We start from the raw sequence: 72089 nt of genomic DNA, 5'->3' as shown, positions 1-72089 counted from the left end.
GTGGGGGCATCATATATACTGCATAAGGGGCATAATGGGGGCATTACACTGTGTGAGGGGCATCATATATACTGCATAAGGGGCATAATGGGGGCATTACACTGTGTGGGGGGCATCATATATACTGCATAAGGGGCATAATGGGGGCATTACACTGTGTGGGGGCATCATATATACTGCATAAGGGGCATAATGGGGGCATTACACTGTGTGGGGGCATCATATATACTGCATAAGGGGCATAATGGGGGCATTACACTGTGTGGGGGCATCATATATACTGCATAAGGGGCATAATGGGGGCATTACACTGTGTGGGGGCATCATATATACTGCATAAGGGGCATAATGGGGGCATTACACTGTGTGGGGGCATCATATATACTGCATAAGGGGCATAATGGGGCATTACACTGTGTGGGGGCATCATATATACTGCATAAGGGGCATAATGGGGGCATTACACTGTGTGGGGGCATCATATATACTGCATAATGGATATAATGGGGGCATTACACTGTGTGGGGGGCATCATATATACTGCATAAGGGGCATAATGGGGGCATTACACTGTGTGAGGGGCATCATATATACTGCATAAGGGGCATAATGGGGACATTACACTGTGTGGGGGCATCATATATACTGCATAAGGGGCATAATGGGGGCATTACACTGTGTGGGGGCATCATATATACTGCATAAGGGCATAATGGGGGCATTACACTGTGTGGGGGCATCATATATACTGCATAAGGGGCATAATGGGGGCATTACACTGTGTGGGGGGCATCATATATACTGCATAAGGGGCATAATGGGGGCATTACACTGTGTGGGGGCATCATATATACTGCATAAGGGGCATAATGGGGGCATTACACTGTGTGGGGGGCATCATATATACTGCATAAGGGGCATAATGGGGGCATTACACTGTGTGGGGGCATCATATATACTGCATAAGGGGCATAATGGGGGCATTACACTGTGTGGGGGCATCATATATACTGCATAAGGGGCATAATGGGGGCATTACACTGTGTGGGGGCATCATATATACTGCATAAGGGGCATAATGGGGGCATTACACTGTGTGGGGGGCATCATATATACTGCATAAGGGGCATAATGGGGGCATTACACTGTGTGGGGGCATCATATATACTGCATAAGGGGCATAATGGGGGCATTACACTGTGTGGGGGCATCATATATACTGCATAAGGGGCATAATGGGGGCATTACACTGTGTGGGGGCATCATATATACTGCATAAGGGGCATAATGGGGGCATTACACTGTGTGGGGGCATCATATATACTGCATAAGGGGCATAATGGGGGCATTACACTGTGTGGGGGGCATCATATATACTGCATAAGGGGCATAATGGGGGCATTACACTGTGTGGGGGGCATCATATATACTGCATAAGGGGCATAATGGGGGCATTACACTGTGTGGGGGCATCATATATACTGCATAAGGGGCATAATGGGGGCATTACACTGTGTGGGGGGCATCATATATACTGCATAAGGGGCATAATGGGGGCATTACACTGTGTGGGGGCATCATATATACTGCATAAGGGACATAATGGGGGCATTACACTGTGTGGGGGCATCATATATACTGCATAAGGGGCATAATGGGGCATTACACTGTGTGAGGGGCATCATATATACTGCATAAGGGGCATAATGGGGGCATTACACTGTGTGGGGGCATCATATATACTGCATAAGGGGCATAATGGGGGCATTACACTGTGTGGGGGGCATCATATATACTGCATAAGGGGCATAATGGGGGCATTACACTGTGTGGGGGCATCATATATACTGCATAAGGGGCATAATGGGGGCATTACACTGTGTGGGGGCATCATATATACTGCATAAGGGGCATAATGGGGGCATTACACTGTGTGGGGGCATCATATATACTGCATAAGGGGCATAATGGGGGCATTACACTGTGTGGGGGCATCATATATACTGCATAAGGGGCATAATGGGGGCATTACACTGTGTGGGGGCATCATATATACTGCATAAGGGGCATAATGGGGGCATTACACTGTGTGGGGGCATCATATATACTGCATAAGGGGCATAATGGGGGCATTACACTGTGTGGGGGCATCATATATACTGCATAAGGGGCATAATGGGGGCATTACACTGTGTGAGGGGCATCATATATACTGCATAAGGGGCATAATGGGGGCATTACACTGTGTGGGGGCATCATATATACTGCATAAGGGGCATAATGGGGGCATTACACTGTGTGGGGGCATCATATATACTGCATAAGGGGCATAATGGGGGCATTACACTGTGTGGGGGGCATCATATATACTGCATAAGGGGCATAATGGGGACATTACACTGTGTGGGGGCATCATATATACTGCATAAGGGGCATAATGGGGGCATTACACTGTGTGGGGGCATCATATATACTGCATAAGGGGCATAATGGGGGCATTACACTGTGTGGGGGCATCATATATACTGCATAAGGGGCATAATGGGGGCATTACACTGTGTGGGGGCATCATATATACTGCATAAGGGGCATAATGGGGGCATTACACTGTGTGGGGGCATCATATATACTGCATAAGGGGCATAATGGGGGCATTACACTGTGTGGGGGGCATCATATATACTGCATAAGGGGCATAATGGGGGCATTACACTGTGTGGGGGCATCATATATACTGCATAAGGGGCATAATGGGGGCATTACACTGTGTGGGGGGCATCATATATACTGCATAAGGGGCATAATGGGGGCATTACACTGTGTGGGGGCATCATATATACTGCATAAGGGGCATAATGGGGGCATTACACTGTGTGGGGGGCATCATATATACTGCATAAGGGGCATAATGGGGGCATTACACTGTGTGGGGGGCATCATATATACTGCATAAGGGGCATAATGGGGGCATTACACTGTGTGGGGGCATCATATATACTGCATAAGGGACATAATGGGGGCATTACACTGTGTGGGGGGCATCATATATACTGCATAAGGGGCATAATGGGGGCATTACACTGTGTGGGGGCATCATATATACTGCATAAGGGGCATAATGGGGGCATTACACTGTGTGGGGGCATCATATATACTGCATAAGGGGCATAATGGGGGCATTACACTGTGTGGGGGCATCATATATACTGCATAAGGGGCATAATGGGGGCATTACACTGTGTGGGGGCATCATATATACTGCATAAGGGGCATAATGGGGGCATTACACTGTGTGGGGGCATCATATATACTGCATAAGGGACATAATGGGGGCATTACACTGTGTGGGGGGCATCATATATACTGCATAAGGGGCATAATGGGGGCATTACACTGTGTGAGGGGCATCATATATACTGCATAAGGGGCATAATGGGGGCATTACACTGTGTGGGGGCATCATATATACTGCATAAGGGGCATAATGGGGGCATTACACTGTGTGGGGGCATCATATATACTGCATAATGGACATAATGGGGGCATTACACTGTGTGGGGGGCATCATATATACTGCATAAGGGGCATAATGGGGGCATTACACTGTGTGAGGGGCATCATATATACTGCATAAGGGGCATAATGGGGGCATTACACTGTGTGGGGGGCATCATATATACTGCATAAGGGGCATAATGGGGGCATTACACTGTGTGGGGGCATCATATATACTGCATAAGGGGCATAATGGGGGCATTACACTGTGTGGGGGCATCATATATACTGCATAAGGGGCATAATGGGGGCATTACACTGTGTGGGGGCATCATATATACTGCATAAGGGACATAATGGGGGCATTACACTGTGTGGGGGGCATCATATATACTGCATAAGGGGCATAATGGGGGCATTACACTGTGTGGGGGCATCATATATACTGCATAAGGGGCATAATGGGGGCATTACACTGTGTGAGGGGCATCATATATACTGCATAAGGGGCATAATGGGGGCATTACACTGTGTGGGGGCATCATATATACTGCATAAGGGGCATAATGGGGGCATTACACTGTGTGGGGGCATCATATATACTGCATAAGGGGCATAATGGGGGCATTACACTGTGTGGGGGCATCATATATACTGCATAAGGGACATAATGGGGGCATTACACTGTGTGGGGGGCATCATATATACTGCATAAGGGGCATAATGGGGGCATTACACTGTGTGAGGGGCATCATATATACTGCATAAGGGGCATAATGGGGGCATTACACTGTGTGGGGGGCATCATATATACTGCATAAGGGGCATAATGGGGGCATTACACTGTGTGGGGGGCATCATATATACTGCATAAGGGGCATAATGGGGGCATTACACTGTGTGGGGGCATCATATATACTGCATAAGGGGCATAATGGGGGCATTACACTGTGTGGGGGCATCATATATACTGCATAAGGGGCATAATGGGGGCATTACACTGTGTGAGGGGCATCATATATACTGCATAAGGGGCATAATGGGGGCATTACACTGTGTGGGGGGCATCATATATACTGCATAAGGGGCATAATGGGGGCATTACACTGTGTGGGGGCATCATATATACTGCATAAGGGGCATAATGGGGGCATTACACTGTGTGGGGGCATCATATATACTGCATAAGGGACATAATGGGGGCATTACACTGTGTGGGGGCATCATATATACTGCATAAGGGGCATAATGGGGGCATTACACTGTGTGAGGGGCATCATATATACTGCATAAGGGGCATAATGGGGGCATTACACTGTGTGGGGGGCATCATATATACTGCATAAGGGGCATAATGGGGGCATTACACTGTGTGGGGGGCATCATATATACTGCATAAGGGGCATAATGGGGGCATTACACTGTGTGGGGGCATCATATATACTGCATAAGGGATATAATGGGGGCATTACACTGTGTGGGGGCATCATATATACTGCATAAGGGGCATAATGGGGGCATTACACTGTGTGGGGGCATCATATATACTGCATAATGGACATAATGGGGGCATTACACTGTGTGGGGGCATCATATATACTGCATAAGGGGCATAATGGGGGCATTACACTGTGTGGGGGCATCATATATACTGCATAAGGGGCATAATGGGGGCATTACACTGTGTGGGGCATCATATATACTGCATAAGGGGCATAATGGGGGCATTACACTGTGTGGGGGCATCATATATACTGCATAAGGGGCATAATGGGGGCATTACACTGTGTGGGGGCATCATATATACTGCATAAGGGGCATAATGGGGGCATTACACTGTGTGAGGGGCATCATATATACTGCATAAGGGGCATAATGGGGGCATTACACTGTGTGGGGGCATCATATATACTGCATAAGGGGCATAATGGGGGCATTATACTGTGTGGGGCATCATATATACTGCATAAGGGGCATAATGGGGGCATTACACTGTGTGAGGGGCATCATATATACTGCATAAGGGGCATAATGGGGGCATTACACTGTGTGGGGGCATCATATATACTGCATAAGGGGCATAATGGGGGCATTACACTGTGTGGGGGCATCATATATACTGCATAAGGGGCATAATGGGGGCATTACACTGTGTGGGGCATCATATATACTGCATAAGGGGCATAATGGGGGCATTACACTGTGTGAGGGGGCATCATATATACTGCATAAGGGGCATAATGGGGGCATTACACTGTGTGGGGGCATCATATATACTGCATAAGGGGCATAATGGGGGCATTACACTGTGTGGGGGCATCATATATACTGCATAAGGGCCATAATGGGGACATTACACTGTGTGGGGGCATCATATATACTGCATAAGGGGCATAATGGGGGCATTACACTGTGTGGGGGCATCATATATACTGCATAAGGGGCATAATGGGGGCATTACACTGTGTGGGGCATCATATATACTGCATAAGGGGCATAATGGGGGCATTACACTGTGTGAGGGGCATCATATATACTGCATAAGGGGCATAATGGGGGCATTACACTGTGTGGGGGCATCATATATACTGCATAAGGGGCATAATGGGGGCATTACACTGTGTGGGGGCATCATATATACTGCATAAGGGGCATAATGGGGACATTACACTGTGTGGGGGCATCATATATACTGCATAAGGGGCATAATGGGGGCATTACACTGTGTGAGGGGCATCATATATACTGCATAAGGGGCATAATGGGGGCATTACACTGTGTGGGGGGCATCATATATACTGCATAAGGGGCATAATGGGGGCATTACACTGTGTGGGGGCATCATATATACTGCATAAGGGGCATAATGGGGGCATTACACTGTGTGGGGGCATCATATATACTGCATAATGGATATAATGGGGGCATTACACTGTGTGGGGGCATCATATATACTGCATAAGGGGCATAATGGGGGCATTACACTGTGTGAGGGGCATCATATATACTGCATAAGGGGCATAATGGGGGCATTACACTGTGTGGGGGGCATCATATATACTGCATAAGGGGCATAATGGGGGCATTACACTGTGTGGGGGGCATCATATATACTGCATAAGGGGCATAATGGGGGCATTACACTGTGTGGGGGCATCATATATACTGCATAATGGGTATAATGGGGGCATTACACTGTGTGGGGGCATCATATATACTGCATAAGGGGCATAATGGGGGCATTACACTGTGTGGGGGCATCATATATACTGCATAATGGATATAATGGGGGCATTACACTGTGTGGGGGCATCATATATACTGCATAAGGGGCATAATGGGGGCATTACACTGTGTGGGGGCATCATATATACTGCATAAGGGGCATAATGGGGGCATTACACTGTGTGGGGCATCATATATACTGCATAAGGGGCATAATGGGGGCATTACACTGTGTGAGGGGCATCATATATACTGCATAAGGGGCATAATGGGGGCATTACACTGTGTGGGGGCATCATATATACTGCATAAGGGGCATAATGGGGGCATTACACTGTGTGAGGGGCATCATATATACTGCATAAGGGGCATAATGGGGGCATTACACTGTGTGGGGGCATCATATATACTGCATAAGGGGCATAATGGGGGCATTACACTGTGTGGGGCATCATATATACTGCATAAGGGGCATAATGGGGGCATTACACTGTGTGAGGGGCATCATATATACTGCATAAGGGGCATAATGGGGGCATTACACTGTGTGGGGGCATCATATATACTGCATAAGGGGCATAATGGGGGCATTACACTGTGTGGGGGCATCATATATACTGCATAAGGGGCATAATGGGGGCATTACACTGTGTGGGGCATCATATATACTGCATAAGGGGCATAATGGGGGCATTACACTGTGTGAGGGGCATCATATATACTGCATAAGGGGCATAATGGGGGCATTACACTGTGTGGGGGCATCATATATACTGCATAAGGGGCATAATGGGGGCATTACACTGTGTGGGGGCATCATATATACTGCATAAGGGCCATAATGGGGACATTACACTGTGTGAGGGGCATCATATATACTGCATAAGGGGCATAATGGGGGCATTACACTGTGTGGGGGCATCATATATACTGCATAAGGGGCATAATGGGGGCATTACACTGTGTGGGGGGCATCATATATACTGCATAAGGGGCATAATGGGGGCATTACACTGTGTGAGGGGCATCATATATACTGCATAAGGGGCATAATGGGGGCATTACACTGTGTGGGGGCATCATATATACTGCATAAGGGGCATAATGGGGGCATTACACTGTGTGGGGGCATCATATATACTGCATAAGGGCCATAATGGGGACATTACACTGTGTGAGGGGCATCATATATACTGCATAAGGGGCATAATGGGGGCATTACACTGTGTGGGGGGCATCATATATACTGCATAAGGGGCATAATGGGGGCATTACACTGTGTGGGGGCATCATATATACTGCATAAGGGGCATAATGGGGGCATTACACTGTGTGGGGGCATCATATATACTGCATAAGGGGCATAATGGGGGCATTACACTGTGTGGGGGCATCATATATACTGCATAAGGGGCATAATGGGGGCATTACACTGTGTGGGGGGCATCATATATACTGCATAAGGGGCATAATGGGGGCATTACACTGTGTGGGGGCATCATATATACTGCATAAGGGGCATAATGGGGGCATTACACTGTGTGAGGGGCATCATATATACTGCATAAGGGGCATAATGGGGGCATTACACTGTGTGGGGGCATCATATATACTGCATAAGGGGCATAATGGGGGCATTACACTGTGTGGGGGCATCATATATACTGCATAAGGGGCATAATGGGGGCATTACACTGTGTGGGGGCATCATATATACTGCATAAGGGGCATAATGGGGGCATTACACTGTGTGGGGGCATCATATATACTGCATAAGGGGCATAATGGGGGCATTACACTGTGTGGGGGCATCATATATACTGCATAAGGGGCATAATGGGGGCATTACACTGTGTGGGGGCATCATATATACTGCATAAGGGGCATAATGGGGGCATTACACTGTGTGGGGGGCATCATATATACTGCATAAGGGGCATAATGGGGGCATTACACTGTGTGGGGGCATCATATATACTGCATAAGGGGCATAATGGGGGCATTACACTGTGTGAGGGGCATCATATATACTGCATAAGGGGCATAATGGGGGCATTACACTGTGTGGGGGCATCATATATACTGCATAAGGGCCATAATGGGGACATTACACTGTGTGAGGGGCATCATATATACTGCATAAGGGCCATAATGGGGACATTACACTGTGTGGGGGGCATCATATATACTGCATAAGGGGCATAATGGGGGCATTACACTGTGTGGGGGCATCATATATACTGCATAAGGGGCATAATGGGGACATTACACTGTGTGAGGGGCATCATATATACTGCATAAGGGCCATAATGGGGGCATTACACTGTGTGGGGGGCATCATATATACTGCATAAGGGGCATAATGGGGGCATTACACTGTGTGGGGGCATCATATATACTGCATAAGGGGCATAATGGGGGCATTACACTGTGTGGGGGGCATCATATATACTGCATAAGGGGCATAATGGGGGCATTACACTGTGTGGGGGCATCATATATACTGCATAAGGGGCATAATGGGGGCATTACACTGTGTGGGGGGCATCATATATACTGCATAAGGGGCATAATGGGGGCATTACACTGTGTGGGGGCATCATATATACTGCATAAGGGGCATAATGGGGGCATTACACTGTGTGAGGGGCATCATATATACTGCATAAGGGGCATAATGGGGGCATTACACTGTGTGGGGGCATCATATATACTGCATAAGGGGCATAATGGGGGCATTACACTGTGTGGGGGCATCATATATACTGCATAAGGGGCATAATGGGGGCATTACACTGTGTGGGGGCATCATATATACTGCATAAGGGATATAATGGGGGCATTACACTGTGTGGGGGGCATCATATATACTGCATAAGGGGCATAATGGGGGCATTACACTGTGTGAGGGGCATCATATATACTGCATAAGGGGCATAATGGGGGCATTACACTGTGTGGGGGGCATCATATATACTGCATAAGGGGCATAATGGGGGCATTACACTGTGTGGGGGGCATCATATATACTGCATAAGGGGCATAATGGGGGCATTACACTGTGTGGGGGCATCATATATACTGCATAATGGATATAATGGGGGCATTACACTGTGTGGGGGCATCATATATACTGCATAAGGGGCATAATGGGGGCATTACACTGTGTGAGGGGCATCATATATACTGCATAAGGGGCATAATGGGGGCATTACACTGTGTGGGGGGCATCATATATACTGCATAAGGGGCATAATGGGGGCATTACACTGTGTGGGGGGCATCATATATACTGCATAAGGGGCATAATGGGGGCATTACACTGTGTGGGGGCATCATATATACTGCATAAGGGACATAATGGGGGCATTACACTGTGTGGGGGCATCATATATACTGCATAAGGGGCATAATGGGGGCATTACACTGTGTGGGGGCATCATATATACTGCATAAGGGGCATAATGGGGGCATTACACTGTGTGGGGGGCATCATATATACTGCATAAGGGGCATAATGGGGACATTACACTGTGTGGGGGGCATCATATATACTGCATAAGGGGCATAATGGGGGCATTACACTGTGTGGGGGCATCATATATACTGCATAAGGGGCATAATGGGGGCATTACACTGTGTGGGGGCATCATATATACTGCATAAGGGGCATAATGGGGGCATTACACTGTGTGGGGGCATCATATATACTGCATAATGGATATAATGGGGGCATTACACTGTGTGGGGGCATCATATATACTGCATAAGGGGCATAATGGGGGCATTACACTGTGTGGGGGCATCATATATACTGCATAAGGGGCATAATGGGGGCATTACACTGTGTGGGGCATCATATATACTGCATAAGGGGCATAATGGGGGCATTACACTGTGTGAGGGGCATCATATATACTGCATAAGGGGCATAATGGGGGCATTACACTGTGTGGGGGCATCATATATACTGCATAAGGGGCATAATGGGGGCATTACACTGTGTGAGGGGCATCATATATACTGCATAAGGGGCATAATGGGGGCATTACACTGTGTGGGGGCATCATATATACTGCATAAGGGGCATAATGGGGGCATTACACTGTGTGGGGCATCATATATACTGCATAAGGGGCATAATGGGGGCATTACACTGTGTGAGGGGCATCATATATACTGCATAAGGGGCATAATGGGGGCATTACACTGTGTGGGGGCATCATATATACTGCATAAGGGGCATAATGGGGGCATTACACTGTGTGGGGGCATCATATATACTGCATAAGGGGCATAATGGGGGCATTACACTGTGTGGGGCATCATATATACTGCATAAGGGGCATAATGGGGGCATTACACTGTGTGAGGGGCATCATATATACTGCATAAGGGGCATAATGGGGGCATTACACTGTGTGGGGGCATCATATATACTGCATAAGGGGCATAATGGGGGCATTACACTGTGTGGGGGCATCATATATACTGCATAAGGGCCATAATGGGGGCATTACACTGTGTGAGGGGCATCATATATACTGCATAAGGGGCATAATGGGGGCATTACACTGTGTGGGGGCATCATATATACTGCATAAGGGGCATAATGGGGGCATTACACTGTGTGGGGGCATCATATATACTGCATAAGGGGCATAATGGGGGCATTACACTGTGTGAGGGGCATCATATATACTGCATAAGGGGCATAATGGGGGCATTACACTGTGTGGGGGCATCATATATACTGCATAAGGGGCATAATGGGGGCATTATACTGTGTGGGGGCATCATATATACTGCATAAGGGCCATAATGGGGGCATTACACTGTGTGAGGGGCATCATATATACTGCATAAGGGGCATAATGGGGGCATTACACTGTGTGAGGGGCATCATATATACTGCATAAGGGGCATAATGGGGGCATTACACTGTGTGGGGGGCATCATATATACTGCATAAGGGGCATAATGGGGGCATTACACTGTGTGGGGGCATCATATATACTGCATAAGGGGCATAATGGGGGCATTACACTGTGTGGGGGCATCATATATACTGCATAAGGGATATAATGGGGGCATTACACTGTGTGGGGGCATCATATATACTGCATAAGGGGCATAATGGGGGCATTACACTGTGTGAGGGGCATCATATATACTGCATAAGGGGCATAATGGGGGCATTACACTGTGTGGGGGGCATCATATATACTGCATAAGGGGCATAATGGGGGCATTACACTGTGTGGGGGGCATCATATATACTGCATAAGGGGCATAATGGGGGCATTACACTGTGTGGGGGCATCATATATACTGCATAAGGGGCATAATGGGGGCATTACACTGTGTGGGGGCATCATATATACTGCATAAGGGGCATAATGGGGGCATTACACTGTGTGGGGGCATCATATATACTGCATAAGGGGCATAATGGGGGCATTACACTGTGTGGGGGCATCATATATACTGCATAAGGGGCATAATGGGGGCATTACACTGTGTGGGGGCATCATATATACTGCATAAGGGGCATAATGGGGGCATTATACTGTGTGGGGCATCATATATACTGCATAAGGGGCATAATGGGGGCATTACACTGTGTGAGGGGCATCATATATACTGCATAAGGGGCATAATGGGGGCATTACACTGTGTGGGGGCATCATATATACTGCATAAGGGGCATAATGGGGGCATTACACTGTGTGAGGGGCATCATATATACTGCATAAGGGGCATAATGGGGGCATTACACTGTGTGGGGGCATCATATATACTGCATAAGGGGCATAATGGGGGCATTACACTGTGTGGGGCATCATATATACTGCATAAGGGGCATAATGGGGGCATTACACTGTGTGAGGGGCATCATATATACTGCATAAGGGGCATAATGGGGGCATTACACTGTGTGGGGGCATCATATATACTGCATAAGGGGCATAATGGGGGCATTACACTGTGTGGGGGCATCATATATACTGCATAAGGGGCATAATGGGGGCATTACACTGTGTGGGGGCATCATATATACTGCATAAGGGGCATAATGGGGGCATTACACTGTGTGAGGGGCATCATATATACTGCATAAGGGGCATAATGGGGGCATTACACTGTGTGGGGGCATCATATATACTGCATAAGGGGCATAATGGGGGCATTACACTGTGTGGGGGCATCATATATACTGCATAAGGGCCATAATGGGGACATTACACTGTGTGAGGGGCATCATATATACTGCATAAGGGGCATAATGGGGGCATTACACTGTGTGGGGGCATCATATATACTGCATAAGGGGCATAATGGGGGCATTACACTGTGTGGGGCATCATATATACTGCATAAGGGGCATAATGGGGGCATTACACTGTGTGAGGGGCATCATATATACTGCATAAGGGGCATAATGGGGGCATTACACTGTGTGGGGGCATCATATATACTGCATAAGGGGCATAATGGGGGCATTACACTGTGTGGGGGCATCATATATACTGCATAAGGGCCATAATGGGGACATTACACTGTGTGAGGGGCATCATATATACTGCATAAGGGGCATAATGGGGGCATTACACTGTGTGAGGGGCATCATATATACTGCATAAGGGGCATAATGGGGGCATTACACTGTGTGGGGGCATCATATATACTGCATAAGGGGCATAATGGGGGCATTACACTGTGTGGGGGCATCATATATACTGCATAAGGGGCATAATGGGGGCATTACACTGTGTGGGGGCATCATATATACTGCATAAGGGGCATAATGGGGGCATTACACTGTGTGGGGGGCATCATATATACTGCATAAGGGGCATAATGGGGGCATTACACTGTGTGGGGGCATCATATATACTGCATAAGGGGCATAATGGGGATATTACACTGTGTGAGGGGCATCATATATACTGCATAAGGGGCATAATGGGGGCATTACACTGTGTGGGGGCATCATATATACTGCATAAGGGGCATAATGGGGGCATTACACTGTGTGGGGGCATCATATATACTGCATAAGGGGCATAATGGGGGCATTACACTGTGTGGGGGCATCATATATACTGCATAAGGGGCATAATGGGGGCATTACACTGTGTGGGGGCATCATATATACTGCATAAGGGGCATAATGGGGGCATTACACTGTGTGGGGGCATCATATATACTGCATAAGGGGCATAATGGGGGCATTACACTGTGTGGGGGGCATCATATATACTGCATAAGGGGCATAATGGGGGCATTACACTGTGTGGGGGGCATCATATATACTGCATAAGGGGCATAATGGGGGCATTACACTGTGTTGGGGGGCATCATATATACTGCATAAGGGGCATAATGGGGGCATTACACTGTGTGGGGGGCATCATATATACTGCATAAGGGGCATAATGGGGGCATTACACTGTGTGGGGGGCATCATATATACTGCATAAGGGGCATAATGGGGGCATTACACTGTGTGGGGGCATCATATATACTGCATAAGGGGCATAATGGGGGCATTACACTGTGTGGGGGGCATCATATATACTGCATAAGGGGCATAATGGGGGCATTACACTGTGTGGGGGCATCATATATACTGCATAAGGGGCATAAAGGGGATATTACACTGTGTGAGGGGCATCATATATACTGCATAAGGGGCATAATGGGGGCATTATACTGTGTGGGGGCATCATATATACTGCATAAGGGCCATAATGGGGACATTACACTGTGTGAGGGGCATCATATATACTGCATAAGGGGCATAATGGGGGCATTACACTGTGTGGGGGCATCATATATACTGCATAAGGGGCATAATGGGGGCATTACACTGTGTGGGGGCATCATATATACTGCATAAGGGGCATAATGGGGGCATTACACTGTGTGGGGGCATCATATATACTGCATAAGGGGCATAATGGGGGCATTACACTGTGTGGGGGGCATCATATATACTGCATAAGGGGCATAATGGGGGCATTACACTGTGTGGGGGCATCATATATACTGCATAAGGGGCATAAAGGGGATATTACACTGTGTGAGGGGCATCATATATACTGCATAAGGGGCATAATGGGGGCATTATACTGTGTGGGGGCATCATATATACTGCATAAGGGGCATAATGGGGGCATTACACTGTGTGGGGGCATCATATATACTGCATAAGGGGCATAATGGGGGCATTACACTGTGTGGGGGCATCATATATACTGCATAAGGGGCATAATGGGGGCATTACACTGTGTGGGGGCATCATATATACTGCATAAGGGGCATAATGGGGGCATTACACTGTGTGGGGGCATCATATATACTGCATAAGGGGCATAATGGGGGCATTACACTGTGTGGGGGGCATCATATATACTGCATAAGGGGCATAATGGGGGCATTACACTGTGTGGGGGGCATCATATATACTGCATAAGGGGCATAATGGGGGCATTACACTGTGTGGGGGCATCATATATACTGCATAAGGGGCATAATGGGGGCATTACACTGTGTGGGGGCATCATATATACTGCATAAGGGGCATAATGGGGGCATTACACTGTGTGGGGGGCATCATATATACTGCATAAGGGGCATAATGGGGGCATTACACTGTGTGGGGGCATCATATATACTGCATAAGGGGCATAATGGGGACATTACACTGTGTGGGGGGCATCATATATACTGCATAAGGGGCATAATGGGGGCATTACACTGTGTGGGGGCATCATATATACTGCATAAGGGGCATAAAGGGGATATTACACTGTGTGAGGGGCATCATATATACTGCATAAGGGGCATAATGGGGGCATTATACTGTGTGGGGGCATCATATATACTGCATAAGGGCCATAATGGGGACATTACACTGTGTGGGGGGCATCATATATACTGCATAAGGGGCATAATGGGGGCATTACACTGTGTGGGGGCATCATATATACTGCATAAGGGGCATAAAGGGGACATTACACTGTGTGAGGGGCATCATATATACTGCATAAGGGCCATAATGGGGACATTACACTGTGTGGGGGGCATCATATATACTGCATAAGGGGCATAATGGGGGCATTACACTGTGTGGGGGCATCATATATACTGCATAAGGGGCATAATGGGGGCATTACACTGTGTGGGGGGCATCATATATACTGCATAAGGGACATAATGGGGGCATTACACTGTGTGGGGGCATCATATATACTGCATAAGGGGCATAATGGGGGCATTACACTGTGTGGGGGCATCATATATACTGCATAAGGGGCATAATGGGGGCATTACACTGTGTGGGGGGCATCATATATACTGCATAAGGGGCATAATGGGGGCATTACACTGTGTGGGGGCATCATATATACTGCATAAGGGGCATAATGGGGGCATTACACTGTGTGGGGGCATCATATATACTGCATAAGGGGCATAATGGGGCATTACACTGTGTGGGGGCATCATATATACTGCATAAGGGGCATAATGGGGGCATTACACTGTGTGGGGGCATCATATATACTGCATAAGGGGCATAATGGGGGCATTACACTGTGTGGGGGCATCATATATACTGCATAAGGGGCATAATGGGGGCATTACACTGTGTGGGGGCATCATATATACTGCATAAGGGGCATAATGGGGGCATTACACTGTGTGGGGGGCATCATATATACTGCATAAGGGGCATAATGGGGGCATTACACTGTGTGGGGGCATCATATATACTGCATAAGGGGCATAATGGGGCATTACACTGTGTGGGGGGCATCATATATACTGCATAAGGGGCATAATGGGGGCATTACACTGTGTGGGGGCATCATATATACTGCATAAGGGGCATAATGGGGGCATTACACTGTGTGTGGCCAAGAAAGATGGCCTGCACTATGAGAACAATCCGTTTCCTCACTTCCTGTCTTCCATAGTTGGGTCATATGTGTTTATTACAGGAAACAGAACAAAAACGTAATGATTCTTATAAGGTGGCAACAACAACCCTAAAAGAGTCTCCTCGGTGGTGAAGGGGTTAATGTCCCACCCACTCAGTAATGGGGACTCTCCAGCACCTACCTCCACCCGCAGAGCCGCACTCCACATATACAGGTAGCGGACACGCCCCCAGAAATGACATCACACCTGGAAGGAGCCCATACACTCTAGCATCTATGGAGCAGAAATCTCGATGTCTGCACTCCGGAGATCATGTGACCCCTGACTCCTCCCCTCCTGTGACCTCATCACAGGTCCTGTGCGTACAGAGCAGCCATATATGTGGAGTGTGGCTCTGCAGGTGGAGGTCGGTGCTGGAGGCTCCATTATTCTCTATGTGGAGTGCGGCTCTGCGGGTGGAGGTCGGTGCTGGAGGCTCCATTATTCTCTATGTGGAGTGCGGCCCTGCGGGTGGAGGTCGGTGCTGGAGGCTCCATTATTCTCTATGTGGAGTGCGGCTCTGCGGGTGGAGGTCAGTGCTGGAGGCCCCATTATTCTCTATGTGGAGTGCGGCTCTGCGGGTGGAGGTCGGTGCTGGAAGCTCCATTATTCTCTATGTGGAGTGCGGCTCTGCGGGTGGAGGTCAGTGCTGGAGGCTCCATTATTCTCTATGTGGAGTGCGGCTCTGCGGGTGGAGGTCAGTGCTGGAGGCTCCATTATTCTCTATGTGGAGTGCGGCTCTGCGGGTGGAGGTCAGTGCTGGAGGCCCCATTATTCTCTATGTGGAGTGCGGCTCTGCGGGTGGAGGTCGGTGCTGGAAGCTCCATTATTCTCTATGTGGAGTGCGGCTCTGCGGGTGGAGGTCAGTGCTGGAGGCTCCATTATTCTCTATGTGGAGTGCGGCTCTGCGGGTGGAGGTCAGTGCTGGAGGCTCCATTATTCTCTATGTGGAGTGCGGCTCTGCGGGTGGAGGTCAGTGCTGGAGGCCCCATTATTCTCTATGTGGAGTGCGGCTCTGCGGGTGGAGGTCGGTGCTGGAAGCTCCATTATTCTCTATGTGGAGTGTGGCTCTGCGGGTGGAGGTCAGTGCTGGAGGCTCCATTATTCTCTATGTGGAGTGCGGCTCTGCGGGTGGAGGTCAGTGCTGGAGGCTCCATTATTCTCTATGTGGAGTGCGGCTCTGCGGGTGGAGGTCAGTGCTGGAGGCCCCATTATTCTCTATGTGGAGTGCGGCTCTGCGGGTGGAGGTCAGTGCTGGAGGCTCCATTATTCTCTATGTGGAGTGCGGCTCTGCGGGTGGAGGTCGGTGCTGGAGGCTCCATTATTCTCTATGTGGAGTACGGCTCTGCGGGTGGAGGTAGGTGCTGGAGGCTCCATTATTCTCTATGTGGAGTGCGGCTCTGCGGGTGGAGGTCAGTGCTGGAGGCTCCATTATTCTCTATGTGGAGTGCGGCTCTGCGGGTGGAGGTCGGTGCTGGAAGCTCCATTATTCTCTATGTGGAGTGCGGCTCTGCGGGTGGAGGTCGGTGCCGGAGGCTCCATTATTCTCTATGTGGAGTGAGGCTCTGCGGGTGGAGGTCGGTGCTGGAGGCTCCATTATTCTCTATGTGGAGTGCGGCTCTGCGGGTGGAGGTCGGTGCTGGAGGCTCCATTATTCTCTATGTGGAGTGCGGCTCTGCGGGTGGAGGTCGGTGCTGGAGGCTCCATTATTCTCTATGTGGAGTGCGGCTCTGCGGGTGGAGGTCGGTGCTGGAAGCTCCATTATTCTCTATGTGGAATGCGGCTCTGCGGGTGGAGGTCGGTGCTGGAGGCTCCATTATTCTCTATGTGGAGTGCGGCTCTGCGGGTGGAGGTCGGTGCTGGAGGCTCCATTATTCTCTATGTGGAGTGCGGGTGGAGGTCGGTGCTGGAGGCTCCATTATTCTCTATGTGGAGTGCGGCTCTGCGGGTGGAGGTCGGTGCCGGAGGCTCCATTATTCTCTATGTGGAGTGCGGTTCTGCGGGTGGAGGTCGGTGCTGGAGGGTTCATTATTCTCTATGTGGAGTGCGGCTCTGCGGGTGGAGGTCGGTGCCGGAAGCTCCATTATTCTCTATGTGGAGTGCGTCTCTGCAGGTGGAGGCCGGTGCTGGAGGCTCCATTATTCTCTATGTGGAGTGTGGCTCTGCGGGTGGAGGTCGGTGCCGGAGGCTCCATTATTCTCTATGTGGAGTGCGGCTCTGCGGGTGGAGGTCGGTGCTGGAGGCTCCATTATTCTCTTTGTGGAGTGCGGGTGGAGATCGGTGCCGGAGGCTCCATTATTCTCTATGTGGAGTGCGGCTCTGCGGGTGGAGGTCGGTGCCAGAGGCTCCATTATTCTCTATGTGCAGTGCGGCTCTGCGGGTGGAGGTCAGTGCTGGAGGCCCCATTATTCTCTGTGTGGAGTGTGGCTTTGCGGGTGGAGGTCGGTGCCGGAGGCTCCATTATTCTCTACGTGGGGTGCGTCTCTGCGGGTGGAGGTCGGTGCCGGAGGCTCCATTAGTCTCTATGTGGAGTGTGGAGCCGCCTCTGCGTGTGATATACCTGTGTCATCTCCTCCTGTATATAGTATATACCTGTGTCATCTCCTCCTGTATATAGTATATACCTGTGTCATCTCCTCCTGTATATAGTATATACCTGTGTCATCTCCTCCTGTATATAGTATATACCTGTGTCATCTCCTCCTGTATATAGTATATACCTGTGTCATCTCCTCCTGTAGATAGTATATACCTGTGTGTCATCTCCTCCTGTAGATAGTATATACCTGTGTGTCATCTCCTCCTGTAGATAGTATATACCTGTGTGTCATCTCCTCCTGTGTATAGTATATACCTGTGTGTCATCTCCTCCTGTATATAGTATATACCTGTGTGTCATCTCCTCCTGTAGATAGTATATACCTGTGTGTCATCTCCTCCTGTAGATAGCAGATACCGGTGTGTCCTCTCCCCCTGTGTATAGCAGATACCGGTGTGTCCTCTCCCCCTGTGTATAGCAGATACCGGTGTGTCCTCTCCCCCTGTGTATAGCAGATACCGGTGTGTCCTCTCCCCCTGTGTATAGCAGATACCGGTGTGTCCTCTCCCCCTGTGTATAGCAGATACCGGTGTGTCCTCTCCCCCTGTGTATAGCAGATACCGGTGTGTCCTCTCCCCCTGTGTATAGCAGATACCGGTGTGTCCTCTCCCCCTGTGTATAGCAGATACCGGTGTGTCCTCTCCCCCTGTGTATAGCAGATACCGGTGTGTCCTCTCCAGGTTCCCTCCCGTCTGTATACGGGGGTGGCACAGTGTCCCCTCTGCACAGGCATTTCAGTGCGGCGGCGCCCCCTGAATGTAATACCAATGAGTTAGAAATTGTAAAGGAGGACTAATTTAGGGTGGTATTGAAGCTTTATAAAAAGACTTAAAGCTAACCAGGCATTGTCAGGTTGGCCCTGTTACACCGATTAAAATGATACCTGGGTTGGTGAAATCCATCTTGTTTGTCTTTTTTTTAATCTGTATTTGTAGTTTTAAGTTAATGAGGATGCTTCATCCCAGAGAAAGAGGCTCCTGATTCTGAGCTCCCCCTGCAGTCTGTGTCAGAGGGTGGTCTGTGTCTGCACGGTAATAAATTGTAACTTAGTTAGCAAGGCCGAAAAAAGACATTTGTCCATCCAGTTCAGCCTATATTCTGTCAAAATAAATCCCCAGATCTACGTCCTTCTAAAGACCCTAATAACTGTAAGATACAATATTGTTACGCTCCAGGAAGACATCGAGACTTCTCTTGTACCCCTCGACTGAGTTCGCCATCACCACCTCCTCAGGCAGGGAATTCCAGATTCTCACTGCCCTAACAGTAAAGAATCCTTTTCTATGATGGTGGAAAAACCTTCTCTCCTTCAGACGCAGAGAATGCCCCCTTGTGACCGTCATCTTCCTTGGTATAAACAGATCCTCGGAGATATATTTGTATTGTCCCCTTATATACTTATATACAGTATGGTTAGTAGATCGCCCCTAAGTCGTCTTTTTTTCTAGACTAAATAATCTTATTTTTGCTAATCTCTCTGCGTATTGTAGTTCCCTCTTCCCCTTTATTAATTTTGTTGCCCTCCTTTGTACTCGCTCTAGTTGTTATGATTATTATTATGCATTTATATAGCGCCATTTCTTCCATGGCGCTTTACATGTGAAAAGGGGAAATATAGACAAGTATAATAAACATGTGTAAGACAAGGGACACACAAGTACATAAGGAGAGGGGAACCTGCTCGCTAGGGCTCAGTCTACAGGGATGGGTGAGGATACAGTTGGAGAGGGTAGAGCAGGTCTTGCGGTTGTTCAGTAGACCGAGGATCATTGCAGGCTATAGGCTTGTCTGAACAGGTGGGTCTTCAGGTTCTTCTTGAAGGTTTCCGTTGCTGGTGAGAGTCTGATGTGTTGCGGCAGGGAGTTTCAGAGTATGGGGGAAGCACGGGAGAAGTCTTGTATGCGGTTGTGGGAAGAAGAGATGAGGAAGGAGTAGAGAAGGAGATCTTGAGATGATCGAAGGTTGCGTTCAGTTAGGTACCTAGAGACCATGTCACAGATGTATGGAGGAGACAGGTTGTGGATGGCTTTGTATGTCATGGTTAGGGTTTTGACTTGGAGCCTCTGGGCAATAGGAAGCCAGTGAAGGGCCTGGCATAGGGGGGAGGCTGGGGAATAGCGGGGAGACAGGTGGATTAGTCGGGCAGCAGAGTGTAGGATGGACTGGAGTGGTGCCAGAGTGCTAGAGGGGAGGCCAGAGAGCAGGAGGTTGCAGTAGTTGAGGCGGGAGATAAGAGCATGCACTAGTTCCATTATATCCTTCCTGAGCACCGGAGCCCCAAACTGTAAACCAGTACTCCATGTGCCATCTAACCAGAGATTTGTACAGAGGCAGTATAATGCTCTCTCTCATCATATGTATCCAGACCTCTTTTAATGCACTCCATGATCGTGTTTGCCTTGGTAGCGGCTGCCTGGCACTGGCTGCTTCAGGTAAGTTTATCATTAACTAGGATCCCCAAATCCTTCTCCATGTCAGATTTACCCAGTGGTTTCCCGTTCAGTGTGTAATGGTGATATTTATTCCTTCCCATTTGTATAACCTTACGTTTATCATTGTTAAACTGTATCTGCCACCTTTAGGCCCAAGTTTCCAAATTATCCAGATCCATCTGTAGCAGAATACGATCTTCTCTTGTATTGACTGCTTTACATAGTTTTGTATCATATGCAAATATCGATATTTTACTGTGTAACCTTCTACCAGATCGTTAATAAATATGGTGCAGAGAATAGGTCCCAACCGACCACTGCGGTACCCCACTGGTCACAGCGACCCAGTTAGAGACTATACCATTTATAACCACCCTCTGCTTTCTGTCACTAAGCCAGTTACTTACCCATTTACACACATTTTCCCCCAGACCCAGCATTCTCACTTTGTGTACCAACCTCTTGTGTGGCACGGTATAAAACGCTTTGGAAAAATCAAGATATACCACATCCAGTGACTCACCTTGGACCAGTCTATAGCTTACCTCTTCATAAAAACTGATTAGATTGGTTTGACACGACCGATTCCTCATAAACCCATGCTGATATGGAGTTAAACAGTTATTCTCACTGAGATAATCCAGAATAACATCTCTCAGAAACCCTTCAAATATTTTACCAACAATAGAGGTTAGACTTACTGGCCTATAATTTCCAGGTTCACTTTTAGAGCCCTTTTTGAATATTGGTACCACATTTGCTATGCGCCAGTCCTGTGGAACAGACCCCGTTGCTCTAGAGTCCCTAAATATAAGAAATAATGGTTTGTCTATTACATTACTTAGTTCTCTTAGTACTCGTGGGTTAATGCCATCCGGACCCGGAGATTTATCTACTTTAATCTTATTTAGCCAGTTTTGCACCTCTTCTTGGGTTAGATTGGTGACCCTTAATATAGGGTTTTCTTTGTCTCTCTGCATTTCACCTAGTATTTCATTTTCCACCGTGAATACCGTGGAGAAGAAGGTGTTTAATATATTAGCTTTTTCCTCATCTATAACCATTCTTTCCTCACAATATTTTAAGGGGCCTACACTTTCACTTTTGATTCTTTTACTATTGATATAGTTGAAGAACAGTTTGGGATTAGTTTTACTCTCCTTAGCAATGTGCTTCTCTGTTTCCTTTTTTGCAGCTTTAATTAGATTTTTAGATAAAGTATTTTTCTCCCTATTGTATTTTAGAGCTTCAGCGGTGCCATCCTGCTTTAGTAGTTTAAATGCTTTCTTTTTACTGTTAATTTGCCCCTCTTCTTTGTTTAGCCACATTGCGTTTTTCTTATTTCTTGTCCTTTTATTCCCACAAGGTATAAACCGCTTACAGTGCCTATTTAGGATATTCTTAAGCATTTCCCATTTATTATCTGTATTCTTATTTCTGAGGACATTGTCCCAGTCACCAGATTGAGGGCATCTCTAAGCTGGTCAAACGTTGCCTTCCTAAAGTTCAGTGTTTTTGTGACTCCCTGACATGTCCCCCTAGCAAAAGACAAGTGAAACTGTACAATATTGTGGTCGCAATTTCCTAGATGCCCGACGACCTGCAGATTTGTTATTCTGTCAGGTGTGTTAGATAGTATTAGGTGTAAAAGTGCTGCTCCTCTGGTTGGATTCTGCACTAATTGTGAAGGATAATATTTCTTGGTTATTAGCAGAAACCTGCTGCCTTTATGGGTTTTGTAGGTCTCTGTTTCCCAGTTAATATCCGGGTAGTTACAGTCCCCCATAAGGCTGGGGTCACAATGCGGTATAACGCGATGTAATGCAGTCCGTTAAGGCCGCCATAGACCCCCATTATGTGGCGCATCGTGACGTATGCCATAAAGCGGAATACGTTCACGACGTGCCGTTATTCGCTGACGGAGCCTCGGACGCGGCCTGCCGTATCTGAGGCTCCGTCACTGCCAGCGCTGAAGAAGCATCAGCGTTATGCTATAGCGATAACGTAGCCCGTCAACCATACGCGTTGAATGGGCTGTGTTAACGCTATGTGAACCCAGAAACAAACATTTTCGGGCCAATATACCAGGACGGCACCCAAAAATCATGAAGAGATCCAGTGTGAGAATAAAATATCAAATTTTATTGAAAAAACATTAAAAAATACAAAAATGCCCAGCAGGAGGCGCTCAAAACATTCACGTCATTATTTATAGTCACACAGACAAATGTGAATCCTTGCACATAAGTAAATATAAATCATTTCCAACAAGAGTATAATATCTCTATAAATGTAGAAATTATTCACAGCACAGTAGTTAAAAAATATTGAATATAAATCTGGCCCGATATATGTAGCTTAATAAAATAACCTCAGTGTCAAAAATAACTGAATAGAAGGATAGAAGAAAAAACTACCTGTGCATCCAGTTCCTTTACGTTCTTCCCCAACTCTTCAAAGTCCTTGCAGATTGTCGGTAGGTCCTTCCTTGCCGTGTCATTGGTGCTAAAATGTATCAGAAGAAACGGGTGGACGTCCTTGGAACTGATGAGCTTTGGTATCCTATCGGTCACATCCTTGATCTTCGCACCTGGGAGGCAGCATACTTCTCTTGCAGTTATGTCCGGTCTGCAGATGGCTGCTTCTATGCCTCTCAGTAGTGAGTCTCCCACCACGACCACTCTAATTCGCTTCTTGGCTGTACTTTTTGTTGTCACTTCTGGGTGTTGCTGTGTGCCCTTTTCTTCTTTGCTTGCTGGTAATGCCTCATCCTTAGGTGTGCCATCTTCATCGTGCCTCATCCTTAGGTGTGCCGTCTTCATCCCCCATATGTCCTTGGTATCAGTTTCTCAGTTGTGTGGTTGGTGATGTCTCCATGGTCTTCTTGCTTCTTTTGGTCACATGCTTCCTCTCGTCTGCTTTTGGAGGTTCTCTGACACTTTCTTCACCTTCTGTGACCAGTAGAGATGCTTCGGTTCTGTCTGGAAGGCTTCATTTTCTTTGAGTTTCTAAGTTGCAATTCTTTCTTCCAGACCCCGCACCTTTTCTTCTAAAAGGGCCGGTAGTCTACACTTCTGGCAGGTGGTTTTGTGTTATTTCCAGCTTTACAGAAGGATGAGAACACTGTGGAATTGATAAGAGTAATAAGCCTCAGTTACCACAACTGTCTACAAGGAAAACTGTTGCTCATAGCAACCAATCACAGTTCAGCTTTCATCTTTTAAACAGCTCTGTTGAAAGTAAAGATGCACAATGATTGGTTTCCATGGGCAACACAGGCAGTGTAACCTGTTGTGGTCAAGAAGATGTACCTATGAAATATATGGGAACATTATTCCATACGCAAAAGGCTGTTTGTTCCCTTTATTTCTTTGAGCAATATATATATATTCCAGCTCTGGCAAAAATTGAGAGGCCACTGCAAAATTTTCAGTTTGTCTGATTTTTCTCTTTATAGGTATATTTTTGTGTAAATTGTTCTTTTATTCTATAAACTACTGACATGTCTCTGAATTTCCAAGCAACACATTTTGTATTTATTTTCAGAAAATGAGAAATTATCTAAATGCCGAAAAAATGCAGAGTGCTTGCCCCAGGGCTGTGTAGTCGGTAAACCAAACCTGCGACTCCGACTCCTCAATTTCCCTTACACCGACTCCGACTCCCACACATATTGCTTATATTTAAGTGAAAAATTTATTGTAGTACAATGTGAACATCAGACATTTAATCATTTCTATGATCCAACAATCAAGATATTTAGATAGAACATAATATCTATTTATTGGAATACAACTTTAGAACACAAAACTGTAATAAATTGTAAATATGTAATACACTGTGTAATATCGATTACATACATATACGGTACAGACCAAAGTTTGGACACACCTTCTCATTCAAAGAGTTTTCTTTATTTTCATGACTGTGAAAATTGTAGATTCACTCTGAAGGCATCAAAACAATGAATTAACACATGTGGAATTATATAATTAACAAAAAAGTGTGAAACAAGTGAAAATATGTCTTATATTCTAGGTTCTTCAAAGTAGCCACCTTTTGCTTTGATTACTGCTTTGCACACTCTTGGCACTCTCTTGATGAGCTTCAAGAGGTAGTCACTGGAAATGGTCTTCCAACAGTCTTGAAGGAGTTCCCAGAGATGCTTAGCACTTGTTGGCCCTTTTGCCTTCACTCTGCGGTCCAGCTCACCCCAAACCATCTCGATTGAGTTCAGGTCTGGTGACTGTGGAGGCCAGGTCATCTGGCGTAGCACCCCATCACTCTCCTTCTTGGTCAAATAGCCCTTACGCAGCCTGGAGGTGTGTTTGGGGTCATTGTCCTGTTGAAATCTGTTTCGCACATCAGAGGAGAGAGAAATAGCATCCCCGATTTCCCCCCCCCCCCCCCCGGTACCTCTCCGTGGTCCCGCGTCCTCCGATGGGCCCCGCCATCTTGAAAATGGCGGGCGCATGCGCAGTGCGCCCACCGGGAATCTGCCGGCTCCGGCTGGCAGATTCCATTCGTTATTTTGATCACTATGATAAACGATCATAGTGATCAAAATAAAAAAAATAGTACATAACCCCCCCGTTTATCACCCCCTTATATAGGCACACATAATGAAATAAAGAAAATATTTTTTTTTTCAGTTTTCCATTAGGGCTAGGGGGCTAGGGTTGGGTTAGGGTTAGAGGTGTGTTGGGGTTAGGGTTGGAGCAAGAATTGAGGGGTTTCCACTATTTACCAACTTTGGGGGTCTAAAAAATCACTTTTGTGGAAATAAAAAAGACTTTATTTTCACGGCTCTATGTTATAAACTTCTGTGAAGCACTTGAAGGTTCAAAGTGCTCACCACACATCTAGATAAGTTCCTTAATGGGTCTAGTTTCCAAAATGGGGTCACTTGTTGGAGTTTTCCACTGTTTAGGCCCATCGGGCTCTGCAAAGGCAACATGATGCCCGCAGACCATTCCATCAAAGTCTGCATTCCAAAATGGCACTCCTTCCCTTCTGAGCTCTCCCATGCGCCCAAACAGTGGTTCCCCTCCACATATGGGGTATCAGCGTACTCAGGACAAATCGCACAATAACTGTGGGGATATGATTTCTCCTGTTACCCTTGTAAAAATAAAAATTTGGGGGCAAAAATCATCATCATTTTTGTGGAAAAAAAAAATGGATTTCTTATTTTCACGGCTCTACGTTATAAACTTATGTGAAGCACTTGAAGGTTCAAACTGCTCACCACACATCTAGATAAGTTCCTTAATGGGTCTAGTTTCCAAAATGGGGTCACTTGTTGGAGTTTTCCACTGTTTAGGCACATCGGGGGCTCTCCGAACGCAACATGGCATCCAATCTCAATTCCAGCCAATTCTGCATTGAAAAAGTCAAACGGTGCTCCATCCCTGCGAGCTCTGCTGTGTGCTGAAAAAGTGGTCTACCCCCACATATGGGGTATCGGCGTATTCAGGAGAAATTGTACAAATTTTGTGGTTGACTCTTTTAACACTTGTGAAAATAAAAAAAATTGGTTCTGAAGTAAATTTTTTGCAAAAAAAAAAAAAGTTAAATGTTAATTTTTTCCTTCCACATTGCTTTAGTTCCTGTGAAGCACTTAAAGGGTTAATAAACTTCTTGAATGTGGTTTTGCGCACCTTGAGGGGTCTAGTGTTTAGAATGGTGTCACTTTTGGGTATTTTCTGTCATGTACACCTCAAAATGACTTTAAATATGATGTGGTCCCTAAAAAAATGGTTTTGTAAATTTTGTTGTAAAAATAAGAAATTGCTGGTCAACTTTTAACCCTTATAATTTCCTAACAAAAAAAAAAAATTGTGCTGATGTAAAGTAGACATGTGAGAAATGTTATTTATTAAGAAATTTGTGTGACACATCTCTCTGATTTAAGGGCATAAAAATTTAAAGTTATAAAATTGCAAAATTTTCAAAATTTTCGCCATATTTCCGTTTTTTTTCATAAATAAACACAAGTCATATCGAAGAAATTTTATCACTAACATGAAGTACAATATGTCATGAAAAAACAATGTCAGAATCAGCGGGATCCATTAAAGCGTTCCAGAGTTATAACCTCATAAAGGGACAGTGGTCAGAATTGTAAAAATTGGCCCGGTCATTAAGCTGCAAACTGGCTCTGTCGCTAAGGGGTTAAGTGGCATAAGATCACCCAAAAGCAGTGTGAAAGACTGGTGGAAAGCATGCCAAGACGCATGAAAGCTGTGATTTAAATTCATGGTTGTTCCACAAAGTATTGATTTCTGAACTCTTCCTGAGTTAAAACATTAGTATTGTTGTTTCTAAATGATTATGAACTTGTTTTCTTAGCAATATTTGAGGTCTGCAAGCACTGGGATTTAGTTATTTTGACCATTTCTCATTATATGAAAATAAATACAAAATTTATTGTTTGGAAATTCGGAGACATGTTGTCATTAGTTTATAGAATAAAAGAGCAATTTACATTTTACTCAAAAATATAAATAGAAACATTAGACAAACTGAAAATTTTGCAGAGGTTTCTTAATTTTTGCCAGAGCTGTATATACATGTTTGATTTCATTATTTCGTTTGCCTTCTTTGTTTCCATTGTTAGACACTGATGAAGGTCACTGTTTCACCAAAATGTCAGGACACTGTACTACAGTTTTGACTGCATTACAATTACCTCATATCTTCAAAAGTTGAGCGCCAAGTTTCTTTATCACAGACCCCATTATTAGGCATGCAAGTATCGTAGTAACGAGGCCGCCCCATACTATCGAGTACTCGGGGGCGGAGGGCATTCAGCCGGACTCTGTCACACCTTCTTAGACGCCATGTTTGCTTTTGACAGCAGCAAGTGATGAAACTGCCAGGGTTTTTGTTGCAGCCGCTCCTGCGCCGTCCCTGCGGTGTACATCTATGTTCTGGGGCTCAAAAGAGTTGTTGTTTTTTTTTTTTTTTTTAACGTTTATTGTGTGAAAAAAATGTAATGCAGTATGTCTTCTGCTTTTTCCATGTTTTTTTTTTTTTTTATTTTTGCAAAAGTTGTTGGAACCAATTTTCTTTAGAAACATTTTATTTTATTTTTTTTTCTGGTGTTTTTCTAGTAATATAGGAAAGTCTAAGGCCAGAAATAAACCTCATAAATAACTGTACATGGAGACTTTGGGATCAGATCATTTCTGTCCGTTGTGTTTGTGCAAATAAAAAAACCTTTTATAAAAGCCTCAGACTTCTGTGTGTGACTCAGACATGAGATCTAACGTGATGGAAGATTCCAGTGCGGGGAAGACGGGAAACCTTCATATAGACGGCCGGTGGGGATGGAGTCAGTGACCGACTCTGGCCAAATATGTTTCTGGAGCCGTAGTAGAAGATGAAGATGTCGTCCTCATCATGAAGTAGTTATTTCTCCTGTCACGTGTAATGAATATCTCCTGCAGTATTGCTAATGCCGATTCCAGTGTCGGTAATGAGACGAGAATTAGCGTTATGGAAGATGAGTCTATGAGAAACGTATTCAGCTGCCGACTCCGAGGAGGAAACTGCTTGTTGTCTGTGGCCTAAATATATAGGTTTTATTAGTAGATGTCAGGGAAGAAAACTAAACCCTGTAAGATAATAAATCTCCTCATATGTTTCCCTTATTATCTCCAGTAATTGTATTATTACACAGGATTTTTATGATGTTACATCGGCTCATCTTCTCATTCAGGTCTCTACAATATCGGATCCTCTCAGTGACGATCTTCTACATAAGAAAATTTTACTCATTTACACATGAAAGATGGATATGGACAGAGACAAGATGGCGGAGAGGATATTACACCTCACCCTAGAGATCCTCTTCCGGCTTACTGGAGAGGTGAGAGATTCTGATGACGTCACATTACATCATTCTTATCTATGGGAATAACAGATGGACAGAACTGGAGAGGTGAGGACTCTGGGAATGTCTGTAGTGAGACTTATTAATGTGTCTCTCCATAACCAGGATTACACAGTAGTGAAGAAGACCTCTAGTGAGCGCTGTCAGGCCCCTGTGTCTGAGGGATGGAGAAGACCCCTGAGTCCAATCACAAGGCCTCCACCTCACCCCCTGATACATGGGGACATCAATGACCAGAAGATCCTAGAACTCATCTACACGATGATTGAGCTGCTGACTGGAGAGGTGACACTGCTGGGAATGCTGGGACATTATACAGTAACACTATGAAGGGATAGGGGGGATGATGGTATCATTGTATGTGTCAGGTTCCTATAAGGTGTCAGGATGTCGCCGTCTATTTCTCCATGGAGGAGTGGGAGTATTTAGAAGGACACAGAGATCTGTACAAGGACGTCATGATGGAGGCTCCCCAGCCCCTCACATCACCAGGTAATAGACAGGACTAAATACACACGGCCTATAATTATCTGTATGTAAAGAATGAAGTCAGTTCCTGTGTGTGTTTCCTTCAGATCTATCCAGTATCAGGACAACACCAAAGAGATGTCCCCGTCCTCTTCTTCCACAGGATTGTAAACAAGAAGATCCCAATGTTCCTCAGGATCATCAGGTAGATGGAGAGAAGGTGTCATGAGATCTCCCCTATGATGTGTAGATGGCTGTGAAGGTCTTGTGCTCAGTCTTGTTTTATCCACCAGTATTATATGTTTTATACTTGTGTAATGAGAACGGTGGAGATGGCAGGATTAGAGCTGATCATAGATGTGACTTCTCCATCTGTCTGTGACTTTTACAATATTTGTTTCAGGGTGAAGAACTGACCCGTATTAATACTACAGAGACATATGTGAGGGGTGATGAGTGGTGTAAAGAGGAGATTCCTACATATGGCTACCCAGGTGAGTAGCAACCACTAAATGCAGAGAAGTCACAGATTCTTCTCAGTCACCGGCTGTGGCTGCTTTATCGGTGGTGTAGTCCGGCCGTATTAACATGATCACCATTTTGCCTCTACACCACAACATTCTCCTCTACCCAAAACTGTTCAAATGACTTTGGGCATTGAAAGCCCTTTTATATAGAACTTACCACCTGGAGGATCCACCTACCCCCTTGGATTAGAAGACGATGACCGTTACCTGCCCAGTTCTGTAAACTACAAAGCCAAATGACAGCGTACGTAGAATGTGCAGACAAGATAAAAAACCACTTGAAGAAAAATATTATGATGGGTCTGTAAGAGAAAGTGGAGGGTAATGATGCTGTTGGCTTCCTAGATCCCTGATATCTTATTGGATGAATCTCCCTTCTTTCCCTTCTGTGCTGCTGAATGTCTCATATGGTCCCTACAAGACCAGGTCCAGTCTTTCTGGCCAAACTTCGCTTTTATGATCAACTACATTAAATGTGCAGTGAGGCCAAGGGTGAATTTCCCTTTATCCTGACTTTTTAATTTGTATTTAAACTATCTAACTTCAAGGAGGATTGTGATAAACTACAGGAAACCATTACACCTGAGCCATGATATATCTCTAAGCTGTGCATGGCTGATGGCTGTAATATACATTTATTCACCCCTGCAGGAGATGTGCTGGCATGGCTCGAGCCCTGGTTTCATGGATTCACTCCACGTCATAAATTACATTGTTTTCGATCCTAAGAAATTCAGATTACTGCACAATCTCTCCTGAAATGGGGAGTAATATTATCTTCTCTACTCTTCTGGTCAGGATTCATAGTCGCTCTAATGGTCCACCATAAATGAGTGCAACTCCGGTTTACTGTTGGAGTTCTCCCCTCATACATACATACGTTGTTGGGGATGTAACATAAAGACTTTTTTTAATTCTACCTGTTCATTCTGTATGATAGTTTGATTGTGGTGGGATTGTCCTGCCTCACTTATGTGAGTCTGTAGCTCCCTGATAGTCCTGGTGATGAAATACGTCTTGTTAATCTGTATTTGTAGTCTTTATTTAATGAGACTCTCGTGCTCTGGGGCGGGGCTGTGGATGGGGCTATGGTGGATCTGTGGGTCGGGCTGTGGGTGGGGCTTTGTGGTGCTCTGATTACATAGACATCTGTATTGGCTTATGACAGGTCAATGATCCCTCAGTGACCTGCCCCCATTATTACATAATGCATATAATAGTGTTGATATTCTTGTTGATAATGCCTATAATATTGTGGCTATTGTGAGGCTTAGAAAAACAATATTTACATCGAGCAAACTGACCCCGGCAGCCCCTGTCCAGTATCCTCTATCTCTTAATTATTGTTGGTTCCCCTCGTTTAATGACAGAAAAACCCACAATGGTCACAGAAATAACTTGAATCTGACAAATGTAATAATAAATAAAAAATCTATGAAAATGGAAAAATGAACGTCAGACATTGCTTTTCAACCATGCTTCCACAGAATTTAAAAAAAAATAAAACTCATAAAATAGGCCTGGACAGAAATGTTGGCACCCCTGAAAACAATGTGACAAAAGGGACATGGTAAATTGCGGTGTGTCCACTAGTTAGCATCACAGGTGTCTACAATCTTGGAATCAGTGAGTGGCCTGTATAGAGGCTACAGATACTCACTGTGCTGTTTGGTGACATGGTGAGTATCACACTCAACATGGACCAGAGGAAGCGAAGGAAAGAGTTGTCAGGAGATTGGAAAGTAAATTCTAGACAAACATGTTGAAGATAAAAGTTATAAGACCATCTCCAAGCAGCTTGATGTTACTGTGACTACAGTTGCACATATTATTCAGAAATTTAGTATCCATGTGACTGTAGCAAACCTGCCTGACCGTGGCCGCAGGAGGAAAATTGGTGACAAATCAAAGAGACAGATAATACGAATGGTAAGGAAAGAGCCCAGAAAAACTTCTATACAAATTAAAGGTGACCTTTTAAGCTCAAGGAACATCAGTGTCAGATCGCACCATCTGTCATTGTATGAGCCAAAGTGGTCTTCATGGGAGACGACCAAGGAGGACACCAATGTTGGAAAAAAAATTATAAACATCCAGACTGGAATTTGCCAAACTACGTGTTGACAAGTTTTCTCTTGGGGAGTGGGCCAAAATACCTGTCAAGAGGAGCAGAAGTCTCATTGACGGTTACGGGAATCGTTTGATTGCAGTGATTGCCTCAAAAGGTTGTGCAACAAAATATTAGGTTAAGGGAACCATCATTTCTGTCCAGGCCTATTTCATGAGTTTTATTTTATTTATTTTTTTTTAATTCTGAGGAGGCATGGTTGTAAAGCAATGTCTGATTTTCATTTGTTCATTTTCACAGTTTTTTTTACTATATTACTTTTTTTTTTTTTTTACCATAAACTTTTTTATTAATTTTAAAGTCATATTTAACAACCATTTCACCTCCAATCATTGTATATCGTTACAGAAATTTCCTCAAAACATTAATCGGCTAAATATGATAATAATTGAACATGGCTAATTATTATAGGAAAAGAAGGGGAAAGGAAGGGGTGATGACAGCAGTCTTTTATACCCGTGTGTTACTATTCTATTACCTCTCTATAACCCCAGTATTTAGTCTGGAGGATCGCCAGCTGTCCCATCTCCTGAGATATGAAGTTGTATTATCGGTGGATGAAGCAATTATCTTCTCTGATAATTGTCATTCACCAATGCTACGATCTCAGTCAATGACGGACATTTGGAGTTTTTCCAATACCCTGCAATTTTATTTCTACTAGCTATGAGGATGTGTGTAATCACTGTCCTGAACTCGTGTGGAATTAAATCCAGGTCCATGGCCAGAAGCGCCTACTCTTTCCTAATATTTATTGGGATGTCGCTAATTTGAGACACTAAATGGGAGATTGCGTCCCAGAGCTGCTCTACTTTACCAGACATGTAACATATCTGCGTTGGTGTCTCCGCTCCTCCAGCACACATCTGGGGAGTTGTGGTAGATCTTAGACAATCTGTATGGTGTGAAGTACCACCTGTACAGCAGCGTTCTGGCATTCTCCAGGTGACTGGTGCACTTAGAGTGTGTCCCTATCATTGAGAAGGATGTCCACCATTGACCCGGGGTGATCCCGCACTGCAGATCAGTCTCCCATTTGCGGAGATACCAGTCCAGACAGAGGAATGTCTCCTCCAGTATACGCTTATAGCTTAGACATCACTCTTACTTGCCGTGCTGGGGCGAGGAGCATTGTATATAATTTGGAGGGTTGTGAGAATGTTATATCTTTTTTTTCCCTCTATGTGGTTGCTGATATTTCTCTCTAATCATAGAGAAGGATAACAATATTCCTTCCTCGTGCATGTCTCCAATCAGTAGGACTCCCAGGGATTTCCAGGTTTGAATCTGGAGGTCCGGAATACACCGCTCCAAAGTCTCTATGGGGGCTTTAGACAAAGTGCAAAATTGATAGTATGCAGTTTATTCATTAGAAGGCTCCACACTCCCAGCGCCGCTTCCACCGCTGGTGGCAGACACAATTTTTTATTATCACTGGGATTAGGCCCAATAATGATATGAGTTAAAAACCAATGCAGCATTTGGGGATTTTATGAGATGTTTGTCGATTTCTATCCAATGTCTGTTATCCTTATCATTCCACATCAACCTCAGTTGTTAAGATATGGCTGCCCTATAATACCTCACCACTGAGGGGCAGCCCAGTCCCCCCTCTTTTATTGGGATATCTATAATATAACGGGCTAAGCGTCACTCTGTCCGAAGCCTTTATAGACTGCGCAAGTGCGATGCGCCTGCGCAGTCTGGCTCCAGACAGAATGAGGCATCCAGCGGTGAGGAGTGTGTATGGCGCCCGGAGATGGTGGTATGCGTACATACCACGATCTCGGGCGCCATACTTACCTGACCGGGAGGAGCGTTGCCGCGGTGCTTCTCTTCGGCCGGAGATCGGGGCAGGAGAGCGGTCGGAATTGCGCATGCGCATAGCGCGATCCGGTGCCATTTTATTGAAGACACATTTGCAGTGTGTCTTCATCAATATGGTGCCGGACGGCGCTATGGGCATGCGCAATTCCGACCGCACTCCGGTCCGGCGCCAGACTCCTCCCCTGTCCTCCAGCTCAACGTGACAGCGCTGGAGCACAGGAAAGAAAGGTGAGTATATAAATGTTTGTTGTTTTTTTTGTATGTGTAGTTTAGTAGGAGTGAGGGGGACCATACATACCAAGAAAGGGGGGAGAGGGGAACCTGCATACCAGTATTGGGGGGTGAGGGGACCATGCATACCACGAAAGGGAAGTGATGGGACCATGCCTACCAGGAAAAGGGGGGTGAGGGGACCATGCCTACCAGGAAAAGGGGGGTGAGGGGACCATGCCTACCAGGAAAAGGGGGGTGAGGGGACTATGCCTACCAGGAAAAGGGGGGTGAGGGGACTATGCCTACCAGGAAAAGGGGGGTGAGGGGACTATGCCTACCAGGAAAAGGGGGGTGAGGGGACCATGCCTACCAGGAAAAGGGGGGTGAGGGGACCATGCCTACCAGGAAAAGGGGGGTGAGGGGACCATGCCTACCAGGAAAAGGGGGGTGAGGGGACCATGCCTACCAGGAAAAGGGGGGTGAGGGGACCATGCCTACCAGGAAAAGGGGGGTGAGGGGACCATGCCTACCAGGAAAAGGGGGGTGAGGGGACCATGCCTACCAGGAAAAGGGGGGTGAGGGGACATGCCTACCAGGAAAAGGGGGGTGAGGGGACATGCCTACCAGGAAAAGGGGGGTGAGGGGACCATGCCTACCAGGAAAAGGGGGGTGAGGGGACCATGCCTACCAGGAAAAGGGGGGTGAGGGGACCATGCCTACCAGGAAAAGGGGGGTGAGGGGACCATGCCTACCAGGAAAAGGGGGGTGAGGGGACCATGCCTACCAGGAAAAGGGGGGTGAGGGGACCATGCCTACCAGGAAAAGGGGGGTGAGGGGACCATGCCTACCAGGAAAAGGGGGGTGAGGGGACCATGCCTACCAGGAAAAGGGGGGTGAGGGGACCATGCCTACCAGGAAAAGGGGGGTGAGGGGACCATGCCTACCAGGAAAAGGGGGGTGAGGGGACCATGCCTACCAGGAAAAGGGGGGTGAGGGGGACTATGCCTACCAGGAAAAGGGGGGTGAGGGGGACTATGCCTACCAGGAAAAGGGGGGTGAGGGGGACTATGCCTACCAGGAAAAGGGGGGTGAGGGGGACTATGCATACCACAAAAAGGGGGGTGAGGAGGACTATGCATACCACAAACAAAAAGGGGGGTGAGGGGGACCATGCATACCACAAAAAGGGGGGTGAGGGATGCCATGCACACCAGGATAGGAGGGCGGCAGCACATAACAGGATGGAAGACCATATACCAATAAAAATGCTCGCCACCCAGGTGTAGAACGGGTTCATAGCTAGTGTGTGTGTGTGTGTGTGTGTGTGTGTGTGTGTGTATGTATGTATGTGTAATATATATATACTGACCTTCGGCTCGTATAGTATATCTGCTTTAACTCTGTGCTGTTTTTCCTGCCATATTTATTTTATTATGATTGTTTGTAACTCTTTGAGTATTTTCATGGAGACAGTGATAGGTTGCGGAATACATACAATATCTGGGGGACTATGAACATTTTTACTGACGTTATTCTTCCTAACCAGGACGTGTCGTGTTGCTTCATGCCCAGCATGTCGCCTTTTGATCTTTTCTCTGAGAGTCTCATAATTTAATGAGAGCATTCCATCTACTGAGGGGGCCAAGCAGACTCCAAGATATGTTATATTTTCATTATCCCGCTTAAAAGGGTACTTAGCTTTAAGGTAAGGTTTACAGGGTGTGGTGCGAGGGTGTTAGATTTAGAATTTGGCATTTGGGGATATTTAATTTATAGTATGATACTTGGGTAAAAGAGTCTATCACTTCCATTACTCCATTGAGCGACTCTTCGGGATTAGTAAGGGATAAGATAATGTCCTCCGCGAATAGCCCGATTTTTGTGCTCTACATTTCCAATTTTAATACCAGTTATCCCAGGGTGTGATCTAATTTTTTACACTAAGGGTTCGATTGTTAGCGCAAATATTAGAGGAGAGAGTGCGCATCCCTGCCTCGTTCCATTAGTGATATCAAATGTATCTGACATCATGCCAGAAATGAGGACTGACGCCGACGGGTTAGAGTATAAAGGGGTGATTGCTCGAAGTATATTACCATCAAACCCAAATCTTTACAGCAATTTGAACAAGAACCCCGAATGGACTCGATCGTTGAATGCCTTTCCAGCATCTAACGAGAGGAGCATGGGGGGTTCTGTCTCCCTCCGGTTATATGGATAGTATCAATCATCCTCCTTGTGCCATCCAGGGTCTGTCTAGATTTAACAAATCCCACTTGGTCTTTATGCACTAAGGCCGGGATTATTTCTGAGATCCTATTAGCTAGGATTTTGGAATAGACTTTAAGATCCGTATTCAATAATGATATCAGCCTAAAATTGACGGTTCGGTCAGTGATTTTCCTGGTTTGGGGTTTGGTATAACTGTTGCCTGAATCATCTTTTTAAATTTTTCTGGTCTGCATAAAATTTTGGAAAATTGTCGTCATGTGAGGGATTAGTAGGTCTTGAAATGTTTTATAATATTCGCTCGTTAGTCCGTCAGTCCCGGGGGACTTGTTATTTTTCATTCCTCTCATTGTTTGCTGTATTTTTGCTTGGGATATTGGTTGGTTTCATATATGTAAAGTGTTCTCTGGTATCTTAGGAAGTTTTATGTTCTCCAAGAACTGATTTATGTGGTGGGTTGTGGTATTTTCCTGTAGATTATAGAGGAGGAATAGTAATGTGAGAAGGTATTGGCAATTTCCTTGGGGTTATATGTTATACTTTTTTGGTCATCCTGTATGTGGCATAATCTTTGTTTGGTCATTTTGGCTTTAATTTTGTTGGCTAATATTTTCACTTTGTTTCCCTGCCAATAATATTTTTGTCTTTGCTTTTCCTTAAATTATGCTCATATTTGTGTTGGAGCAGTTGATAAAATTCATACCTTAAATTCTGTAATTTTTGGAGACTTGCGTTTGTGGGGCTATTTTTGTGCGTCTCTTCTAGTGCGGCTATATTTTGGCTAATTTCCTCTATTTGGTGTAGTCTCGCTGTGTTATTTTGGGACGCTATTTGGAGCAATTTACCCCGGATGTAGGCCTTGTGAGCACACCATACTGTAGATACGGACACATCAGGTGTCATTAATTGCAAAGAATTCCGTCAGTACATTCTGTAGTTGGGGCCTAATTTTATGGGATGTAATTGGGTAGTTATTTACCCTCCATGGGGAATATGTCGGTTAGTTATATCCCTCTATAATTTGGCAGAAGACCGGGGCGTGGTCCAACCAGGTGGTGATCCCTATTTTTGGATGTCCTGCAATAATCATTAATCTGTGACCATCAGATTGATTCTGGAGTAACCTCTATGTGAGTGTGAATAGAAGGTGTAATCCCGCTCAGAGGCGTGCCGAACCCGCCAGATATATAATTTTTCCGCTAGGAGGGTCTGAGAGAGTGATCAGGTATTCTTTCTTTTGAGGGGGGTATCGATTTATCAATGTTGGGGCAAGAGGTGATCTTCAAGTCCCTGCAAATGAACAGGATGCCTTTTTTAACCTTTGCTACTCCCGCCAGGGTGTCCTTAAGAAAAAGAATTTGCTTGAAGTTAGTGGCGTAAATAGAGACAATTGTGTAGGTTTTGTTTATGATGCAGACTAGGATAACGTTTATGCCCTCATTGTCCATTACATGGTGATTAGCTGGAAGGCGACGGTGTTCTTTATCACAATTACTACTCCTCTTTTTTATCAATTGCTTGGGAGTGGAATACGTTTGGGAAGTTTCTATTCTGCAATCTGTGGGCATCAGTGCTATTTAGGTGGGTTTCCTGAACACACAATACATTTGCTTTAAGGGATTGGGCCTGTTTCCATAAAAGGGATTTTTTTTCCATCGTCCATGATGGCACCATGAGACGGGATCTGCCCTTCAAGGACAGGAAACCTTCAAGATAAAAGGTGCGGCTCCTCTCCGCATCAGTTGGTTTCCTGTCCTTGATGGGGAACACTCAAGATGAAGATCTTGAAGAAAGAAGAGGATGCCTGGGTTGGATGGTTTTGGCAGATGTTGGTCTGCTGCATCCATCAGCAGGTGCTGGTAGTCGCCTCGGGGGTCATGTCTCACCATGCCCCCCGAGCGAAGCATGGCCACAGCCCGTGAGGCAATGCCCGAGTGAAGTTAGGAGCATCGGAGGCCACATTTGTTTCCTCCCTGATGCTGCCAACCCACAAGATACTGTTAATATGCCATCCCTGTTTACAAATGGTGGCCATGCAGCCTGTGAGGCACATCGGTGCCTGGGCAGAATAAAGCTCCTTGGAGGCCACGTTTATACCCTCCCTGTTGAGTATATAAAGCCAGACACCATGAAACTGCCCTGGAAAAGAAGTACCTGCAACCATGGTGGCAGGACGTCCTTGATGCTTCCTCCAGTGAGACCAGGTCCATGTGGGGCCACAGGTATGATGACGGCAGCGGTGCTCTGCCTGGACAGTCTCTTGGTCTGTTGCCGCTTCTCTGCAGCGCAGTGGCATTGTCTTGGCGGGAGTCAAGGCGTTGGTGACGTGGGAACGTCGGGAACAGGCCGCAGGTGCGCATTGGAAGCGAAGGCCGGGTGCACGTGGGAAGCACATACACCCGGATGGTAAGGAGCCTGGCGCTTCAGGAGCAGGCACCCGGAATGTCGGGAGGGAGCGCGCATCGGATGTAGTCCGGCACGCTCCGGAAGTAAACCCGGGTGCACGGGGTCCTCGGCTCGCACACCAGAAGGAGCCCAGCGCGCCGGAAGTAGGTGCCGGGAACACGCACAGACTAGACACACAGCGCACATGCGTGGGGCATTATGAGTCCAGAAAGCACAAGTGGCTGGCAGGTGCAGCAATCAACCAGGTGATCAATTAATCAAAAAAGAAAAAAGAGGAACGCTGGATATTTAAAAGCGGTCAAAAGTGTTGGTGTGACCAGAAAAGATGGAGAGCTGTTCACCAGAGCACTTGCAGCCGCAACAGGAGGTGCAGGAAAGGCGGTCGCGCTAAAAAGAAAAGAGCCTGACAGGCCGCAGCAGCAGTGGGAGCTGCTCGGGCAGCGTATGGGCGGATCGTCATGGTTCTAACAAGGAGGGGTCCATAGTCTCACTAGGAGACATTGTGAAGTCCATTCAGCCTCCGGATCCGGTACTCGTCTTTTGAAGCATCCGAGTGGTGAGTGAGCTTCGAGAAAGTCCAGCAGGCTAATGTCTGTTCTCTTTCTCTTCTCTTGTCTCCAACTCTCCCCTCTTTTACATATATTGGTGGGGTGGAGATTAGGGGTCCCTAAGAAGAGCAAGTATAAAAATAAAAATAAGGAATGTCCCCTATGTAAAAGTCAATTAAGAGCATACTGGGATAAGAGATTGTGTCAAGACTGTATTAATAAGACAGTGGTAGAGGAGACACCCTATTTTGCTGAAAACCTAAGATCCCTGATACAGTCAGAGGTCTGTAAGTCAGTGAAGGCGTTTCAGACAACGGATGCAGATAGCAAATCAAGGGACAGATCCAGCCCCTCGTTGGTGTCTCAGGAGGACTCCACAGGATCAGAGGAGGACTTGGATAGATCACTGTTAGGCGTCGGGTTCCGGGCGCTGCACACCGGTAATCCCAAGCTTTGCCAATCTGTCTCCCATTCCTCTCCGGCCGCAGTGGAGCCTGCTCAGCAGACTCCACGATCCTGGCGTTCAGCCCACACCAGCATTGTGGGTTCGGTTGCTACTGCGACCTCTGGTTCTGTTATGGCAATGCAGCCTGGCCAGCAGCAAAAGACTCCAGAGGCCAAGTCCTTCCTTCGGTCCACTGAGCATGTCGCTTACCATAGGGCACCATCGTACCGCGGCAGTCACTGTCGCTTCGCTGCAGTCAGCATCAGTTAGCGGCGTTCACGGTGGCGATGCCACACGCTCAGTAGGTCTAGAGGGACGCTGGCCAGAGGGGTCTGGAGGTGTAAGAGGCCAGAGGGGACTGGAGGATGAGGAGGCCTGTGCTGTAGATCATGTTGGGCTGTGCTGTATATCAATGGGGGGGCTGTGCTGTATACCAATGGGGGGCTGTGATATATACCATGTGGGGCTGTGCTGTATTCCAGTGGAGGGCTGTGCTGTATTCCAGTGGAGGGCTGTACTGTATTAGAGCTGTATTATACTTTATGAGGAGGGCTACATTGTATTCTATGGAGGGGCTACATTACACTATATAAGGGGCTGCCATATATTCTATGGAGGGGCTGCATTATACTATATGGGGGGTTACATTGTATTCTGTGGGGTGGCTACATTATGCTCTAAGGGGTGGCTGCATTTTATTCTATGGGGGTTACATTATATTGTATGGCAGGGCTGCATTATACTCTGTGGGGTGGCTGCATTATGCTCTATGGGGTGGCTGCATTATACTATATGTGGGCTGCATTATACTGTATCAAGGTCTATGGGGAATACATTATACTATATGAACTATGGGGTGCATTATACTATGGGAAGTGAATTCTACTACATGGATGACTGGCAGTGTATTATACTATATGGCGCACTATGAGGAGTGTATTATATTATATGGAGGACTGAGCAGTGTGTTTTAATATATGAAGGACTGAGGAGTGTATTATGCTATATGGAGGACTATGGGGCAGATTATATTATATGGAGGACTATGGGGGACACTATATTATATGGAGGACTATGGGGTGTAAACTGTAGAAATGCTGCTGATAACATGATACTGTATGGGGACAGATTGATCCATTAGTGATTGTTCTGTCCCCATCATTCTTTATCAGATGGTGGAAAGAAGCTGGGAAACAAGTGTTGAACGACTTCAATATTGACGATCACACTCATTTAGCGTCCTGAACTCAGCGCAAGTAACTACAACCGAAATGCTTCCGTGTGATGTGCAATATGTTAGCATTTGGGGCCCCATTTTAAAATTGGCCTAGGGCCCCACTTTGCCTAAAACCGGCCCTGCTCATACACATGACATGATGCAGCATCACAGATCACGATCTCTGCCAGTGCCTTCTATATATGATACACACACCACACTCTTTTATATGGCCTAATATGTCATATGAGGCCTGTATACCGACTGTACAGACTGCACTATCATCCTCCTGTATGCCGTACATAGGCAGAGAGTGCGGTCTGTACAGTATCTAAGAGGGCGACAGTCTGTATGCCTTATAGGGGGCCTAATAGGAGGCCGACACTCTGTATGTCTTATAGGGGGCGTAAAAGGAGGCCGATAGTCTGCATGTCATATACGAGGCCAATATGCCATACATACCGCAATATCGGCATCCTATATACTGTACGTACCACACACTCTCGGCCTCTTATAGAAAGTATCTGTTATAGGAGACAGAGAGTGCGGTCTGTATGTGATTATAGGATGCCAAGAGTACAGTCTGTACGATATATAGGAGGCTGAGAGCGTTCTCTTTTGCACACTGTACAGCTTGCTAAATGGCACATGTTTTAGTGGGAGAGCCCCAAAAAATGAACACATAATAAGACCGTTTATGGTAGCCATAGGGTGGGCCCCTAGAGTCAATTCCCCTGGTGGGCCCTAGGCACCCCAGTCTGACCCTGGCTGCGACCCTCAGCTGTCAGCTTCAGCCAGGTTGGTTGTGAATAAAGGGTTCCCCACGCTGTTATTTTTAATTATTTAAATAATTAAAACTGCGTGGGGTCCCCCTTATTTTTGACAACCAACCTGACTAAAGCCAACAGCTGAGGGCTGCTATTCTCAGGCTGGTAAGGGGCCATTGATCTTGTCCCCCCAGCTGCCCAGAAAAGGCGAGTCTGTTACATGCGCCTAACCTGGAGCTTTGCCCGATTCTTCCTACTGCCCTGTAGCAGTGGCAAGTGGGGTAATAAGGGGTTAATGGCACCTTTCTATTATAAGGTGCCATTAAGCCCGGATTAGTAATGGAGAGGTGTCAATAAGACACCGATCCATTACTAATCCTACAGTAAAGAAAGGGTTAAATATACACACAATAAGAATAAATTACTTTAATGAAATAATACAACACACACATTTTTAGAATCTTTATTAGACTGGTAATTCCTTTAGCGAAGCCCTCGTTCTTCTGAAAAAAAAGGGAAGATAATAAAACAAATCTATAATTACCTGTCCGGCGCTCAGTCACGTCAGCCCAGGCCAGCCATAGCAGCTTCATGTACTTCAAGAGCCCTAATGGTATGGGTGGACCAACTTGAAAAGCAACTAAGGGAAGGGATGCCAAGGGATAAGATCCTAGACTCTATCCCAGTAATAAGGGGAGCGGCTGCCTTCTTAGCGGACTCATCGGCCGATTCAGTCCGGTTTATCGTCCAAAACTACGGCACTCTCAAATGCAGCCTGAAGAACACTATGGCTCAAAAGTTGGCCAGAGGACCTACAGACCAAAATGAAATTGTGTTCAATCCCCTGCGAAGGGAAATTCCTTTTTGGGAGACGTTAGATGACATCCTCCAGAAAGCAGGGGACAAGAAGAAAGGGTTCCCAAATTTGGGGACGGCAGCATTTAAGAGGCCCTTTCGGAATAGGAAGTTTTTTCAGAGGAGACCACCGAGGGAACAAAAATGGAATGACAGAAGGAGAGAGAGGGTTCTTCTTTGGTAACTCGTCCCGAGACAAAAAGCCCTCTAAGTGACAGTTCGCCCAGGGTGGGGTAAGGTTAACCCTTTCCCTTCCAGCCTGGAGGAGAATCTCACACAACCCATGGATAGTAAACCTAATCCAGGAGGGCCTAAGAATAGACTTCCTCTCTCTCCCACCTCAAAAGTACATAATGACGCCACTGAGATCCAGTACGCAAGAGCAGGAAGCTCTAGAAAGCGAGGTCCTAAGCCTGGTAAAGAAAGTAGTCCTCCAGGAGGTTCCCCTGCAGGAAATGGGTAGAGGGTTCTACTCCCCTCTTTTTCTGTTGACCAAACCAGACGGCACCTTTCGGACCTTCATAAAAGAGAAGACTGAGAGGAGACTTAATAGCTGTCTACAAATATCTAAAGGGCTGTCACATTGTAGAAGGATCAACTTTATTCTCATTTGCACAAGGAAAGACTAGAAGCAATGGGATGAAACTGACTGGGAGGAGACACAGATTAGATATTAGAAAAAACTTTTTGACAGAGTGATCAATGAGTGGAACAGGCTGCCACGAGAAGTGGTGAGTTCTCCTTCAATGGAAGTCTTCAAACAGAGGCTGGACAGACATCTGACTGGGATGATTTAGCGAATCCTGCTTTGAGCAGGGGGTTGGACCAGATGGCCCAGGAGGTCCCTTCCAACTCTACGATTCTATAAATTTTAAAAAATTAAACAAATAAGTCAGGAATCAAAGCTTCAAAATGGAGTCGATCAGGTCCACCACCAAAATCCTGTTCCCGAACTGCTTCATGACGGTGTTAAGGTACCGTTACATTTAGCGATGCACCAGCGATCCCGACCATGATATGACCTGGTCAGGATCGCTGGTGCATCGCTAAATGGTCATTAGTGAGCTGCCAAACAGGAAGATCTCCCCAGCGATGCAGCAGCGGTCGTTACTTACCTGTCAGACGCAGCGATGATGACATTCGGCGCCAGCAGGAAGCGGCCGACGACAAAGGGCCCAGGACGTTCTCGCGCGATCAGCGATAACCAGCGGGGGAGCTGGTCAGAGGTAAGTATCACATGTAGTGATATCGCTGGCAATATCGCTGCAGCATCACAAAATCGGTGACGCTTTAGCAATATCGCTATGTGTAAAGCCCCCTTTAGATCTCAGCGACGCCTATTATCGCGTCCCCCATTCACAGACTCCAGAAAATATCTCAGGTTAGCCGTCTCAATAAAGGGAAGGGTAAAAGAATCCCAGTACAGAGCCCTGCCGTTCGGAATATCGGTAGCCCCGCGGGTATTTACCAAAATAGTAGCGGAAATGATGGCCCATATAAGGGAAATCAAAAAAAATGTTCACAGGACCAGGGAAAAAATATCAAAAGTGCAATCTGATAATCCCTTTAAAAACATGAAACTTTAATAAATTGAGGTAAAAAACACCCCCCTAGTACAACAACACAATTAACAAACTCTATACAATAATAACCTACGATAGCCCTACACTAGCCTGCTATTCCTTCCTGACAGTGGAGGTTGGCACCCTAAAAGATACGATTTGGCGCCCCCACACCGTGGCGGCTTTCCCAGACTCGCCCTAAATGACCCTTATAAACTACAGGTGGGAAAACAATAAGCAAATAAGAGATGAAAGATAGTGCTTAATATAATACACAGGCTATTAACCCCTTTACTCCCAAGGGTGGTTTGCATGTTAATTCCCGGGCCAATTTTTACAATTCTGACCACTGTCCCTTTGAGGTAATAGCTCTGGAACGCTTCCATGGATGCCAGTGATTCTGACATTGTTTTCTCGTGACATATTGTATTTCATGTTAGTGGTAAAATTTCATTCATATAACTTGCGTTTATTTGTGAAAAAAGCGGAAATTTGGCTAAAATTTTGAAAATGTCGCAATTTTCCAACTTTGAATTTTTATGCTCTTAAATCACAGAGATATAGCACACAAATAAACCTAATAAGTAACATTTCACATATGTTTACTTAACATCAGCACAAATTGGGAACCAAAATTTTTTGTCAGGAAGTTATAAGGGTTAAAAGGTGATCAGCGATTTTCTCATTTTTACAACACCATTTTATTTTTAGGGACCACATCACATTTGAAGTCATTTTGAGGGGTCTATATGATAGAAAATACCCAAAAGTGACACCATTCTAAAAACTGCACCCCTAAAGGTGCTCAAAACCACATTCAAGAAGTTTATTAACCCTTCAGGTGCTTCATTTGTTTTTGTTTTTGTTTTTTTTTTTAAACATTCAAAAAATTCCTGTGAACAAAAAAAAATTTACTTCAGGTTCAATTTTATTTTACCAAGGGTATCAGGAAAAATTGGACTGGAGAAGTTATTATGCAATTTGTCCTGAGTACGCCGATACCTGATATGTGGGGGGGAACCACTGTTTGGGCGCATGGCAGAGCTCGGAAGGGAAGGAGCGCCGTTTGACTTTTTCACTGCAAAATTGGCTGGAATTCAGATCGGATGCCATGTCAAGTTTGGAGAGCTCCTGATGTGCCTAAACAGGGGAAACCCCCCACAAGTGACCCCATTTTGGAAACTAGACCCCCCAAGGAACTTATCTAGATATGTGGTGAGCACTTTGAACCCCCAAGAGCTTCACAGAAGTTTATAATGTACAGCTATACAATTAAAAAAATCATATTTTTTTCCACAAAAATTCTTTTCACCCCCAATTTTTATTTTCCCAAGAGTAACAGGACCCCAAAAGATATTGTGCAATTTCTCCTGAGTACACTGATACCCCATATATGGGGGTAAACCACTATTTGGGCACATGGCAGAGCTCGGAAGGGAAGCGGCGCCATTTAACTTTTTTGGCTGGAATTGAGATCGGACGCCATGTTGCGTTTGGAAAGCCCCTGATGTGCCAAAACAGTGGAAACCTCCCAATTCTAACTCCAACCCTAACCCTAGCCCTAATGGGAAAATGGAAATGAATAAAAAAAATTTTTATTTTTCCCTAACTGAGGGGGTGATAACGGGGGTTTGATTTACTATTTATGGCGGTTTTTATGTTTGGCAGCTGTCACACGCTAAAAGACGCGTTTTATTGTAAAAATAGTTTATGCATCACCACATTTTGAGAGCTATAGTTTTTCCATATTTTCACCCACCGAGTCATGTGAGGTCTTATTTTTTGCGGGACGAGTTGACGTTTTTATTGGTACTTCCTTTTGGAAGTGCATTGAGCAGCAAGGTGGTGTGCTGTTGAAAGGGGAAAAAAAAAAAAACTCTTTTAAATCTTCTTCCTGAGCGAGTGTGAACGAGCTGAGTGTGACCTAAGCGTAAGTGCGAACTGTGGTAAGTGTGTGACTTGAAATTCAGTGACTTTTTAGATTCAGAGAGTTTCCAAGGAAGGTCTTACTGAATTGCTGTTATAGTAATACTTTTTTTTTTTTTTTTATTTATTTTTGCTTATCTTATTGTCTGGTGCAATCCCCATTAGGATGTGCTCCACTATTGCCAATGCCATCCAGTGCACGTCTTGCCGCATGTATGCAGTCCTTGAACAGCCGGTCGAGGGTGCATACTGCTGTGCGAGATGTGAGCACGTTGTGCATTTGGAAGCCCAGATACTGGATCTAAATGTGCAGCTGGCAACACTGAGATCCATAGACAATATGGAAAGGAGTCTTCTGCTCACTGAGCAGACGCTCAATGGGATAGATGAGGGGGGGGATGCTAGGTTGGAGTTGCAGGACAATGAAGCAGCTAGCTGGGTGACAGTTAGAAGGCGGGGTAGAGGGAAGAGCACCAGGGAGGCTAGTCCTGATCTGGCACACCCCAATAAGTTTGCAAAGTTGGCAGATGAGGGGAGTGTTAGTGCAGGAGTAGCACTGCTGCAGCAAGGCATGTCCTCTGAAAGCCGGAGGAGTGTCTGCTCCAGTAAGGGGGGAAATAGGAGAGCAGTGCAGGCCAGACAGGTTCTGGTAGTGGGAGACTCAATTATTAGGGGAACAGATAGGGCAATCTGTCACAAAGACAGGGATCGTCGAACGGTGTGCTGCCTACCTGGCGCTCGAGTCCGACACATCGCTGATCGGGTTGACAGATTACTGGGAGGGGCTGGTGAGGATCCAGCGGTCATGGTGCACATTGGCACAAATGACAAAGTTAGAGGTAGGTGGAAGGTCCTTAAAGATGATTTCAGGGAATTAGGCTGCAAGCTTAAAGCAAGGACCTCCAAGGTGGTATTTTCGGAAATACTTCCTGTGCCACGCCAGAGAGGCAACGGGAGATTAGGGAGGTTAATAAGTGGCTCAGGAATTGGTGTAGGAAGGAGGGGTTTGGGTTCCTGCAGAACTGGGCCGACTTCTCAGTTGGCTACAGGTTCTACGCTAGGGACGGGCTGCACCTCAATGGGGAGGGTGCAGCTGTGCTGGGGGAGAAAATGGCTAGAAGGTTGGAGGAGTGTTTAAACTAGGGACGGGGGGGGGAGGGTATTCCTTTTATAGGAGGGGAAGACAGTGCAGATAGAGACCTGGGCACAAATAATGACATTGGGGGTGGCATGGGGGGTGGGGTTAGAACAGTTAATAATTTAAGAAAGAATAGAGGTACAGAGAGATACATAAAGTGCATGTATACTAATGCCAGAAGCCTCGCCAACAAAATGGAGGAATTGGAGTTAATGTTGTTGGAACATAATTATGACATGGTGGGGATATCTGAGACATGGCTGGATGAGAGCCATGACTGGGCCGTTAATTTACAGGGCTATTGTCTGTTCAGAAATGACCGTACAAATAAGCGAGGGGGAGGCGTGTGTTTATATGTAAAATCATCCTTAAAACCCATCCTTCGTGATAATATATATGAATCTAATGAAAATGTAGAGTCCCTGTGGGTAGAGATAAGGGGAGGGGGGAAAAATAATAAATTACTGATAGGGGTTTGTTATAAATCTCCAAAAATAATGGAAGCTACAGAGAATATCCTCATAAAGCGAATAGATGAAGCAGCGACTCAAGGAGAAGTCATTATTATGGGGGACTTCAACTACCCTGAAATACATTGGGGAACCGAAACCTGCAGTTCCAGCAAAGGTAATAGGTTTTTGACTACTATGAGAGACCATTACCTTTCACAACTGGTTCAGGACCCAACAAGAGGGGGGGCACTGCTAGACCTAATATTATCCAACAGGCCAGACCGCATATCATATCAAAAAGATTTAAATAAACTGGAGAAGTGGGCAGCAACTAACAGAATGGTTTTTAACAGGGAGAAATGCAAAGTACTACATCTGGGCAATAAAAATGGAAAAAGCATATATAGAATGGGAGGAATAGGGCTAAGTGACAGCACATGTGAAAAAGACTTGGGTATACTAATAGATCACAGACTGAATATGAGTCAACAGTGTGATGCAGCAGCAAAAAAGGCAAATGCAATTCTAGGATGTATTAACAGAAGCATACAGTCTAGATCACGTGAAGTCATTATTTCCCTCTACTCCTCTTTGGTCAGACCTCATCTGGAATATTGTGTCCAGTTTTGGGCACCACATTTTAAAAAAGACATCAACAAACTGGAGCAAGTTCAGAAAAGAGCGACCAGAATGGTGACCGGTCTGCAAACCCTGTCTTATGAGGAAAGGTTGCAGGATTTGGGAATGTTTAGTTTGCAAAAGAGAAGACTGAGAGGAGACTTAATAGCTGTCTACAAATATCTAAAGGGCTGTCACATTGTAGAAGGATCAACTTTATTCTCATTTGCACAAGGAAAGACTAGAAGCAATGGGATGAAACTGAATGGGAGGAGACACAGATTAGATATTAGAAAAAACTTTTTGACAGTTAGAGTGATCAATGAGTGGAACAGGCTGCCACGAGAAATGGTGAGTTCTCCTTCAATGGAAGTCTTCAAACAGAGGCTGGACAGACATCTGACTGGGATGATTTAGCGAATCCTGCTTTGAGCAGGGGGTTGGACCAGATGGCCCAGGAGGTCCCTTCCAACTCTACGATTCTACGATTCTATATCAAATGTAAGGGTTGGGGGTCACTTGGGTAATAGTGATCACAAATTAATAAGTTTTCATGTATCCTTTAATAGGATGTGTAGTAGAGGGGTTACAAGGACACTAAACTTCAGGAAGGCAAATTTCCAACGGATGAGAGATGATCTTGGTGCAATTAACTGGGACGATATCCTGAGACATAAAAATACACAAAGAAAATGGGAGACGTTTATTAGCATCCTGAATAGGATCTGTGCACAATATATACCGTATTGGAATAAACATGCGAGAAATAGGAGGAAACCACTATGGCTAAATAGAGCTGTAAGGGGCGCAATAAGAGATAAAAATAAAGCATTTAGAGAATTAAAGCAAATAGGTAGTGATGAGGCATTAAATAAATACAGAAGATTAAATAAATTCTGTAAAAAGCAAATCAAGACAGCAAAGATTGAGACAGAGAGACTCATTGCCAGAGAAAGTAAAAATAATCCCAAAATATTCTTTAACTACATAAATAGTAAGAAGCTAAAAAATGATAGTGTTGGTCCCCTTAAGAATAGTCTGGGTGAAATGGTGGATGAGGAAAAAGCCAATATGCTAAATGACTTTTTTTCAACAGTATTTACACAAGAAAATCCCATGATGGATAACATGATCAGGGATAAAAATTCTCCTTTAAATGTCACCTGCTTAACCCAGCAGGAAGTACGGCGGCGTCTACAAATCACTAAAATTGACAAATCCCCGGGCCCGGATGGGATACACCCCCGAGTACTGCAGGAATTAAGCACAGTCATTGATAGACCACTATTTTTAATCTTTAAAGATTCCATAATAACAGGGTCTGTGCCACAGGACTGGCGTACAGCAAATGTGGTGCCAATATTCAAAAAGGGGACAAAAACTGAACTTGGAAATTATAGGCCTGTAAGTTTAACCTCAACTGTGGGTAAAATCCTGGAGGGTTTTCTAAGAGATACTATACTGGAGTATCTGGAGAAGAATAACCTTATGACCCAATATCAACATGGGTTTACAAGAGACCGTTCCTGTCAGACTAATCTGATAAGCTTTTATGAAGAGGTAAGTTCCGGACTGGACCAAGGGAATGCAGTGGACGTGGTGTACATGGACTTTTCAAAAGCTTTTGATACGGTGCCACACAAAAGGTTGATACATAAAATGAGAACAATGGGGATAGGGGAAAATATGTGTAGGTGGGTTAAGAGCTGGCTCAGGGATAGGAAACAAAGGGTGGTTATTAATGGAGCACACTCGGACTGGGTCACGGTTAGCAGTGGGGTACCACAGGGGTCAGTTTTGGGCCCTCTTCTTTTTAACATATTTATTAATGACCTTGTAGGGGGCATAGAGAGTAGAATTTCAATATTTGCAGATGACACTAAACTCTGCAGGGTAATTAATACAGAGGAGGACAATTTTATATTACAGGAGGATTTATGTAAACTAGAAGCTTGGGCTGATAAATGGCAAATGAGCTTTAATGGGGATAAATGTAATGTCATGCACTTGGGTAGAACGAACAAGTTGTATAATTATGTGCTTAATTGTAAAACACTGGGCAAAACAGTCACTGAAAAAGACCTGGGTGTATGGGTGGACGACAAACTCACATTTAGTGGCCAGAGTCAAGCAGCTGCTGCAAAGGCAAATAAAATAATGGGATGCATTAAAAGAGGCATAGATGCTCATGAGGAGAACATAATTTTACCTCTATATAAGTCACTAGTGCGACCACACTTAGAATACTGTGTACAGTTCTGGTCTCCGGTGTATAAGAAAGACATAGCTGAACTGGAGCGGGTGCAGAGAAGAGCGACCAAGGTTATTAGGGAACTAGGGGGTCTGCAATACCAAGACAGGTTATTACACTTGGGGTTATTTAGTTTGGAGAATCGAAGGCTTAGGGGTGATCTTATTACAATGTATAAATATATGTGGGGACAATACAAAGACCTTTCTAATGATCTTTTTACTCTTAGACCTGTGACGGGGACAAGGGGGCATCCTCTACGTCTGGAGGAAAGAAGGTTTAAGCATACTCACAGACGCGGATTCTTTACTGTAAGAGCAGTGAGACTATGGAACTCTCTGCCATATGATGTTGTAATGAGTGATTCACTACTAAAATTTAAGAAGGGACTGGATGCCTTTCTTGAAAAGTATAATATTACAGGGTATATACACTAGTCTCCTTAATATTGCGTTGATCCAGGGAGCTAGTCTGATTGCCGTATGTGGAGTCGGGAAGGAATTTTTTTTCCCCAATGTGAAGCTTACTGTTGCCACATGGGGTTTTTTTGCCTTCCTCTGGATCAACATGTTAGGGCAAGTTAGGATAGGATATGGGTTGAACTAGATGAACTTAAAGTCTCCCTTCAACCTTAATTACTATGTTACTATGTATTTTCGGGCATGTGGAACTTTTTGGTCGCTTTTTATTCCGATTTTTGGGACACAGAATGAACAAAAACCAGCGTTTCATGAATTTCTTTTAGGGGGTGCGTTTAAACCGTTCCACGTGCGGTAAAATTGTTAAAGCGGTTTTATTCTTCAGGTCAGTACGGTTATAGCGATACCTCATTTATGTAGTTTTTTTTATGTTTTGGCGCTTTTATGCACTGAAAACAATTACATTCAAAAATAATTTTTTATATTGCTTTATTCTGCAAGCTATAGCTTTATTTTTTTCGCTGATGACGCTGTGTGGCGGCTCGTTTTTTGCAGGACAAGATGACTTTTTCAGCGGTACCATGGTTATTTATATCTGTCTTTTTGATCACGCGTTATTGAACTTTTTGTTCGGTGTATGATAATAAAGCATTATTTTTTGCTTCGTTCTTTATTTTTAAGGGGTTCGCTAAAGGGGTTAACTAATGGGACAGTTAGGGTGGGTCGTTACGGACGCGGCGATACCAAATGTGTCCTTTTTATATTTTTTTTTTTTTTTTTTTTTTTTTTTTTTTTTTTTTTTTTTTTTTTTCCAAAAAATGGATTTCATTAGGGGAAAAAAAAAAAAAAAAAAAAAATTTTATATATATATATATATATATATATATATATATATACACTCACTGGCCACTTTATTAGGTACACCATGCTAGTAATGGGTTGGACCCCCTTTTGCCTTCAGAACTGCCTCAATTCTTCGTGGCAGAGATTCAACAAGGTGCTGGAAGCATTCCTCAGAGATTTTGGACCATATTGACATGATGGCATCACACAGTTGGCGCAGATTTGTCGGCTGCACATCCCTGATGCGAATCTCCCGTTCCACCACATCCCAAAGATGCTCTATTGGATTGAGATCTGGTGACTGAGGAGGCCATTTGAGTACAGTGAACTCATTGTCATGTTCAAGAAACAAATCTGAGATGATTCGAGCTTTATGACATGGCGCATTATCCTGCTGAAAGTAGCCATCAGATGTTGGGTACATTGTGGTCATAAAGGGATGGACATGGTCAGCAACAATACTCAGGTAGGCTGTGGCGTTGCAACGATGCTCAATTGGTACCAAGGGGCCCAAAGAGTGCCAAGAAAAAATTCCCCACACCATGACACCACCGCCACCAGCCTGAACCGTTGATACAAGGCAGGATGGATCCATGCTTTCATGTTGTTTACGCCAAATTCTGACCCTACCATCCGAATGTCGCAGCAGAAATCGAGACTCATCAGACCAGGCAACGTTTTTCCAATCTTCTACTGTCCAATTTCGATGAGCTTGTGCAAATTGTAGCCTCAGTTTCCTGTTCTTAGCTGAGAGGAGTGGTACCCGGTGTGGTCTTCTGCTGCTGTAGCCCATCTGCCTCAAAGTTCGACGCACTGTGCGTTCAGAGATGCTCTTCTGCCTACCTTGGTTGTAACGGGTGGCAATTTGAGTCACTGTTGCCTTTCTATCAGCTCGAACCAGTCTGCCCATTCTCCTCTGACCTCTGGCATCAACAAGGCATTTCCGGCCACAGAACTGCCGCTCACTGGATTTTTTTCTTTTTCGGACCATTCTCTGTAAACCCTAGAGATGGTTGTGCGTGAAAATCCCAGTAGATCAGCAGTTTCTGAAATACTCAGACCAGCCCTTCTGGCCCCGAAAGAAAAGGCCACGTTCAAAGGCACTCAAATCACCTTTCTTCCCCATACTGATGCTCGGTTTGAACTGCAGGAGATTGTCTTGACCATGTCTACATGCCTAAATGCACTGAGTTGCCGCCATGTGATTGGCTGATTAGAAATTAAGTCTTAACACACAGTTGGACAGGTGTACCTAATAAAGTGGCCAGTGAGTGTATATATATATATATATATATTATATTTTTTTTTTTTTTTTTTTTTTTTTATTAAATTGTCCCAGGGGGGGACATCATTGTCATGTGACAGATTGCTGATCTGTCACATCACATCGCTGTGACAGATCAGTGCTGCGCTTTGCGGGCAGTGAGGAAGCTAGCTCCCTGCAGGCCCCCAAAGGTCCCCGTCGCATATTAGATCCGGGGACCTGCAGGGAAGGAGGTCCCTAGAGCAGCACTGCACATTGCGCTGCTGTGGGGGTCTCAGGGAAGCACGGAGGGAGCCCCCTCCCTGCCGATGCGTCCCTTAACCCCCAGAACACTGCGATCGTGTTTGATCGCAGTGTTCCAGGGGTTAACGTGTCGGAGGCGATCCGTGACCGCCCCTGACACACAGTGCCAGGTGTCAGCTGTGATAATCAGCTGACAACTGGCCGCGATCAGCTGCACTCCCCCCATGAGCGCAGCTGATCGCACTAGACGTACTATTCCGTCCTTGGGACTTAGGTCCCAGGTCAAATGGAAGGAATAGTACGTCCAATGTATGAAAGACAGGCTATTACATGTAAACATAGAGAAACCTCTTGTACAGTTGTGGCCAAAAGTATTGACACCCCTGCAATTCTGTCAGATAATACTCAGTTTCTTCCTGAAAATGATTGCAAACACATTCTTTGGTATTATCTTCATTTAATTTGTCTTAAATGAAATAACACAAAAAGAATTGTCCTAAAGCCAAATTGGATCTAATTCCACACCAAACATAAAAAAGAGGGTGGACAAAAGTATTGGCACTGTTTGAAAAATCATGTGATGCTTCTCTAATTTGTGTAATTAACAGCACCTGTAACTTACCTGTGGCACCTAACAGGTGTTGGCAATAACTAAATCACACTTGCAGCCAGTTGACATGGATTAAAGTTGACTCAACCTCTGACCTGTGTCCTTGTGTGTACCACATTGAGCATGGAGAAAAGAAAGAAGACCAAAGAACTGTGAGGACTTAAGAAACCAAATTGTGAGGCAGCATGAGCAATCTCAAGGCTACAAGTCCATCTCCAAAGACTTGAATGTTCCTGTGTCTACCGTGCGCAGTGTCATCAAGAAGATTAAAGCCCATGGCACTGTGGCTAACCTCCCTAGATGTGGACGGAAAAGAAAAATTGACAAGATTTCAACAGAAGATTGTGCATATGTTGGATAAACCAACCTCGACTAACATCCAAACAAGTTCAAGCTGCCCTGCAGTCCGAGGGTACAACAGTGTCAACCCGTACTGTTATGAATGAGTCACCAGAGGAGGAGAAAAATACAAGCTAAGTCCAGAAAACCGGAGAGGTTGGTAGCTATCGGATTGCAGACCCCTGATCCTATTCACCACAACTAACAGTAGCCGTGGGGGGTTCCTACGGTGCCCTAGACCCCTCGTCACAGCCGGAGAACTAAATAAGCCTAAAGAAAGAAAGGGGAAATCTAAATTGCCCCAGAGCAGACCCCAAAGCAATAGACAGCCCCCAACATGTATTGTCGGTGAAAAACAGATGAAAACACAAACACAGACAGAAAGCCAGGCTGAGCAAACGATGAGGCCCAACTAACTAGATAGGACAGGACAGAAAAGATGCTGGCTACAATCCGCAAAAACCCTACCAAAAATGTCCCAACCGTCTGATAAGAAAAAAGGCCCTGAAGTCACTAGACTTTAAAATCACTATATCAGGTATATTCTGAAAACAGAGCAAAGAGATCAACTGATCAGAGACAATAATGGAATTCAGCCAGTCCCAACCAGGACTGGCTGAACACAAACACTAAGGAAACCAGATCAAATCTCATGGAATAATAGCAGGGCAAAAACTTAGCTTTTAGTAGACAGGAACTAAACTGGATGCCAGAGCTCAGAGCAGAAAGGTTCACCAGCAACCCTGCAGGGCGTCGGCTGACTTATATCCACTCAGAGATTCCGGATGTCCAATCACACTCCGCCTGTTCAAATGACAGGTTCTTCCCATCCAAATCAATTTCACTACCTCCCTTCACCAGCAGAGGAAGTTCATCAGACATCAAAGGTGAAGGGGAAAATGAACTCACAACACCGTACTATCCGTCGGCGTCTGAATGAAAAGGGACTGTAGGGTAGGAGACCCAGGAAGACCCCACTTCTTACCCTGAGACATAAAAAAGCCAGGCTGGAGTTTGCCAAAACTTACCTGAAAAAGCCTAAAACATTTTGGAAGAATGTTCTCTGGTCAGATGAGACAAAAGTAGAGCTTTTTGGGCAAAGGCATCAACATAGAGTTTACAGGAGAAACAAAGAGGCATTCAAAGAAAAGAACACGGTCCCTACAGTCAAACATGGCGGAGGTTCCCTGATGTTTTGGGGTTGCTTTGCTGCCTCTGGCACTGGACTGCTTGACTGTGTGCATGGCATTATGAAGTCAGAAGACTACCAGCAAATTTTGCAGCATAATGTAGGGCCCAGTGTGAGAAAGCTTGGTCTCCCTCAGAGGTCATGGGTCTTCCAGCAGGACAATGACCCAAAACACACTTCAAAAAGCACTAGAAAATGGTTTGAGAGAAAGCACTGGAGACTTCTAAGGTGGCCAGCAATGAGTCCAGACCTGAATCCCATAGAAAACCTGTGGAGAGATCTAAAAATGGCAGTTTGGAGAAGGCAATCTTCAAATATGAGGGACCTGGAGCAGTTTGCCAAAGAAGAATGGTCTAAAATTCCAGCAGAGCATTGTAAGAAACTCACTGATGGTTACTGGAAGCGGTTGGTCGCAGTTATTTTGGCTAAAGGTTGTACAACCAAGTATTAGGCTGAGGGTGCCAATACTTTTGTCTGGCCCATTTTTGGAGTTTTGTGTGAAATGATCAATGTTTTGCTTCATTCTTTTGTGTTTTTTCATTTAAGACAAATTAAATAAAGATAATACCAAAGAATGTGTTTGCAATTATTTTCAGGAAGAAACTGAGTATTATCTGACAGAATTGCAGGGGTATGAATACTTTTGGCCATAACAGTACAACCAATAGATAGTAGCAAGTCTTGTCTTTTTGGGTTATTAATAGACTACAGAAAACATAGAATCCATATGCATTATCAAATAAAGGCAAAAAAAAAAACCCCTCTCTGCAGTAAAATCAGACAAGCACAGTCAAGAGGTAAAAATTAGCGTGGTTCAATAAAGGAACATCAGAATTATATCCATATTGGTTGCCATATAAGGCCATGGATGATATCTATTGCGAGAAAAAAAAAAATCAAACAGCTGGGGGTTAACCCAAACTTAGCTTCCAGCCTCGACGCGTTTCCCCGTCCACACGGTTCATCAGGAGGCACAATAAGGAACCAGCCAATTCATGGATGTGAAGTGTCCAGATAGAGAGGCAAACCTTATAAGGGAGCAAGACATAATGATAATCCTGTATCTAGACTATTTTTTAATAGCAGGCAGCTTGGCTCAAAAATGCTGAGAACAGAGGGACAGGGTGATGGACACTCTTCAGGGCCTGGGCTGGCTCCTAAATCTGAAAAAATTAAGATTGGAGCCCAGGAGAGTAGAGGAATTCTTGGGTCTAACACTGGACTCAAACATACAAGAGTGCCGCCTCCCAGACCGCAAGGCGAAAATCGCTCAAATCATAGCAAGAGCAATCCAAAATCCCTCCATGACGTTAAGGAGAGCTATGTCACTGCTGAGTTCTCTAGCCGCCTGCCTGCCAGCAGTCCAATAGGCTCAGTTACACATGCAAGGTCTCCAGTGGGACGTATTAGCCAACCAGTCAGCAGTAGGGGGACACCTAGAGGGTCTTATTACCCTAAATTCAAAAACTATTCATTCCCTAGCTTGGTGGGGAAACCAAGACAATCTGTCCACAGGGATCCCCTGGGTAACAAAAATAAGTGTCCACGGATGCCAGTCCCACGGGATGGGGAGCACATATGAATGAGGTGGTTCAGGGTGCGTGGAGAGGTCAAGAATTAGAAGCCTCCTCAAACCAGAAAGAGCTCTTAGCGGTGGGCTACGCGCAAACATACTTCCTACCCCTGCTCCAGAATCATCACGTCTGCATATTTTCGGACAATCGAGTCACAGTGGTCTATATAAATCATCAGGGGGGAACCAGGTCCCGAGCCCTAATGGACACATCTTCCAGAGTCCTCAAGCTAGCAGAGGCAAACCTGCTATCTCTGATAGCATTACACAGGCCGGGCACGGAGAATTAAAGGGCAGACTTTCTGAGCCGCACCCAATTACGGCAAGGGGAAGTGGTCCGTTTTTCGGCAGATTGTAAAAATGTGGGGGACCCTGGACATAGGTATGTTTGCCGACTTCAGAAACAAAAAAGTGGAAACTTTCTGTCCCCATGATCCCAGGGGGAATCCTCTAGCTCTGGACGCATTTATGCTCCCATGGACACAGAGTCTAACATATGCCTTTCTCCCGATCATGCTTATTCTGGCAGTCCTAAGAAAAGTCAGGGAGGACAAGGCAAGAATGATATTAATAGCCCCCTTCTGGCCCAAAAGAACCTGGTTCTCCTGCTAAGAATGCTCTCAGTAACCGACCCATGGATCCTACCGGATCTCCCGGACCTGCTATTGCAGGGCCCAGTGTTACACCCTCAGCAGTGAACCTCTATTTAACAGCATGGAATCTGAGAGGGCGCTGATGAGGGACAGAGGGTTTTCAGAGAACCTGATAATATTACAAAAAAGTAGGAAACCGGTTACGACGAGAGCTTATGGCAGAACATGGAAAAACTTCTTATCCACTTCTGGGGCAAAGGTTCAGGATGGGGTTCAGATTGATAAGATTGTAAATATTCTACAAAGGGGCCTAGAGCAGGGTCTGGCGGTCAACACATTAAAGGTACAAGTAGCGGCGTTAGGCGCCCTTTATATCCATGATGTGGCAGGTAACCCTTGGGTGGCACGATTTATTAAGGCCGCAACCAGATCTAGGCCAATAGCTAGTCAAAGGTTGCCGTCATGGGACCTGAATCTTGTACTGTCCACACTGACAGGCCCTCCGTTCGAACCTGCTGTTTTTAGGCTGGGGGGGGGGCCCAAGATCAATGGCCCCTTACCAGCCTGAGAATATCAGCCCTCAGCTGTCGGCTTTGTGCAGGTTGGTTGTCAAAAATAGGGGGGACCCCACGCCATTTTTTAAAATTTAAATAAAAAACAGCGTGGGGACTCCTCTATTCTTCACAACCAACCTGGCTGAAGCTGACAGCTGAAGGTCGCAGCCCCCAGCTGTAAGTTTCGTCTGGTTGGTTATGAAAAGGAGTGGGAACCCCACGTCAGGTTTTTATTCATTATTCTCTCCTGCCGGCGAAGCAGGAGAGAAGAATGTCAGCGGCGGGGAACAGCGCTGGTATCTAAGGTACACATCCGGTAACTGAACGACGCATGCGCTTAGCTACCCGATATTTACATTGGATACCAGCGTCCTCGCTGGTCCTGATCACTGAGTCTGCCTGTTTGACAGCTCCACAGTGATCATGTAGCGATGCACCAGCAATCCTGACAAGGTCGTATCGTTGTCATGATCGCTGGTGCATCGTTTAGTGTGACGGCACCCTAAGGATATATATTAAACTGATTAAAACCATATCACTAATTGGCATTGATTAATTGGAGTGGTGTTGAAACCATTAAACATAACTCTTACTATACAATTACTCAACACCTAGTTCCCAGAATGTGCTTCAGGAGATACACAGTAAATTAAGTGGGTTCTTCCCACTATAGTAATGCCAAATGCATGGATGCTAAATGTGGTTTGGGCACACTACAAGGCTCTGAAGCAAGGAGATTTGACTTTGGGAGAGCGGATATTACTGGATTGGTTTATGGAAGCCATGTTGCTTTTCGATAGCCTTTGAGTCACTACTAACATGGAAACCTCTGTTTTTCCATTGAAAGGTGATGAACCTGGGTCGAAATTTTTATTGGCATAATTTTCACCTACACAACATTGATGGCTTTTTATTCCATACTTGGGAGGCAGAATGACAAACAGTTGATCACCATGCTCTACTAGTTCATTCTTTGAGGTTTTCTATTAGACTGTGAACTGTCAAAAATAATAAATTTCAAGGATTTTTTATTAAAAAGTAATTATTTTTTTGCTTTGCAGATGACTGTACCAGGAAATCAGAGGGACAGCTGACATCATCAATTTTTAAATCGGATGATTTGGAGATCCCACAGGATACAATTGAAGTGAAAGCTAGTACTCCAGATATATCCTCATCCCTTCACAGCAAAGATCTGTTATCTGATCCTTTGAAACAGATTAAGTCTTCTGATTCATTAGTGACTACTAAGGAAAATCAAAGTAACAAAATAAGAGTTAAAAAACTAACTGCTCTTAAAAGAACGACGACATTTTCTCATTCAGAATATGGAAATAGTTTTCCCATTGAAAATTCTTTTCTTAAACATCAAAAAATTAACACAGCAGAGAATAGATTTTCTTGTGCCAAGTGTGGGAAATGGTTTAACAAGAAATCAGGTCTTGTTAGACACCAGATAACTCACACAGGTGAGAAGCCATTTTCATGTTCAGAATATGGAAAATGTTTTAACCAGAAATCAAATCTTGTTAGTCACCAGAGAACTCACAAAGGGGTGAAGCCTTTTTCGTGTTCAGAATGTGGAAAATGTTTTAACACAAAACAGCATCTTGATAGACACCGGAGAACCCACACAGGGGAGAAGCCTTTTTCATTTTCAGAATGTGAGAAATGTTTTAACCAGAAATCAGATTTTGTTAAACATTGGAGAATTCACACAGGGGAGAAGCCTTTTTCCTGTTCAGAATGTGGAAAATGTTTTAACCAGAAATCAAGTCTTGTTAGTCACCAGAGAACTCACACAGGGGAGAAGCCTTTTTCATGTTCAGAATGTGGAAAATGTTTTAACCAGAAATCAGGTTTTGTTCTACATCGGAGAATTCACACAGGAGAGAAGCCTTTTTCCTGTTCAGAATGTGGGAAATGTTTTAACCGGAAACCGCATCTTGATACACACCAGAGAACCCACACAGGGGAGAAGCCTTTTTCATGTTCAGAATGTGAGAAATGTTTTAACCAGAAATCCGAGTTTGTTCAACATCAGAGAATTCACACAGGGGAGAAGCCTTTTTCCTGTTCAGAATGTGGGAAATGTTTTACACACAAATCAAGTTTTGTTAAGCACCGAAGAACCCACACAGGAGAGAAGCCTTTTTCCTGTTCAGAATGTGGAAAATGTTTTTACACGAAACAGCATCTTTATGCACACCAGAGAACCCACACAGGGGAGAAGCCTTTTTCATGTTCAGAATGTGAGAAATGTTTTAACCAGAAATCAATTCTTGTTAGTCACCAGAGAACTCACAAAGGGGTGAAGCCTTTTTCATGTTCAGAATGTGGAAAATGTTTTTACACGAAACAGCATCTTGATACACACCAGAGAACCCACACAGGGGAGAAGCTTTTTTCATGTTCAGAATGTGAGAAATGTTTTAATCGGAAATCAATTCTTGTTAGTCACCAGAGAACCCACACAGGAGAGAAGCCTTTTTCCTGTTCAGAATGTGGAAAATGTTTTTACACAAAACAGCATCTTGATAGACACTGGAGAACCCACACAGGGAGAAGACTTTTTCCTGTTCAGAATGTGGAAAATGTTTTGTGAAGAAATCATCTCTTCTTAGTCACCAAAGAATTCACATAGGAGACAAGCCTTTTTCATTTTCTTAATGTAGTAAATGTTTCACACAAAAATAAACACTTAAACATCAGAGAATTCACACAGGGGAGAAACTTTTTTCCTGTTCAGAATGTTGAATATGTTTTAACTGAAAATTGTGTTTTCTTAGAGGGGTTGTCCATTAGGAGGACAACTCCTTGTCATTCTTTGTTTGGCCTTGTTAAAACAAAAACACTCAAACTCACTTTCCTTGCTTGCTCCGTTCCCGCAGGGTCAGCACTTGTGTTTCTAAGGCTCACTTGAGGTTGCTACATTACACTAAACCCTGCGCCCAATCAGCGCCAGCTTCACTCTCCTCTTCTGTAGAAGTATTGAACATCAACAGGAAGCCAAGGCTACGGCTGCGTTCTGCCTTCTTCCTGATGTTCGATTTGTCCAAATGTAGGGACCGTGATGCCAGCGCTGATTGGGCACAGGGCATATGTGACGTAACAAGCTCAGATGAGCTCTGGGAACACAAGTGCTGACATCGCTGGAATGGCACCAGCATGGGAGTTTTAAGTGTTTTTATTTTAACAGAACCAATAGTGATGAGCGAACTTGCTCACCACTACTCGTTACTTGCCTGAGTATCACTGTGCTCGTTGTACTTGGCGAGCACCGAGTATTTCAGGGATTGTTCAGCGGGTCTCCGCCCTGCAATTCTGGCGCTCTTTTTAGAGCGCCAATGCCAAAGCAGTGATTGTCTGCAATGCACTGTAATGCCGCAGCCATCTTTGTTGTAGTATTACAGTGATTGGTTGGCTGCACAGCGTCATCAGGTCTATAAGAGACCTTGTGCCGCCCTGCGCGCCGCATTCTGCTCCAGACTTAGTGTAGGTACAGCTACTGCAGAGATAGGGTCAGAATCGTCCTTTTAATAGTTAGTATGGGTCTGCTAGTGTTCAGTCCACAAATCCTGAGAAACCAACAGTCCTTTTTAGGGCTAATTTGAGGGTACTGAGATTGCAGCACTTGGTAGGCAGGTGAGTCTATGTGCACATATCCACATCAGTGCAAGGCCTGCAGGCACTGTATGTGAGTGCATAGATCTCACTGCATAACTCAAAAAGCTCCATTACTGTCTGCTGCTTATTTAATATCTACCTAGCTGCAGTTATGTGGCAATTTTTTTTTTTATTTGCAGCTTATACCTGCTCATTTTATTCTAAAGCAATCCTTAGCCCCCTTTTTTCTAAATTTATTTGCTTGGTCACGCTGCAGACTACAGCCAGGTCATTGTAATAAAATAGCGTGCAAATCTAAGAATTAAAAAAAAAAAACAAAAACATTTTTTGTCCCAGGAATTAGATGTGAGTGCGCTAAAAAAAATCTGTCCTTTTTTTTGGTACTATCTAATATTTTGTAGTTTCTTACAACAGTTTTGGACACCATTTTTCCACCCCAAAAATCTGTAGCTGGCCCAAAAATATTTAGCTACAGTTCTTATATTTATCACTGAGTTGTATGCCACACGCATCGCATATCATTGCGCAAAATATTTTACAATTTTAGTGCTCCATTTTATTTTGTGTCATAGCCAACTTGTTGACACAATGTTGGTGTGCCCAAAAAATCAAGGCCACATTTAGATCAGTCTGTTATCTCCGTCAGACGCCTGGTGTATCTGTGGTGGAAAAATCTTTGCTTTGCAGGCATACTGATCACATATAATTTTTCTCCAAATAAATCCATTTGTATTGAGCTTTTCAAATATTTCAGTAGTCCATTTAAAATGGGCAAGGCAAGGTGCAAGGGATGGGGAAGTGGACATGATGGTGCATGCAGAGGCCGAGGCTGTGGCCAAACAAAGTGGGCTATGCAGTAACAAAGACCCACATCTTCGCGCTCGACCTTCCTGTCCCAGTTTCTAGGGGACCGCAGCACACCACTATTGAAGCCAGAGAAGTGTGAAGTGGTTGTTGGTTATAGCTGATAATGCTTCCAGTCACTTAGCCACCACCATGTCTTCCACACGGTCAAGTCTGAGTAGTCGTGAGTGTGGACCGGATTTTACTCACCCTTATCCTCCTTCCTACCATGCTGAGTGCCCTGAGACAACTGATTCCACACTTGGACACTCCGAAGAGCTTTTCAGTTTCCACTTTATAGATTCCGGACTCTCGGCCGGTCAATTTGAAGTGGGGCCAGATGAGATTGCATGTAGCGATGCCCAAACATTTGAACAGCCACGGTCACACAAAGGAGATGGTGGGAAAGTGTAACAAGAGGTGAACGATGATGAGACACAATTGCTAGAAAGTCAGGAGGAGGAGCAGGGTGCGGATGTGTTAGACAAGGTGGTGGATGACATATTGACTTGCCCAACCTGGCAGGAGGACAGCAGCACACATGGGGAAGGAGGCATATCAACCCAACAGACTGGAAGAAGCACTTTGGTGGCCGCAGACAGAGGGCATGCATCCGTTCCCCGTAACACCAACATGACAGAAGTTGCCATTCCAACTGTTAGATCTTTCCGAGTCTGGTTATTTTTTAAAGACTCTGCCGATAACTCCAAAAAGGCCATTTGCAGCACTTGCCATGCCCGCATCAGCAGGGATAGCAAAACTACCAGCCTGACCACCACCAGCATGATTAGGCACATGGCCGCAAATCACCCGACTTTGTTGGCCGAACCCCAGGATCCAGGAACACTGCCTTTGACAACACTGCTTCTTCCACTGTTTTGCATACAAGTCAATCCCCAGTTCACAGTGCCTGTGAAGATGCCTTGGGCCCTGCACCTGTTGCCCACAGTCAACCAGCACCATCATCAAGCCTGTCCATATCCTTGTCCCAGCCCAGCCTACAGTTGTCTATACCCCAGTCATTGTAATGCAAGTGGAAATACGGTGCCAATGCCCCACAGGCCACAGTACTTAATTCGGACATTTCTTGTCTGCTTTCGCATGAAACATTGCCTTTGAGGCTCGTGGAGATGGAAGCTTTCTGCAGCCTGATTGCGGCAGCCATCCCAAGGTACTCGGTCCCCAGTCGCCACTATTTCTCCTATTGTGCTGTACTGGCATTACACTAGCATGTGTCCCACAACATTACCTGTGCCATCAACTATGCTGTAACTGGGAAAGTCCACCTAACCACGGACATGTGGACAAGTGCTTGTGGGCAGGGACTGTACATCTCACTGACGGCACACTGGGTTAACATAGTGGATAGCTGGGACCCAGTCGGACCTTGGGATGGAACACATCCTCCCCACACTGATGATTGCGGGCCCTACGTCAATCAGGGTTGCTCTCACAGTCTACAGCTCCTCCTCTTCAGCCTCTATCTCTGAAATGAACACATCAGTCAGAAGCTGGAAGCACTGCCTTAGCCAAGCGGCAACAGGCTGTGCTGAAGATAATCTGCATGTGTGACATCGCACAATGCAGAAGAGTTGAGGACAGCTCTGAAAGACCAGTCAGATATGTTGATGACACCGCTGAACCTACAGCCAGGCATGGTCGTGTGTGACAATGGCCAGAACCTGGTGGTGGCTCTGAGGCAAAGTGAGCTCACACGTATCTTGCCTGGCCCATGTGCTTAACCTCGTGGTTCAATGTTTTCTCAAAAGCTACCCGGATCTGCTAGTGAAAGTACGCCGTCTGCCCATTTTAGAACAGCTACAGCTTCAGCCACCCTTGCCATGCTTCAACAGCGTTTGCAGCTTCCGGCTCTTCGACTGGTGTGTGATGTCCCCATGCGTTGGAACTCTAAACTGCATATGTTGGAAAGTATTTGTGAGCAGTAGAGGGCAGACGAGAGACCTAGCGTATACCTCTACAATAGAAAAATATTGAAATACTATTATTATATCTTAATTTATATCCCTATCTCAGCTGTTGTTGGGGACAAACATATCTCGGACACATTCTGGCTTCATATCTTTGAACCTGTGTTACCCCTACATTTTGTTATTTTCTTTCATAGGTGGATTCACATTTTTTATTTGTTTGATTTCAGTATGATTTATCATTATGTCTCATTCTCTGCCACTAGATCACCAGGGTTAACAGGTTCTGTGCTGCTACAGCCATTCAATTTTTGGCAAAGGGTGTCTATGATCCCCATAACTACTTTTTAAAAAATGTTACCCCCAATGGGGAAATGTTTGTTAGCCCTAAACATATCCTCCGCCACTAGATCACCAGGGTTAACGTGTTCCATGCTGCTACAGCCAGTCCAGTTTTTGACAGGGGTGTCTGATTCCCATAAAATATTTTTTTTTAAAATGTACCCCCTATGTTTGTCAGCCGATACACTTAGTGTATGGGTATTACGAGTCTAGGAGACCCGCTCCTTTGTAATGAAACTTTTTTTCTAAGAGGCCCTCTAAGTTTCTTCCAAGGCGGGATTGGGGTACATGCAAATTTGGGTCAAGGCGGCCCTTGCATTCAATGCATAAGGAAACTGTATGGCAGGACCAAATGAAGACTGTGAAGTGGGTTTTCATGTGGCCTTCCAGTATCTGGGTTCAAAGTCATTGGGGGTGCATATGACTTAATAGCAGGGCAGGCCTTGCATTCAATGCAACATCTTTTCAGGAGGCCATCCTTTACCTCTCATGAAAGGGGTATTGGGGTGAGTTGTAGTTCTTGGCAGCCCAGCCACTCACTGCATAGGCAATAACAGCATAGGTGACCCACTGTTTAATAATGGCCCTTTAAGAATATTAATTCCGGCTGATGCCCCTCTAAAAAATGGGCTTTGTGACTTTGAGTCCCTCCTTCAGAAATGAAACAAGATGTGTCTCCTTATGTGTCACATACCACATGGCCAGCTCGGGTTGTTAAATGTTACAATGACATTTCCCAGTGAATGCACTAGTAAGCAATGTTAATGTTGAAAAACGCATCAAAAATGCTGCGTGTAAACATAGCAAAAGTGGTGGATGAACATTTCGGTCTGGGGTTAATTATTAACCTGGAAAGAATGTACCTTAACGTATTTCCCAGCAAAATCCATTTTGGTTTTGTTTTTGTATGTTTTTTGGTGCAACTGTAAAAATGGTGTAAAACTGACAACATTGCTTACAGCTGTGGCCTAGGAGTCAGGAATGCTTTCAGGGACGATCCCCATGATGTTCCTGTGTCATGTGAGCAGTGTTTCCATCATTTTCTGATGTTTTTAGACCTTAAAAGGACCCCCAGGGGGATTGCGGTAAAAATGCTCGGGTCTCTCATAGACTTACATCGGGCTTGTTGTTCTGTCCGAGTACCCGAGTATTCCAATTTGCTTGACCGGAGCAACGAGCACCCAAGCATTTTAGTGCTCGCCCGTCCAAGTTGTGGAAAACTTCTTTAAACTTCAAAAATCCCATATAATATCTAGAATATGAAAAATGAATTACTGGAAAATAGTATTTTGCTGACCAACAAAAATAGCTCAGACAGAGAAGAAATTATTTGTTATTGAGAAATTGTACAAAGTCCTATAATAGACAGTCGTATAATTAAATAAAAAATTGTACTGTAAGACAGTTTCAGAAAGAAAAAATCTTAATTAGTGAGTGTGCCTTATAGACTGGAGGCAGCTTCCTGTGACAGAGAAGAATCATAGAATCATAGAATCGTAGAGTTGGAAGGGACCTCCTGGGCCTTCTGGTCCAACCCCCTGCTCAAAGCAGGATTCGCTAAATCATCCCAGTCAGATGTCTGTCCAGCCTCTGTTTGAAGACTTCCATTGAAGGAGAACTCACCACTTCTCGTGGCAGCCTGTTCCACTCATTGATCACTCTAACTGTCAAAAAGTTTTTTCTAATATCTAATCTGTGCCTCCTCCCATTCAGTTTCATCCCATTGCTTCTAGTCTTTCCTCGTGCAAATGAGAATAAAGTTGATCCTTCTAAAATGTGACAGCCCTTTAGATATTTGTAGACAGCTATTAAGTCTCCTCTCAGTCTTCTCTTTTGCAAACTAAACATTCCCAAATCCTGCAACCTTTCCTCATAAGACAGGGTTTGCAGACCGGTCACCATTCTGGTCGCTCTTTTCTGAACTTGCTCCAGTTTGTTGATGTCTTTTTTAAAATGTGGTGCCCAAAACTGGACACAATATTCCAGATGAGGTCTGACCAAAGAGGAGTAGAGGGAAATAATGACTTCACGTGATCTAGACTGTATGCTTCTGTTAATACATCCTAGAATTGCATTTGCCTTTTTTGCTGCTGCATCACACTGTTGACTCATATTCAGTCTGTGATCTATTAGTATACCCAAGTCTTTTTCACATGTGCTGTCACTTAGCCCTATTCCTCCCATTCTATATCTGCTTTTTTCATTTTTATTGCCCAGATGTAGTACTTTGCATTTCTCCCTGTTAAAAACCATTCTGTTAGTTGCTGCCCACTTCTCCAGTTTATTTAAATCTTTTTGAATCCTCTCGCTCTCTTCTCTAGTATTAGCTATCCCTCCTAGCTTTGTGTCATCAGCAAATTTAATCAGTTTACCCTCAATTCCTTCATCTAAATCGTTGATAAAGATGTTGAACAATACAGGGCCCAGGACAGAGCCCTGTGGTACCCCACTTGAGACATTCTTCCAACTGGATGTGCAGCCATTTACGACCACTCTTTGGGTCTGATCACTAAGCCAGTTATGAATCCACCTAACAGTTGCCTTGTCCATTCCATACTTAGTCATTTTTTCAATAAGGATTGCATGAGAGACTTTGTCAAATGCTTTGCTGAAGTCAAGATATACTATATCTACAGCATTTCCTTGATCCACCCAATCAGTGATACTATCATAGAAGGAAATTAAGTTAGTCTGACATGACTTATTAGTTACAAACCCATGCTGACTCTGTTTAATCACTTCATTCTTATCCAGGTATTGACATACATGTTGTTTAATAATTTGTTCAAAGATCTTTCCTGGTATAGAAGTCAGACTCAGCGGCCTATAGTTGCCTGGGTCCACCTTCTTCCCCTTTTTGAAGATAGGAACAACATTTGCTCTTCTCCAGTCTTCTGGCACTTCTCCTGTTCTCCAAGAATTTTCAAAGATTATGGAGAGGGGTTCAAAAATTTCTTCTGCTATCTCCTTCAGTGCTCTTGGGTGTAATTCATCTGGACCTGGAGACTTGAATTCATTTAGGTTAGCTAAGTGTTTCCTCACTATCTTTCTGTTTATAGATATCCTGGATTCTTCTATTCCCTTAATAGGACAGTGAATAACAGTTGATGTTACATTTCCTTTCTGAGAGAAAACATGCAAAATAGGAATTTAAAAGTTCAGCCTTCTCAACATCCTGTCTTACCATTTCATCATTTTCATCCTGTAAAAATCCTATAGCATCTTTGACTTTTCTTTTACTTTTGACATATCCCCAAAATCCTTTAATATTGCTGAGATGATGTCCTTCATGATCACTGAGAGAACAGTGCTCTGTACTCCTGCCCCATACTTATATAACTGGTGCAGAGCAGGAGAGTAAGGTACATGGACCTGCACAGAGGCTGCTCGTTCTTAGTGAGCAATTGAAGCATCTTCCACCCGACCAGATCAAAGACCTTTCCGATCATGTAATCAATCACATGACCTGGAAGGAACTACAAAATGGGGTAATGTATATACAGTGTATGTGTATGAAAATGTTCATAGGTAATAGAGCTGTGTGTATGTAAGTGTGAATATTTAGCAGAGCTGTGTATGTAAATATGCATATGACGCAGAGCTGTGAGTGTATGTGTTTATATATAGCAGAGCTGTGTATGTAAATGTGCCTCTAGCAGTACTGTGTGTATGTAAATGTGCGTATACAGCATAGCTGTATGTAAATGTGCGTATGTAGCAAAGGTGAGTGTGCATGCACTGTCCAAGAAGCAGTGTGTGTGTGTGTGTATATGTGTGTGTGTGTGTGTCCTGTGTGAAAAAGTGATTACCCCCTAAACATAACAACTGGTTGGGCCACCCTTAGCTGCAACAACTGCAACCAAGCATTTGCATTAACTGGCAATGAGTCTTTACAATGCTCTGGAGGAATTTTGAATCACTCGTCTTTGCAAAATTGTTGTAATTCAGTCACATTAGAGCATGAAGCGAATGTTTGTTTTTTTTTTGTAATTATTTAAGAAAATTTTTGCATACAGTACAACACAAGAAAAATATGGCTCAGCCCATTAATCAGCACATGCGTCATAAGTCAAAAAATAATAATTGGATAGAGAATCAATGAAATTCCCATGAAAGCGTATTGGCAGAGGCCATAAAACAGGTAAATTATAGAAGGAACTAAACAACAGAACTAGATTCAGGTAGTATTAACTTGTAGTTACGGCTCCAAAAGAACGTACGTAGTCCTGGAGATCTACAAAGACGAGACAAATAAAGCAGTCAAATGAGTCAAAAGATGGGTAATTAGATCTATCAAAATTGAAAATATATGTAGTAATTTGGGGCAGTTTTGAGGTCGGGCTCTGCCACTTCGGCGCAGGACTCATAAAGGGAGATGAGGGATGTATAGGTATGGCAACAACTGAGAGCTGTCAAGGGATGAGGGAGGGTCTATTTATCCAAGGATGCCAAGTTAATTTGAACTCGCTATGTGAGCGCGACTCGCAACTTGACAACTCTTCCATTCTATAGATGTCTTGAACTTTAGTTACCCACTCAGCAATTGGGGGGGAGGGTTGTCTCCAATGAATGGAGATCAGATGCTTTGCAGCTGCTAACAAAAGGGGTAGTACGTTATGTTTCTTGGGTTTAAACTCTAGTAGGTAGAGATAGAAGAACTTCTTTAGGGGTTAGATTCCGTTTAGTTAAACCTAATTGGCATTGGGAACTATCGATTCCTGACCAGTATGCAGAAATAGCCGGGCATGTCCAAAAGATGTGGGTCATTGTCCCAACCGATCCAGAGCATCTCCAACATAGAGGAGAGGAAACCAAACCCATATGGAACAGTCTGTCCGGAGTTCTGTACCAGCGTGAAAGAATTTTGAAAGCATTTTCCTGTAATAGAATACACCTTGAGAAACCATGGGAGTTGCTTAAGATTTGACTAGTCTCCTGGGTAGATAAAGACAGATTTAGTTCAGATTCCCGTGAGGATAAATAAAGTGGCTTAAATTGAGATAGCGGATTGACCAGATTAGCATACAATTTAGAGATGAGTTTAGGGGGAATAGACTGGAGACCTACCAAGAATTCTAGCCATAGCCAGTCAGAACCATGTTTGTATCTCAATCTAAATTTAGTAATAATAAAACGTATATAAAGTTTTTGTAAAAGGTCTCGAGGTTGTTTTCTGGCGGCTTTTGGCCAGTCTTCTGTACAGGGGACCTGGTTAGATAGAAGGTGCGAGATTGGTAGATTCGGTAAAAAATCCCATAGACCATAAACGTCAACATAGTTCGGGTCAGTCAGCCAAGGAATGACTCTTATTGGAATATGGTCTAAAAAATAGCAATGAGGTAATATATTAGGAACTAAAGAACGTCTAATAGATAATGTATTATAAGTTATGTCATTGATCGAGTGAGTAGCTGGGGTATAGGAAGACCAGAGAAAAACCTCAGCCATATTGCCCAACAGACTTACTTCCAAAGTTAGAGCTTTCTGATCAGGGTTGGTCTTGACCATGCGTAGCCAACGGGAAAGGTGGATGGCCTGGTAGTATTTCTTGAAGTCAGGGAGACCGAGTCCCCCATTATTTTTTGGTAAAAATAAAATTTTGGGAGGCAGTTTGGCTCTTTTGTTTTTCCATATGAATTTTGAAACTAATTTCTTCACTATAATAAAAAAGGAATTGGGAAGAGGGATAGGGACCATATTCATAACATAAACAATTTTTGGAAAAATATAGGATTTGACAACATTGATTCTCCCTATCCAAGAAAGAAAAGGTAATTCGTAAGAATTGAGTAAAATTTGTAAGTTGGATAGCATAGGGAGAAAATTAAATTTATATAGTGCAGAGGGGTCAGCGGTTAATTGAATCCCCAGAAATTTTAATTTTTCAGGAGGCTAATGAAAAGGGGTTGTTTTAACTTCGAGACCTCTTTCTGATGCCAAGATATTCAAAACTTCAGACTTACTCATATTAATTTTGAAGTTAGAAAGAATTCCAAATTCCGTAAATAAATCTGAGAGGTGTGAAAAAGCTGTTTTGGGGTTAGTAATCAAAGGTAAGAGGTCATCTGCAAAAGCCGCTATCTTGAATTCAATCTGGCCCACCACTAATCCCCTTATATCAGGGTCTTGCCTGATTTTCTGTATCAATGTTTCCATCACTAAGACAAAAAGGGAGGGGGAGAGAGGGCAGCCCTGTCTAGTGCCCTTGGTAATCTTAAAAGAGTTTGAAAATAATCCATTTACCCTGACCTTAGCAGTTGGGGTCCTATAAAGAGACGTAATGGCTTCTATAAAAGGAGGAGGAAAATCAAATTTTTGCAAAGTGCAAATCAAATAATGCCAGCCAATTCTATCGAAGGCCTTCTCGGCATCTGTCAACAGAATGATTAATGGAATGCCAGAGCGTTTAGCATGAGAGATAGCAAGTAAAGTTTTTGTAGCATTGTCTTTTCCCTCCCTTCCCTTTACGAAACCCACTTGGTCAGGGTGGATTAATGATTCCAGGACACTA

General features: G+C 44.8%; 1 protein-coding gene across 1 annotated transcript; it reads left to right on the top strand.

The window, feature by feature from the left end:
* The first annotated feature begins 29518 nt into the window (after nt 1-29518).
* On the top strand, nt 29519-61558 carry LOC141059325 (uncharacterized). The gene is made up of 6 exons (XM_073555654.1): nt 29519-29611; nt 29741-29920; nt 30004-30127; nt 30211-30308; nt 30507-30597; nt 59900-61558. Exons 1-6 carry the CDS (start codon nt 29534-29536, stop codon nt 61441-61443), a joined length of 2115 nt encoding a protein of 704 aa, XP_073411755.1. The 5' UTR covers nt 29519-29533; the 3' UTR covers nt 61444-61558.
* Nucleotides 61559-72089: the final 10531 nt, after the last annotated feature.

The sequence above is a fragment of the Dendrobates tinctorius genome, unplaced genomic scaffold, assembly GCF_039654945.1.
Source record: "Dendrobates tinctorius isolate UK_male_01 unplaced genomic scaffold, ASM3965494v1 ptg000226l, whole genome shotgun sequence".
Classification (NCBI taxonomy): Eukaryota; Metazoa; Chordata; class Amphibia; order Anura; family Dendrobatidae; genus Dendrobates; species Dendrobates tinctorius.
Note: the sequence above shows the minus strand (reverse complement) of the source record. Positions and strands in the feature narration are given on the sequence as shown.

Bases quoted from the DNA above. Each gene is read 5' to 3' on its own strand.
- LOC141059325 (XM_073555654.1), top strand. From the start codon at position 29,534: ATGGATATGGACAGAGACAAGATGGCGGAGAGGATATTACACCTCACC. The intron at 29,612-29,740 runs GTGAGAGATTCT...CTCCATAACCAG, and splicing joins TCTTCCGGCTTACTGGAGAG to GATTACACAGTAGTGAAGAA. The intron at 30,309-30,506 runs GTAGATGGAGAG...TATTTGTTTCAG, and splicing joins ATGTTCCTCAGGATCATCAG to GGTGAAGAACTGACCCGTAT.